Source organism: Chiloscyllium punctatum, chromosome 16 (genome assembly GCF_047496795.1).
Source record: "Chiloscyllium punctatum isolate Juve2018m chromosome 16, sChiPun1.3, whole genome shotgun sequence".
In the NCBI taxonomy this organism is placed as follows: Eukaryota; Metazoa; Chordata; class Chondrichthyes; order Orectolobiformes; family Hemiscylliidae; genus Chiloscyllium; species Chiloscyllium punctatum.
Genome location: NC_092754.1, coordinates 66,070,493 through 66,142,581, shown reverse-complemented (window position 1 = coordinate 66,142,581; position 72,089 = coordinate 66,070,493).

The window sequence follows — 72,089 nt, the reverse complement described above, 5'->3', positions numbered from 1 at the left end:
TTTCATATAAATTCCACATTCCAACTGGAAAAAGCGGTGGACACCGACCATTTCCTCTGCGTAATCTTCTACCTCAATAGTTATCCTCGAACCAGTCAGCAGCGGTTGCAATTCATCTGGAAGAGCATCAGTCAAATGTTCAATAGCTTCATGAATGTTTTCAATCTGAATAAATGAAAGACTAATTATCATTTTAGCTCTGAAATAAAACTCTGAGTCAATGTTACACTTACTCAAGTTGTCTTTTTAACATTTTTACTAAATGGAATCAACATTATTTTTATTTTTATTGCTTAGATTAATGCTTTTCTTCGAAGCCTGAAAAGGAATAAATATGAGCTGCGCTGAAATAGTTCTGCCTCTATAAGGGTCTGCGGCAAAATGGACTGCACCAAACAGACCCCACCAAACAGAATGAAGTATTCAGTAAATTACACAGCACAGGGGGATGCCCTACAACCATTCCAGGCTGTTATGCAGAAGCAGGGGCGCCCTGGGTAGCTGTCAGGAAATGCAGAGTCGAGATCATTACTTATTTTGTGTTTGGAAAGCTGTAATGAGTGGAATTCTTCAGGGATCTATATGAGATCATCAACAAATTACAATATATTCTAATGAACTGAATGAAGGAGATGGAGCTCAGTTTGATCATGCTCCAAGATAGTCATTCAATCAGATGTCAAATGGAGACAGAGCGTCTGCAATGGGATATAGACAGGGGACGGCAGAACGTCTGCAATGGAATACAGACAGGGGAAGACAGATCACCTGAAATTAGATACAGACGGGGGGAGGGCAGAGCGTCTGCAATGGGATACAAACAGAGGGACGGCAGAGAATCTGCAATGGGATACAGACGGGGGAGAGCAGAGCGTCTGCAATGGGATACAGACGGGGGGAGGGCAGAGCGTCTGCAATGAGATGCAGACAGGGGGAGGGCAGAGCGTTTGCAATGGGAGACAGACTGGGGGAGGGTAGAGCGTCTGCAATGGTAGACAGACTGGGGGACGGCAGAGCGTCTGCAATGGGAGACAGACTGGGGGAGGGATGCACCTCTGCAATGGGCTGCAGATAGGGGAAGGGAAGAGCGTCTACAATGGGATACTGATGGGTGAGGGCAGAGGATCTGCTATTGGATACAGACGGGAGGCAGAACATCTGCAATGTGATACTGACGGGGGAGAGCAGTGCTTCTGCAATAGGATACTCACAGGAGGAGGGCAGAACGTCTGCAATGGGACACAGACGGGGGAGGGCAGAGCATCTGTGGTGGGATACAGACAGGGGGAGGACAGGGCGTCTGCAATGGGACACAGACGGGGGAGGGCAGAGCATCTACGGTGGGATACAGACGGGGGAGAGGGCAGAGCGTCTGCAATGGGATACAGACGGGGGGAGGGCAGAGGATCTGCAATGGGACGCAGTCAGAGAGAGGACAGATCATCTGAAATGGGATACAAACGAAGGAGGGCAGAATGTCTGCAATGGGATATGGACGGGGTAGGGCAGAGCATCTGCAGTGGGATACAGATAGGGGAGAGCAAAGCGTCTGCAATGAGATACAGACAGCGGAGGGCAGAGCGAAGGCAGTGCGTCTACATTGGGATACAGACAGGGGAAGGGCAGAGCATCTGAAAGGGAGACAGACTAGGGAAGGGATGCACGCCTGCAATGGGATACAGGCAGGGGGAGGGAAGAGTCTGCAATGGGATACTGATGGGTGAGGTCAGAGTGTCTGCAATGGGAAACAGACAGGGGAAGGCAAAGCGATGGCAATGGGATACAGACAGCGGAGGACAGACCGAGGCCAATGCATCGACAGTGGGATACAGACAGGGGAAGGGCAAATCGTCTGCAATGGGATACTGATGGGTGAGGGCAGCGCATCTACAATGGGATACAGACGGGGCGGCAGAGCATCAGCAATGGGATACTGACGGAGGAGGGCAGATTGTCTGCAAATGGACACAGACAGTGGGAGTGCAGAACGTCTGCAATGGGACACAGATTGGGGGAGGGCACAGCAACAAGCAATGGCATACAGACAGAGGATGGCTGTGAGCAAAGCTTCCACAGAAAAAAAGCAGTACAATATATATGATGGAAATTTTCTGTTTTGGGGAAAGGACGAAACAGCAGAAATTTATTTAAATGCAAGGAGAATGCAGAACTCAGTGTTACAGAGGGATTTGTGTGTCTTTGTACATGAATCACATCAAATTAACCTGAAGATGTAGCAAGTGATTTGGAAGGTAAATGTCGTGATTCTGTTTCATGCAAGGGGTGTTGGGTATGATCTTAGCGATGTTTTCTGCATCAGTGCAGGGCATTGCTGAGATTACATCTGTTGTATTATGTGTAGTTATAACTGTCTAAATTGAAAATAAAAAAAAATAAAATTGTTTTCGAAATGTCACAAAGATATTTCTCTTTACGCATTCTTGGATGAAGACATTACGTTATGAAGAATTAACAGTTCGGCCTGAGAATGAAGGTGTTTTATTGACCATATAAGATCTTGAGAAGAGTGCAGTTGGTGAATACTGGATGAATATTTCTTCTTGTGTAAGAGAATAAAACTGGGGAAATTTTTTAAGAATAAGTCAGTTTCAAAGGAAAGGTCACTGGACAGAAAAATTGAACTGTGAATTCTCTTCCTACATGCTGACAGGCAAGCTGAGTATTTCCAGCAATTACTGTATATGTTTAAGAATATTCATTTTAACACAGATATTGTGAAAACATGAAACGCTTATTTTTACATTATGCAAGCACATATTAACATATCTTCAAAACAATTACAACCATTTATTGTGAAAAAATTGATTCTGCAATAACGCACGGACCTGGAGTCAAGAATGTAATGGAGTCATATATTTCAGACAATGTTCAAGAAGAGCTCACGGAGTCCAGTGTGGGACTGATAACGTTACTGATTTAACTTACAGATGGAAAATAAGGCCTATCTGTGGAGAAACATTCTATTGCTCCCTTTCTGTTTCCCTATCGCTCATCACTGCAATGTGTGGAGTGAAAAAAGCCCAGTCGTCTTTCCCACTAATGAACGTTTCCTGATGAGGATTCATTGGAATCTCCCCATTACCTGAAGCAAAACAGTTCAGCCAAATTCAACTGTTTCATGAAGAAATCCCATTGTCAGAAGGCAGTGCAAGTAGAATAACTCCAGAAGTAATTATCTGACTCGATAGTTAAGGGAACAGATTGGAGATTCTGTGGCTGCAAATGGGAATCCGGAATGGTGTGTAGCCTCCCACATGCCAGGTCCAGGATGTCTCAGAGCGGCTGCAGAACGTTCTAACCAAGGGGGGGGGGGGGGGGCGGAGTGGGGAGCGGGAAGCAGCCAGAAGCCATTATGCACATTGGTACAAAGGACAGAATGACACAGGTAGAAATACTGATGACATCCTGCAGAGTGATTGTAGAGAGCTAAGGAAAAGGAGAAAAGACAGGACCATGACAGTGGTAATACCCAGTTTATTTCCAGTGCTCCGTGCTAGTGAAGGTAAGAACAGGAGGATATGGCAGATGAAGGAGTGGCTAAAGAATTGGTGCAGGGGGCAGAGATTTTTGGATGACTGGTATCTTTTGTGGGGCAAGGTGACGTGTTCAGGAAGGACGGGTTGTACCTGAACTGGAAGGGGACCAATATCCTGGCAGGCAGGTTTGCAACTGCTGCAAAGGAGGATTTCAACAAGATTGGCTGGGGTTTGGGAGTGGTGGGAGGGAGGCAATTGCGATGTTAGAAGGAGATACAGTAATCAGAAACAGTAAAATGAAAAGACAGGTCAGGCTAGACAATGACAGGGCGCAAGTAATGCGTGTTGGATTAAATTGCAACTGTTTCAATGCAAGATGGCTGACAGGTAAGGTCGATGAACTCAGGGCATGGATCGGTGCGTGGGACTGGGATATTATACCATTACTGAAACATGGCTAAGGGAGGAACAACACTGTCAGCTTAATGTACCAGGGTACAGGTGTTTTATGCGGGACAGAGATGGTAGAAAGAGGGGACGGGGAGTTTCATTTTTGATTAAGGCGAGTACCACAGCAGTAAACAGAGATAAAATAACTGATGAATCATCCAGTGAGGATTTGTCTGGGGAGCTAATAAATAAGAAGGGAATGGTGATAGGATTTGGATTGTACTATAGGCCCCCAAATAATAAACAAGGAATTAGGGGAACAAAAATATGTAGACAGACTGGGGAGACTTGCAGGGCCAATAGGATTGCATTAGTAGGAGATTTTAATTTTCCTAACACAGACTGTTATGCAATCTGACATGACACAGAATTAAGGACTGAGATGGGGTGAATTTATTAAGTGTGTTCAGAATAGTTTTCTCAAGCAGTAAGTTGAGGATGCAACTCGGAAATGGACGAAGCGTGACCTACTCTAAGATCTAGGGCAGGACAGGTGACTGAGGTGATAGTGGGGGAGCACTCTGGGACCTGTGACCATAGTTCTATTAATTTTTAAATAGTTATGCAGAAGACAAAACTGCTCTACATGTTCAAGTTCAAAGTTGGGGCAAGGCGAATTTTGATGGAATTAGACAGGAGCTTGTAGGGGTTGGTTGGAGGAGTTTGTTTGCAGGCGAAGGGACCTCCTTCAAGTGGGAGGACTTTAAAAGTGAAATGTCTACAGTTCAAGGTCTATATGTTACTGTGAGGGTAAAAGGCAAGGTTGGTAGGAAGAGGGAACCTCGGATGTCAGGCGATATTGAGGCTTTGACCAGCAAAAAAGGAGGCGTGGCTCAGGTCCAGGCAGCTGGGATCGAGGGAATACCTGGAGGTATACAGGGGATACAGTAGTTTACTGAAGAAGGAAATCAGGAGGGCGAAAAGGGGGCACAAGGTAACTTTGGCTGAGAAGATTAGGGTGAATCCAAAGAGGTTCTTTAAGTATATTAAAGAAAAAGGAATAACGAAATGAGAATATGACCCCTCGAGTTCCAAAGTGGACATGCACGTCTAGAACCGTAGGAGATTTGCGAGATTCTCACTGAATATTTCTCCTCTGCCTTTACCATGGAGAAATACATGAAGACTAGGGAGGTTAACAAAGGTAGTAGTGTTATCTTGGGGTGAGTCAATATCACAGGAGAAGACGTGTTGGATGCATTAGAATGTATGAAGGTGGATAAATCTCCCGGTCCTAAACAGATGCATCCAAGCATACTGCAAGAGGCTACAGAAGAAACTACGGGGACCCTGGTTAATACTTTTGCATCATCGTTAGCTACAGTTTAGGCTCCAGAATATTGGAGATTAGCAAATGTTGTGCCATTATTCAAGAAGCGAAGCAAAGCAAAATCTGGGATCTATAGACCAAGAAACCTAACAACTGTGGGAGGTACGTTACTTGAGAAGTCTCTGAGGGATGAGATACACACGCATTTGGAAAGATAAGGTTTGTTTAGAAATAATTTTTTGACAGAGTCCCTATAGTATGGGAACAGGCCATTTGGCCCAACAAGATCTCACTGAACCTCCAAACAGTAACCCACCCAGTCCCATTCCCCTGCCCTATATTTACCCCTGACAAATGCACATAACTTGGCATGGACAATTCACCTGACCTATGCATCTTTGCATTGTAGAAAGAAAATGGAGCACCCAGAGGAAACAAACACAAATACAGTGAGAATGTGCAAACTCAACACAGAAAGTCACCCGAAGCTGGAACCAAACCCGGATCCATAACACTATGAGGCAGCAGTACTAACTATTGAATCACCATGCCAGCTTTACCTTTTTCAACACAGTTCAATGACACAGGTACAAAATCTATTCTGCCCTTCATCCATGATGCACGTTCCAATAAAACATACCATGGATAATTTATTCTCCACTAAAAATGTCATCTTATTATTATTTACTAATTCGTATGTTACTATTAATTTTAGTAATTATCATTAATAGATGTTTTTAGACTGGAAAGATTTGTGAGTGGGAGATCATGCCTCTCAAATTTGTTTGAGTTCATTGATGAAGTGACCAGAAATGTTGATGAGGGTCGGGCGGTGTACGGAGTCTGTGTGGGTTTCACTAAGGCCTTTGACAAGGTTACCATTGATAGGCTGTTCTGGAAGGTTGGACTCTCATGGGAGCTGCAAATTGTAAACACAATTGGCTTCATGGTAGTAAGTAGAGGGTAATAGTGGAAGAATGCTCTCGGACTGGAGGCCTGTGACACATGAAGTGCCTCAGGGGTCGCTGCTGGGCCCGTTGCTGTTTGTTATCTGTGTCAATGATATTCTTGCGAATGTACAAGGCATGATTAGGAAACTTGAACATGACACTAAAATAGGTGGTATCGTGGACAGTGAGGACGTATATCAGAAATTTCAGCAGGACCTTGATCAAACAGGAGAAGTGGGCCGAGGAATATTTTGGCAACGTTAGATCAAGGTAGGAGTTTCATGGTGATAGTTGAACAGAGTTTAGGTCCACTGTTCTCTGAAAGTGGGGTCATAGTTAGACATGGTAGTGAAGTAGGCTTTTGCCATACTAGCAAGCATCGGTCAGGACATGGAGGAGAGCAGTTGGGAAGTTATGTTGCAGTTATACAGGATGTTGGTGAGGCTGCACTTGTTGTGCTGTGTTCAGTTTTAGTCACATTGCGATCAGGAGGATGTTTTTAATTTCGAATGTGTGCAGACGGATTTTACAAAAATATTGCCAGAACTCAACAGTATGAATTGTAGGGAGAGGTTGGACAAGCGAGGACTTTTTTCTTTGGAGAATAGGAGACTGAGAGGGAGCTTATAGAAGTTTACATGGATAGGATAGATCCAGCCTTTTTTTCCGAGAGTTGGGGAATCAAGGAAGAGAGGGCATCAATTTAAGGTGAGAGGGGAAATAATAAAAGGGAAACGGATGGAAACTGTTTTATGTAGAGAGTGGTACACAAAAGGAATGAGCTGCCAACGGACGTGGTTGCAGCATTTATATTAACGTTATTTAAATGGCATTTGGGCAGAATCATGGATAGGAAAGGTCGAGAATGCTAAGGGCCAAGTGCTGGGAAATGAGGTTCGAGTGGTTGGATATTTGGGTCAGCATGGATGAGTTTGGGCCAAAGGGCCTCTCTGCCTCTCTCCATGCTGTAGGACGTGATGACTCTACAAATAGAACAGCATTTGGGTCAAACTCTCATTTTTCCTTTGGTCATGAGTTCGAATCATATTTGGAAAATGTTCTTTCAAGTTAACTTTGCAGATATTTCGCTTTTCAGTTTATTATCGACAATCCGTGTGTGTGCGTGTGCGTGTGCGTGTGTGTGTGTGTGTGTGTGTGTGTGTGTTTCTCAGCAAAATATCAATGTAGATATTTGCAATATCCTCTCGTCATTCCCCTTTCCATCATAGTTTGAGTACATTTGTTTTGGTCATAAACGTGTTGTTTCAGCAGATTAAAGAAATCTGCTGGACTTGTTCCTAACACTGACCCTGACACACTCTGAGAACTATATCATTGGCCATATCACCAACTTAGTTATTTCTTTTGTGGCCAGTGGAGGAGTGAGGCTAGAAAAGGGAGAAGTAAGCCAAAACAACACAGGGAATTATCGACTCAATCAGCCAACGTTAGCGCCGAGGCGTTCTTTGGAGAGGATTCTGAGGGATAGGATTTACATGTATTTTGAAAGACAAGGACTGATTAGGGATAGTCAATATGGATTTGTGTGATGCAAATCATGTCTAATTAATGTGATTGCGTACTATGAAGAGGTGACAAAGAAGATTGAAGAAGACACCGTGGTATAAATTGTTTACACAGACTTCAGCAAGGCATTTAATAAGGTACTTCATCGCAGGCAGATTACTAAAATTAGGTTATATGTAATCTAGGAAAAACTAACCAATTGGATACAAAATTGGATTGAAGGTAATGCATTGTTTTCCAGACTGAAGACCTGTGGCCAGCGGTGTGCTGAAAGAATCAGTGGTAAGCTTACTGCTTTTCATCACGGATGTAAATAATTTTGATGTGATTATCGGAGACATGGTTAGTAAGCTTACAGATAACATCACCAACGTGGTGCAGTGGACAGTGAAGAATATAAAGGGATCTTTGACGATCAATGAGCCAAGGACTGGCAGATGGAGTTTAATTTAGATATTTGTGAGATTTTGCATTTTGGTAAGTTAATGCAGGGCAGTTCCCTGGGGAATGTTGCTGAACAAAGAGATCTACGGGTGAAGATTCATGGTTACTTGAAAGTGCAGTTTAGGTCGGTAGAGTGGTGAGGAATAGAGTTGGCATGCTTGCCTTAATTGGTCAGAACATTGAGTATAGGAGTAGGGTAGCATGTTGTGCTTGTACAGGACGTAGGTGAGGCCACTTTAAGAATACTGCGTACATGTCAGTTGACTCTGCTAAAGGATGGATGTTGTTAAGCTTGAAAGGGTGCAGAAAAGATTAACAAAGATTTTCTGGAACCTGAGGGTTTGGGCTACAGGGAGATGATGAACAGGATGAGGCTTTTTTCCCCTGGACTGTCAGAGGCTGAATGGTGATATGACAGATGTTTTAAAAAGTCCTGAGGGGCATAGATAGTCTGAATAGGCAGGGGCGTACAGAACGAGACCGCATAATGTGAAGGTGAAATGGCAAAGACTTTGAAGGGACCTGAGGTGAAACATTTTCATACAGAGGCTGGTGGGTGTACTGTCAGAGGAAGTGGTGAAAGCGGGTACAATTACACGTTTAAAATGTATCTGGAAAAGTACATAAATAGGAATGGTTAAGAGGGATGTGGGCAAAATGCTGACAAGTGGGACGAGATCTGATTAAGATGCTAGATTGGCGTGGACAATTTGGACAAAAGGATCTGTTTCTATGCTGTATGACTCTCTTATTCTCCCAACGTGATGAGGGAAAATTCTAAAAGGGCCATTCGAATTGGGAATTCTCTTCCCCAGAAGTTTGTGGTGCCTCTCTGATTACAAGTATTCACAGCTGAGTTAGTTAAAGTTTTGACAGAGAAGTGTTTCATGGATAATGGGACACAGGCAGGAAAATGAGGCTGAGACCACAATCTGATCAGCCACAATCTTAATGCCTGGTGGAGAAGGCTCAAATTCTCTAATGACCCACTCTTGTTCCTCAGTCCCATGTTTCTGCGTTCCATTCAACCCCTCAAACCGGCTAGACAGGAGCTATTGGAGTCCACTAACTGTTCTAGCATGGTGCACATAAACAGAGGAGACCATTTCGTCCCTCAAGACTGTCCCACACGGTTTGGGAACTTTGGAAAATGTAACTGGAAGACACAGGCTAGATATAAAAGAGATCCCTCATCTCTCTTAACAGGGCTTCCCCTCTCTGTAACTTGTGCTTCATTTGTTGATCATGTTGTAGACCCAGATTCACTGTGAATACAGCCCCAAAGGCTCACCCAGCGATGCCTCACAAAATCCGTTGGTTTCCCTAATTGCAATATTCCATAAAAGACCTCCCAGGAAAATAAAACCAACTAACTTTCCAATAACAGAATGGGAGAACATCAGAAGCAGGGGCAGGACATTCACATCCTAAGCCTGCCTTGCCCTTCACTAAGATCAAGGCTGACCTGCTCCAAGTCTCAAATATTCCTCCATGTCCAAGTATTCTTGAGCACTTCCATAGAGTACAGAACAAAGAACAGTATTGATTTGGAGATGTCGGTGTTGGACTGGGGTGTACATAGTTAAAAAGCACAAAGCACCAGGTTATAGTCCAACAGATTTAATTGGAAGCACACTAGCTTTCCTTCATCAGGTGATAGTGGAGGGCTCAATCCTAACACATAATTTATGTCAGAAATTTGCAGTGAGATGTAACTGTAATTATACCTTGGAAAATTGATTGCTAAGCCTTTCATCTGTTAGAATGCCATGATAGTTTCACTTCCTTCATATGTAAATCACAAAAACATTTTTTTCAACGTTGCATTCTCAGGTTAGCTGCTATCAATGGTGATAGCTAGACAATATGGTGAAAGTGTTGCCCCCTGTGCTGTCTGTCTAGGCCATGATGTTTAGTTTGATTCAAATCTAAAAAGTGAGATAACGCAGTTTTACATGAATTCATGCAGTTTTTGAGCTCAGGGTTCTACATGAATGCATGCAGTTAGGACCTTCAGCCCTCGACGTTGTGCTGTTTATCCTACTCTAAGATCAGACTAACCTACATGCTTCCGTACACTTTGTTCCATGTGCCGATCCAAGAGTCTCTTAAGTTTCCCTCACGTATTTGACTCTACTACGACCGCTGGCAGTGCATTCGACACACCCACCACTCTCTGTGTAAAAACTCTATCGCTGATATCTCCCCTAAACCTTCCTCCAATTGCATTACAATTACGCCACTTAGTCGAAGACATTTCTGCCCTGGGAAAATGCTTCTGGCTATTCACTTTCTATGCCTCTCATCATCTTGTACACCTCCAGTGAGAAAAGCCCTCGCTCCCTTATCGTTTCTTCAGAAGACCTGCCCTCGGGTCCAGGCAGCATCCTGATAAATCTCCTCCTGGTCAATCGCACTTAATGAGAATTAATTAAGACCCCTACACTTTTTGGAGTTATTCATGGCACAAGGGAAGATAATTATCATTGTTTGGCACCAATCATCTCAGCCGTGGGACACATCTGCAGGAGATCCTCAGCGTAGCTTCATCAGCCCAGGCATCTCCAGTTTGTCATCATAGAGTCCCTACAGTGTGTGGAAGGAGGCTATTCAGCCCATTGAGTCCAAACTGAACAGATTAGATTCCCTACAGTGTGGAAACAGGCATTTCGGCCCAACCAGTCCATACCGACACTCCGAAGAGTAACCCACCCAGACACATTTCCCTCTGACTAATGCACCTAACATATTGGACAACTTAGCATGGCAAATTGACTCGTCCTGAATATCTTCGAACTGTGGGAGGAAACCGGAGTACTCGGAGGAAACTCATGCAGACAAGTGGGGAATGTGCAAACTCCACACAGACAGTTGCCCAAGGCTGGAATCGAACGTGGGACCCTGGCGCTGTGAATCAGCAGTGTAAGCTACTGAGCCACCGTGCCAGCAGAAGAGGGGGCATTCACTCAAGTTTACAAAGTTTTCAGGACAAGTTGTCCCTCTTCAGCTCTTGATACAATCTGTGACCATATGCAGCAAGACTTGGATAACATTCAAGATCGTGCTGTTAAAGTCTGGGTAACACTTATGTAACAGCACAGTACATTTACACAGTAAGAGGAGGAGTTTATTCAGCACCTCAATCTGGTTTCACAAGAATGTGAGGAAGCCATTCATCCCATCCCATCAAAACTACTGGACAAGAAGAAGGATAGACCACTCAGTCCCTCTTGCCTGTTGCACAGGAAGTCAGGGAGTCTATTCTCTCCAACATGTAACATACATGGGAACAGACAGAACCATTTCATACCCGGAGTCACTTACAAAGGAACAGGAAGAGGTTATTCAGCTTGTCAAGCCACTAACGCAGGAACAGGAAAGTGTCAGAGATGCTCCAACATCACAAACAAATGGAGCAGGGTTTGCACAGATAGACTGCTCCAAATTGATCCACATGGCTTAATTACTCATGGTACATATGTGTTACTTTAACATGGGTTTCTGGCAGTCGGAATGGAGCCAACATTTTTTAGCCATTCTCCAAGTTACCTTCCATCTCCAAGAAGGCAGACCCATGGTCTCCGTGGAGGTCAGAAACAAGTGGGGAATAACTAACTGTTTCAGAATGAAGGTATTTTGGCTGCTAACAGGAATGTGTACAAAGTGACATTCAATGCAGTGTCACACAGTAACTGTGCATTAAAGTGTTCAGAGTTCATTCAGAGCCTGTACCTCGCTGTCAATCGACAGGGCGGCTCTGCAGATGCACATAAACTGTCGTGAATAAAACATCTATTGAAAAGCATGAAATTTTCATCCTATTCAGCTGTTTGGGACATAATGAATTTCTATTAATATCCATCAAGCTTCAACTTCTTATTCTCTCACAGCGCTACTGATTAAACACAGTTACTGCACCCTCTCCTCATGGTAACATCATGCCAGTGTTTCGTCTGGTCAAAATACTTTCCACTCTCTCAGTGACAAAGGGATCATTGTTTATAAAGCAGACCAAATCTTTACAAAATGCCCCAAATACTCTCAAAAAACACGATCAGTTGGAAAGATATTACAACTTTGGTACTTCGATCATTTTGCATGAAGAACCACATATCATTTACTTCCTGTCCCTGTATGAATTCTGTCAGTGACTTATGACCAAGGACATCCAGGTCCTTTTCAACAAAAGCACACGCCAACCTCTCTACCATTTAATAAATATAAATGTACATGATGATATTTGTTGTTCACATCTGAATCATTTTTATACCTTGTGAACAGCTATTGCCCAAACACTGATCCTGCTGCCACCCATCAATCCTTCAGTCCAGAGAAAAACAGAATTCTTCTCGTATCTCTATTACCCAATTTTTAATCCATGTGGTATATATTTCACGCCTACCTACCCATGGACTCTAACATTAACCACTCACCTGTATTCAAACATGTCAAGCATCTTCTAAAAATACAAATACTCCAATCCCATTGGTTCTCAACTGTCAATGTCACAACGGACAATGTCCACAAACAGGTTTATCAAAGACCATTTCCCTTTCCTGAATCTAGGCCGAATGAACCAAATCAAATCATTATTCTCCAAGTACGTAGTTGTCACTTTCCTTATAAAACGTTCCAATATTTTTTCTCACAGCTGACATCAAGCTATTTAGTTTTCTGTTTTCCCTCTCCATCCTGTTTTAAATAGTTAAGTTTACAATTGTTGTTTTCCAGTCTGCGGCATCCTTTCCAGAATCTAACTAGCTTTGAAGAATAATCAGCAATTCTTTCACTAGCTCTGTTCTGATCTCAGTCACTCTGGGATGAAGCTCATCAGATGCAGCAACTTATGAAACTTCAATTCAATTGGAATTTCAATAACATACTCTTCATTACTTCATTTTTCCTGTAGTCTCCCATTTCTACCAATCACTCTGTTCCTTAATATTTCTGCAAGTTAGTTTCTGTACCTTCCCCTGTGGAGATGGAACCAATGCATTCCTCTCAACAGGCAGGTGGTTTCTGACTGCTTGTGAATACATTGGAGGACTGCACTTCGGAGATGGATATGTTACCCACTGCTGCCTGCAAAGATCCAGAATCAATCCAGTTTAATTCATCGTGAGTGTCAGCACAGGCCTGTCCCTGGTGTGAGACGACAGGTTATACTGAAGCACGGGATACAGCTCAATGACCACCTCAATTTTGAGACAAGATTGTTTTATACTTTACACCTGAATAGGTGCAGCGTAGACAAATTTTCCTGGAAATCCCAGAGACTATAGTACAATGCCCTGCTCCTCTCTGTTTACACAGCTTCCCTTCTTTGTAGTCATAGCTCCATTTGTTTACTATGGACCCAGACACACTGTAAATGCAGTATTCACAGTGGGGTCCCCAGACCCGCGGGGTTCCCTGAATGAACCCAGTAGCTGACATCACAATCCTGAGAACACCATCCACAGACCCTCCACTGACTTTCTAGATGACAGCAGCAAGTCAATTCCCCACACCCACAGTGCATTCACTCATTGTTGAAAATGCCTCGGTCTCCTCAGTTTCTTTTCCTCGCTGAGAAAACTGTTACATCTCCAAACAGTCGCACAGTTCCTCTCTCCAAAGAAGCAGTTGACAATGGAACATTACGTTTCTCTCTATCTCAGCGAATATAAGTATTGCTCATGGAGTTGATCACCACACTCAGAGAGGAGAGATCGAGGAACATAACTCACAGTAAGCAGGAACATCCTGTAATAAATATGATATTCAGGAATATGTGAAAATGGGAATTGTTAGAATAACATCCCATTCTGTTTTCCTTCCAGTCCATCATCAGCAATCCTTTTGCTTGCTTTTCGATTCTCTCTCTCTCTCTCTCTCTCTTGCTGGACATCATCCACTCAACACAAACCGCCCACTCACCTTTCCAACCATCCCTGATATCATAATATTATTTTTCAGTTGCATTCAGTTTTGATAGGCTCACTGAACTCGAAACACTATTTGTGTTTATTCCGACATACTGCCATACCTGCTGAGATTCTCCAACATTCTTTCAGACGGTGGAGAATTTTATTTCAGATCACCAGTATCTGCCTTTCCTTGGTTATTTCACCTTTAATGTTGTTGTTTCCCGGGCTGCCAGCATCACTGGCAAGGGCAGCATTTTTGTCCATCCTAACTGCCCTTGACCATGCGGCCATTTGTCAAGACAATATGGAGACAACCAGATTGTTGTGGTTCTGAGGTGACACTTAGTTCAGACAGGGCAAACATGTTAGGTTTCTTTACCAAAGTTTATGAATAAAAAAAGAAAAGAAATCCTGATAGTTTATGGTTGCGATGAGTGAAATTAGGTTTCATTACAATTTTTGTTATTGGAATTTAAATTTAGTCATCGACTGTGGTAGGATTTCAGACAATGCATTTAGAGTCATAACCCGTGCCTCTGAATGACACAGTCAGTGATATTATTACTCTGTTTAAGAGTCCCTGTTGTGAAGTGACTGTACAGACAAGAACAAGTTTGTGGTCAAACTATTTGAATCTGGAAGAGAGGTCAGAAGAGAACTGGGGCCATAAAAACTGTCGTTAACGAAGGGGTAGGTGATGGCGAAGTCAGCAACAGAACTCAGGCAGAGCTGGAGATTGGGGATATTATATAGGTGGGTGTCAGCAGGTTTGATGACAGAGAGAATATGGAGACATAAAACAGTTCACGGTAAAAAGGGACTCAACGTTCCGAGTAGTCTTATTCCTTCTCAGATGTTTATGAGTAAGTAGTTTGGAAATGCATGAGGAGGAAGTGGCGTTTGTGACTGAAAGTTTATGTATCTGTTAAATATAATCAACCAGAATAGCAATAACATTCAGCATCATTTATAGAATTGACAGAGATAGACTTACCAGGAACACCAATAATAGTGAGGATGGGATAGTACCCAGCTTGATTAATCATTAGTACGGCTCGTATCCGCAACTGTAACCATGGCCAATGGTTAGAGACAATGCAAAACTTTCATCTGACTACAATTTTGTTTATAATGTTGGAACTCTTTGTGCCTTCCCCTGTGAGGAACGATGTAAAATACTGTTTTACATTCTCTGCCTGGTCCCTGAAACCAGTTCCCCAGTCACAACCTCCCGGTGTCCCACATATTCTTTCCTGCCTTTCTTCCAAGGGTCACACATACATCATAAACGTTTTTTTTTATTTGATATGGGAAAACTCTTGCGGTTAGTTTCTTTTCATATTTCTTGCCAGTTTTGGAATATTTTTCTTTTTATTTTGTTTTATACAATCTGCTTCTGGTTCCAAAAGTAAACTTCCCAAATGTATCCAACGCCAGAGCACCTCAATCTGCATTCTTCTTCGTGATTGATTAGCATACTTCACAGTCTTTGTACATCATGGGTGGTTCATCTTCACATCTGCATATCATCTTCTTTTTGATAGGAGTCAATCATTACTGAGCGTTATTAAGCAGTACCTGCTTAAAAGTTCCCCCCTTCCCACCACACACACACACACACACACACACACACACACACACACACACACACACACACAACTGCTGACCTTCACCTATTTCTGTTTTCACACTCCGTGTTTGACCAGATATATGATATATATCTGCATTTGAAATGCCTGGCTCTTTTGAATCATTGAGGGGGAACCTACTATGTGGCTGAACACATGATCAGCTGAGGGTGTCTCCATTCTCACAGTTTCCCTGCCTCTGTCATTTCTGTAATATGATGCCGCATTCCTTTGGGAAGGTTCATACAAGTCATCCTTTTCACTCAAACGAGAAATCCCTTCACACTGATGTACTGAGCTTTCGGCTGTGTCTGTCCCATCTCCCTCACTTCTGCCCTCACTCCGTCCCCTCCTTCGCAGAACAATGATAGATCTCACTTCCTACTGCACTAGATACATTCACTGAATCATCCTCCGTCGCTTCCACCACCTCCAGCAGGACAGCAGCATCAAACATATCTTCCCCTCCCGTCCACTGTCAGCATTTCACAGGGACCACTCCTTCTGTGGCACCCTCCATCATCCCGAACACTTCCCCACACCCCCATGGCACCTTCCCTTGTAAATGCAGCAGCTGCAACATTTGCCCATTCACCTCTTCCCTCCTCACTGTCCAAGGCCCTAAACACACCTTCCAGGTAAAGCAGCATTTCACGTGTACACTTTCAATCCAGTTTCCTGTCATTGCTGCTCACAATGCAGTCTCCTTTACACTAGTGAGCCAAAGAGAAACTGTTTTGAGGAACATCTCTTCTCTGTCTGTAGAAATGATCCTGGTCTTCTGATTGTACCCCATTTCAATAACCTACTTTGCTTTCATGATTATGAGAATTCTTTGAGAAGTTAATGACGGGTTGGACCAGGGAGAGATACCTATCTGAACTTCCAGAAGGCCTCTGATATGGTACCGCACACAAGGCTGCAGAGTCAGCTCAGGACCCATGGCGTCAGAGGCCAGGTACTAGGATGGATAAAAGGTTGCCTCTCTGGCAGGATGCAGAGTGAGGATAAAATTTTCCCTCTCAGGACGGCAGCCGGTGACTACCAGTTTTCCACAAGAGCCAATATTGGGACCACAACATTTCACTCTTATAGGTTAATGATCTGAGTGGTGGGGCAGGAGGCATTGTGGCTACATTTGTAGATGATGCAAAGATCGGTGGAGGGGCATGTAATATTGAGGAGACAGGGAGCCTGCAGAAAGATTTCGGCAATTTAGGAGAGTGGGAAAAGGAGTAGCAGATGGAATACAATCTGGGAAAGTGTGAGGTAATGCACTTTGATATGAAGAATGCAGGCATGGACTATTTACTAAATGGGAAAAAAAAATCAGAAATCTGAGTAACAAAGGGATTTGGATTCCAAGCCCAGGATTCGCCTTAGATAAACTTGCAGGTTCAGTCAGTTAAGAAGGAAGATGCAATGTTGTCATTCATCTCAAGACGAGTAGGATATACTGGTGGGGATTCTGAGGCTTTCTCAGGATCTGGTCAGACCACATTTCCAGTATTTTGTGCCTCATACCTCAGAAAGGATGTATTAGCCTTGGTGTGTGTCAAGAGAAGGTTCACCAGAAATGAAAAGCTGAACACATGAGGAACATTGGAGAACACTGGGTTTATACTCGATGGAGATTAGAAGGATGCGGGAGGATCCAATTGAAACTTACAGAATAATGAATGACCTGGATACAGACAAAATTGGGAGGCCGTTTGCACTGGCAAGAGGACACAGGCTTAGAGCAAAGGAAAAATCCATTCGAATGGGGATAAGGTGAAACGTCTTTAGCCAGAGCGTGGTGAAATTGTGGAATTCCTTACCACAGAAGGCTGTGGAAACCAGATCATTTGGCACCAACGATATAGCCAGGAAAGGGACTGAGGATCTGAAAAGTGACTACAGAGAGTTAGTTTGGAAGATGAAGAGCAGGACGAGTAGAATAGTGATCTCAGGTTTGCTCCCAGTGCCACGAGCTAGTGAGATGAGGAACACTCAGCGAGGCTGGTGCAGGAGGGAGGGTTACAGATACCTAGACCATCAGGATACCTTCTGGGGAAGGTGGGACCTGTACATGAAGGACGCGTTGCACCTGAACTGTAGGGGCACAAATGACCTGTTTGGGATGTTTGCTTGTGTGATTCTGGCGGGTTTGAACTAGTTTGGCAGGGGGGTAGGAATTAGACCACATGTCTGAGAGGGGGTTAGTTGCAGACGGGACAGTGACAGGGTATATTGAACCTATCAGGAAGATTTCTCACGCGATGAAACAAAGGGATCAGGTAAAGTGCGTCTGCTTTAATGCAAGGAACGTCAGAAATAAGAGTGACAAACTTAGAGCATGGATCAGGACTTAAGGCTACAATGTCGTGGCCATAACCAAGACGTAGGTGTCACGGGGGCAGGGATGGTTGCTTGATGTTCCAGGGTTTAGAATGTTTAAAAATCTTTAGGGGCGGCGCGGTGGCGCAGTGGTAGGCACTGCTGCCTCCCAGCACCAGAAAACCGGGTCTAATTCAATTGTATGACAGTGTTGAGAGGGATCCCACAGGGCTATGTCCTTGGGCCGCTGTTCTTTGTAGTTTTTATAAGTGACTTAGATGAGGAGGTTATGGGGTGGGTTAGTAAATTTGCTGATGACACAAAGGTTGGAGGTGTCGTGGATAGTATTGAGGGCTTGTGTAGGCTGCAGCAAGACATAGACAGGATGCAGAGCTGGGCTGAGAAATGGCAGATGGATTTCAACCTGGGTAAATGCGAAGTGATGCATTTTGGAAGGTCAAATTCGAATCCTGAATATAGCATTAAATTCAGGATTCTTGGCAGTGTGGAGGAACAGAGGGATCTGGGTGGGCAAGTGCATAGATCCCTCAAAGTTGCCACCCAAGTGGATAGGGTGTCAAGAAAACATATGGTGTTTTGGCTTTCATTAACAGGGGGATAGAGTTTAAGAGAAGTGAGGTTTTGCTGCAGCTCTACAAGTCCCTGGTGAGACCACACTTGGAATATTATGTCCACTTGTGGAACCCATACTATAGGAAAGATACAAAGGCTTTGGAGAGGGTGCAAAGAAAGTTTATCAGGATGCTGCCTGGACTGGAGGGATGCTTTATGAAGAAAGGTTGAACAAGCTTGGACCTTTCTCTCTGGAGACAAGGAGGAGAGAGGAGATCTGATCGCGGTGTACAAAATAATGAGAGGAATAGAGAGAGTCAATACCCAGAGACTTTTCCCCAGGGTAGGATTGACTAGTCCGAGAAATCATAGTTTGAAGATATTAGGAGGAAGGCAAAAGGGAGATGTCAGAGGTAGGTTCTTTACGCAGAGAGTTGTGAATGCATGGAATGCATTGCCAGGTCTGTTGGTGGAAGCAGAGTCACTGGGGACATTTTTGCGACTGCTGGACATGCACATTGACAGCAATGAGTTGAGGGGTGCGTAGGTTAAATTACTACATTTTACATTAGGATTAAATCTCGGGACAACATCGTGGCCCAAAGGGCCTGTTCTGTGCTGTACTATCTATGTTCGATGTTCTATTTAGTATATTTAAAACAGACTCAGATAAGTTCTTGATTGACAAGGGGATCAAAGATAACTGACAGGAAGCGCAACCCAAGCTCGAATAACACCTCACTTTACACATTGGTACGTTGCAGTCTGTAGGAGTTAATATTCAATTCCATAAATTCCCAGCCTGAACCCACTATGGCTGTTCTCTATTTTCCGTACACGCTCCCTCCTGGGCTCCCTAAGTTCGTGTCTTGTTTATGTTCCAATCAACAGAGAAAATCAATTTCTAATATTTACACATTAATTTACACCCATTATATATCTGTGTCTCTTTCACCACAATTTCAAGCCCATTTGTCTTTCACACTGGGCCTCCAAACACGCTTTCCCACCTCTGCCAAGATACTAAAACGCTCACTTTCCAATCATTTACACGTCTGAAGAAGATTTGCACTGGACTTGAAACATTAGCATTGTTTTTCTGTCTCTCCAGATGCTGCCAGACCCACTGAGTTCCTTCAAAAATGAAAAGTTACAGAATACATTTTCAATGTAGCTCACTGGGTGCTTTGAGGAACAGTCACAGAACCCGAAAGATTGCCTCTGCTTTCACTCCACAGATGCTGTCAGACCTGCCAGTGTCTTCAGCAATTTCTGTTTTTGAATAAGTTTCAAACATGTGTGTCAAAGCTGCTCACACGTCCTGTCCAACATAGAGAGCCATACACCGGGAAGTGAATGATACTGCAGGTATACAAATTCATTTGTTCTGAAACTACATAAGGCTGTCATTACCGACACTATAGAGCTCTTAACCATGGTCATGGAGAGAAATAGAGGGAAACGCATTCGTTTTAAACAGAAGATGCCATTATTGGAGGAGGAAATATTCAGGTGAAAATGTTAAATGCGTTTGAGGAATGCGACAAATTGGAGGCATGTCATCATGAAGATACCCTAACAGGATGACAACCTAATAAATATGGAAGCGTTCCCACATCAGAAACCGGGATAGGGCACTGTGGACAGGGGAGAAGGGTGATCGGGTCCCCGTGCGAATTGAGGACAGGCAGCAGAATTGTATTGCAGATATTGCAGCTTAATCTGGGCATTCATGTGATGTTGCAAATCATAGCAGCTGTAGTAGCAGCAGCAGTAGTAGAATTATATTCAACCACAGTATAATCTCTCAGTCTACCATTACCATAAAGCCGATCTCCGCCTCAGTGATGAGTGTGGGTGAACATGCCACGGTCAGAACTCTGTGTACCTAATCCTGAAGACAACCCATTCAAGCTACCGCAATTACTGCTTACATTAATAAACAGCAGAATTAACATCTTGCAGAGAGGGCGCCATGACCCCAAGACAGTGACCACTTCTTTTAAAACCAACTGTGAATTACTGCTGGCCTGTCTACTCTTACTCTTACCTGTTAGAAAAACCCTTGTTCGTTTTGTTAGAAATGGTTCAAGAACTTTCCTCCTATTACCATTTGGTTTACATCATTGAGACACTTACTGTACCTTCCCCTGTGAGGAAAGATGTAAAACATGGGTGTAAATTATCTGTCTGCTCTCTGTAGCCAATTCTTCAGTCATACCCTCCAATTATGCGCAATATACGTTCATGCTTTAAATTCTACCTAAGGTCACACACTCATCTTGAACTTTTTTTATATGCTCGGAAAAGCTCATGTTACTTGTTTTTGTATTTCTTGACAATTTACTACATCATGTGTTTTCTCCCCTTTTCCTCGGTTTCTAGATTCATACAGCCATACAGCACAAACAGACCCTTTGGTCCAACTTGTCCATGCTGACCAGTTTTTCCAAACTAAACTAGTCCCATCTGATTGCATTTTGTCATTATGCCTCTAAGCTTTTCCCATTCATAGGTTTGTCCAAATGAGTTTTAAATGTTGTCGCTGTACTTACACCTCCCACTCTTCCTCAGACAGCTCATTCCATATACACACATCACCCTCTTTGTGAAAGCATTGACCCCTCGTCCATTTCAAATCTTACCTCTTTCACCTTTAACCTATGCCTTCTATGGTTGAACTCCCCCATCCCGTGGGAAAAAAAAAAAAACTCTTGGCTGGTCAGTCTATTCATACCTCTCATGATTTTATAAACTTCTACAATGTCATCCCTCAACCTCCTACCCGAAATCTGACACCAGCTTCATGAACAAGCATTTAAAGATAAGCACTGCGAATTTGAAACAGTATTCAAATGACAGGTAAGTAACACTCAGCCCAAGCTTCATACTGTGATTTGTTTTTCTCCATGTTACAATACTAAGGCACCATGAAACTCTTACGAGTACCAATAAGAGGTCAAACACCTGAACTGCTTTGTCCAAATCACGTGATGATCTCTACAGTGAAAGCGCATCTCTGGCCTGAACCATATAAGAAGGGGAATTCTTGTACCACACGGTCAGCGTCTACCTTTATCAGGATGAGATGGAGGCTGAGTATACTTTTTGAAATTTGGATCACAGTGTGAATTCAGTGCAAAGGGGGAGACGTGTTTTCAATAAGGTTTACACCAAGAAGGAAACTTTTCAGAAGGAGATGTGAGTGGGAGGTGTAAAACAGCATGAATGGAGAGGCCGAGCCACACTGAGACCAGAGGCAAAGTGGCAGCACAAAACGCAGCTTGATGCTACAGCAGAGTAGGTGGAATTGATCAACGAATTTCAGGTGAAGTGGCTTGTGGACCATAATCTGAGAAAATGTACTCTGTAATTTGAGACTAAGATCCTGGAATCAGGAAGGGGAGACGGAAAAGGAAGAGGATGGAGCAGCAATGGCAGCGTTTTCTGCGGGGTAAATCAGGAAGCACAGCTGAAATTCATGCCTAACATCAGCTTATGGTCCCTGAAATAAATATTATAAATCTGGCCCTCCACTATTCCTCATCAACAGTATCCTTGAGAGCTTTTGTTAACCATGGGTGGTTCATCTGCTTACCGAGTTCTTCGCTTTGAACAGAAACAATAATTACTGAGCGGTTTGGGATATCTGCTTGAATGTTTGCTCATGTATAGTCACTGACCTTCCTCTGGGTCTATTTTCACATTCCGCTTCAGACCAGGTGTGAGGCAGAAATCCTCAATTTAGATGACTGGTTCTTTTCAATCATTCAGGAGGAACTTCTGCATGTTGCTGAACACATGATCAGCGGAGGCTGAAACCATTCTCCAAGTTTCTCCATTTCTGTTTGATGATGCCACATTCCTGTGAGCTGCATCTAACATGACCTCATTTTCCTTCAATCCCCTAAATCTGGTGGACAGGGCCTTCATCTGTCACTGTCCCATCCCCCACGGTGTTGCCCTCAATCCGTCCCCTCTATCCCAGAACAATGATAGTTTCCTCCTTGTCCACACTTCCTCCTGCATTAGAATCCACATTCCCATAATCATCTTACGCCATTTCCACTATCTCCAACAGGACAGTACCATCAAATACATCTTTCCCTCCCGCCCACTGTAAGTATTTCGCAGGAACCGTTCCCTCTCTGTCCCCTCCATTACCCAGAACACTTTCCCACTCCTCGATGGCACCTTCCCATGCAATTGCAGAAGCTGCAACACTTGCTCATTCACCTCTTCCCTCCTCACTGTCCAAGGCACCAAACATACCTTCCAGGTGAAGCAGCATTTCACTTGAAAACTTTGAATCTGGTCTCCTATCATTGCTGTTCACAATGCAGTCTCTCTATATTGGTGAGACCAAACAGAGATTGCTTTGAGGAATACTCCCACTCTTTCTATGGAAATAACATTCACCAAGTCATTGCTTCCCATTTCAATAACCTACCTTGCTCTCATGCTAACATTTCGGCCCTGGGTTGTTGCAATGTTCCAAGGAAGCACAACCAAAGCTCGAGTAATAACTCACTTTACACTTTCGTACGTTACATCCTGTAGGAGTTAACGTACAATTTCACAACTTCACAGTCTGACCCCATTATAACTGTTCTGCAGTTTCCGTACATTCTTCCTCTTGGTCTCCCTATGACCTTGTGTGGTTGTATCTTCTTTCTCGTTCACTCAATAGAGAGAACCCCTTTTCCCCATTCACATTTTAATTATTAGGCTATTTCACATGATCTTCTCGTTATTCACTACTAAAAGCATGTTTGACTTTTGCCACAATCTCTTTTACCCGTCAACCCACTCACCACATCTGTCAATGGATTATAAAGCTCATTTTCCAATCCTTCTCAGTTCTGAAGAAGTGTCATACTGGACTTGAAACGCTAACACTGTTTCTCTGTCTCTGCAGCTGATACCAGACCTGTTGAGTATCTCTAGAAATGAATAGGCTTAGAACAAATTTTCAATTAAACAAATAACTATGTATACTGGAAATGAAAATGCAAAAATTGCTGGAGAAAATGGGAGCTTTGTAGAAGGTTCACTGGCACTGAAAGATTAACTCTGCTTTCACTGCACGAGATGCTGCCAGACCTGCTGAGTTTCGTCAGCAATTTCTATTTTTGAACAAGTTCCACAGACATGTGTTAAAGCTGCTCAAACGCCTTGCCTAACATGGAATGCCGTGCAATGGGAAGTGACCAATAATGCAAGGTGCACAAATTTCTTGATCTGAAACTACATAAGGCCGGCATCACTGACACTGCAGAGCTCTTAATCTTGGTCAGGGAGCGAAACAGAGGGGAACATATTCACATAAAACACAGGAGATGGCATTGGGGGAATGGAAAAGATTCAGATGCGTATGTGAAGGGGTTTGAGTAAAATAACAAATTGGAGAGCAGAATGAGAATAGGAAAATGGAAGTGTTTCCACATTAGAAACCAGTTTAAGTCACTGAGTACATGGCTGATGGATGAATGGGTTTTGGTGTGAACTGGGGGACAGTCAGTAGAATTGAATTGAACATCTTGGAGCTCAAAGTGGTCATTAATGTGGTGCGGTAGAATCACAGCAGCAGCAGAATTGTATTCAACTGCAATCCGTAACATTTTCCCCAGGATAATCCCTCAGCCTACCATTAACATCAAGCTGATCTATGGTTCAGCGACGAAGGTGAGTGAACATAATAGGGTCGGAACCATGTGTACCTAAACCTGATGACAATCCATTAAAGCTACCGCATTTACCTGTTTACATTCGCAACAGCAGGACTAACATCTGATACAGAAATGATCCCAAGACTAATAGATGAGATCGAAGTTCTGCAGTGCTGCCACATCCAGACATAAATGGCGATGGACTATTAAACAACTCACTGGAGGAGAGGACTACATAAATATCACCATCCTAAATAACGGGACAACCCGGTACATCAGTGTAAAAGACATGGTTGTATTATCTGCGTCGTCCTCAGCCAGAAGTGTTGAGTTGATAATCCACCTCACCCTCGCCATGCTGCCCGCAGAATCACAGATGCCAGTCTTTAATCGATCTGATTTGCTGTATGTGACATGAAGAAACACAGTAAATACGACAAAGGCAATGGGCCCTGATCCTATTCCTGCAATGGGACTGAATACTTGTGCTGCACAACAAGCTGTCTCCCTGTGGAAGCTGTTTCATTCCAGCTCCAACGCTGACATCACCCTGGCAATGTGGAAATTTACTCAGCTATGTCCAATCCCATAACAAGGGAATAACTACAGTCTAACTATTTGCGACGCCCTGAGTCCCATCGCGATAATCATATTGGTGGGAGTTCTTTCTGACAGAGCTGTCAAGCAGCACAGAAATAACCAGCTCAGTGTGGTTTCAGATATGTCCCCATGTGGAGATGGTGCTGTTGTGGAAAAGTCACTGGATTACTAATCCAGACCAGGCTAATGCTGTGGCAGCTTGTGGACGTTATAATTAATGAAATATCGAGATGTAAAACCTGGAGTCATTAACAGTGACCTTGAAGCCAATGTCGATTGTAACCACCAATTTCCTTCCTCAATGTACTTCCAGGAAGTGAATCTCCCGTGCTTTCCTGGTCTGGCCGAAACGTGACTCCATAGAACATAGAACATAGAACAATATAGCACAGAACAGGCCCTTCGGCCCACGATGTTGTGCCAAACATTTGTCCTAGCTTTAGCACCCATCCATGGACCTATCCAATTGCCGCTTAAATGTCGCCAATGATTCTGACTCTGCCACTCCCACAGGCAGCCTATTCCATGCCCCCACCACTCACTGGGTAAAGACACACAGACATGTGAAACACTCTTTAATGGTCTCGGAAACGGCCAAGCAAGACAGTCTATTGTATCAAACTGTTCCGGGGTCTTAAAGGAAAAAAAACTGTACAGATCACCCCGCACCAGCCTCAGTACTAGAACGGGAAACACTACCGTGTTGACCCTGCAGAGGTCTGCTTCCTAACATCTGAGAGCAGGTGGCAGGATTTACAGAGCTTTCCCACAGACTGCACAGAAACATCGGGAAAAGAGTAGGTCATTCAACACACTGAGCATCCTCCATTCTAGTTCATGGTGAAAATCTCCTCAATTCAGTTTTCGCCACACAGTGTTCATGTCCTTTAGTATGTTTAAACATCGAAACATATAAAATAGGAACTACCGTATTCGCTTTGCTCCATCAATTTTGATCCTCTATTTAATATACAGGCAGTTATCCAGTAAAGGTGCGTTTATTAAACGCAATTTCGCTGCAACACAATTAGTGAATTGGGCCCCTTTCTTAATAAAGCGAGCTCCCGTTCACTGTAATGGGAGTCCGTCTCTGGCACCAGCTGAACAGTAAATCCCAGCCTCAGGATCCCTCCGTCTGCCAAATGCACCCTCAGTGTACTCAGCTAAAGCAGGAATGTAATCCGCTCTGCAATCCTTGAAATTGATCCTGAATGTGGGATTTGTAGTCTACATTTAGAAGGAAATTAATTTCAAATCGGGAGGGGAATATCTTGGAGCGAACTGTAATTCCGCATCGGCATCACGTGGTCAGTCAGTTCGCCCACTTTCTGAAGAAGATCTTGGTGAAAGATGCAGGGCTGTAGTCAGTGACTGTAGTGTTAAAGTGTGACATTTACTCTACTAATTCATTACAATATACAGTTTAAAGATTTATGCAGCCTCGGTTTGGATGGAATGGATGAGGGTTGCTGAGGGAGAGACTATAAATCTTTTAATCTTTTTAATCTGTCTTCCCTATATGTGGGAGTATTGTCAGAACACTGCACTGTTGCATGTGTTTCACCCTCTTTATAAAATGAGGCAGGAATAAAATAACAGACGGGCTGCATAAAATGTTTGGTGGAGAAGTTTCTAGATACCTTTGTCTAATGCTCTTCCAAGTTTGAAATTCCCTGTTATCAAGCCCTTTCTTAAGCTAGTGACATCATTCAGAGCATTCAAACTGCTGCTCAGGAACAAGGAGAAACAGGAGGTAACACTCAACTGCTCGATTCTGGGACATAGGGACAGGAGACAGTCTTCCAACTGTTCGAGATTGGGACACAGGAAAACAGGAGGTAGTCACTCAACTGCTCAATACTGGGACAGAGGAACAGGAGGCAGTCACTCAACTGCTCGAGACTGGGATACAGGGAAATCTGGAGGCTAGTGAGGCCCCAGATTTCTATTCGCCAGGAACATGAGGCGGTGACTCATTACCCACCAGTCTGGGACACTGGGAGAAAAGGGAAATCGGCTTGTTACTAACAGAAAAATCTGAAAAAGTTGCATGAGCGAGCCATTCAATCCTGCTCCAACATTCTTCAAAACCATGACTGATCTGATTGCAATTCCCTCATTCCACTTTACACAGATTCCTTTCTCTGAAGTCTCTGCTCCATTTGTTGGTCATGTTGTAGATCCAGATACCATAACTACAGTCAAAATATTTCATCCAGAGTTGGGTCACCAAAGCCTCTGGTCTTCCTGAAATTCCACAGCAGTTTAAAACATAGCGGCCCGGAAACCATCCCCAGCACTTCCACGAATATACAAAAACTAGAGTTAAGTCAAATGTCAGTGAAATGCAAGTGAGAAGCCTGGTCTGAATCACTAACAGTTGTGGGGATTCCTCATGTTACTGAGCACATGACCAGCAGAGAATGATTAACGCAGGTGTTCAATGGATAGGCACAGAGCAAGTTACAAAGATGTGCCTCAAAACTACTAAAACCTCACTCTCCAACATGGAGCACCGGGCAGGACACTGGGACACACACAGAGACAACATATGCACACAGACCCACACGGACACAAAGACACATTAGCATCTTTAGGATATAACTAGATAAGTTATGCTTAATGATGGGAGCAAGGCTTGTTGTGAGAAGACAGGAGAATTGGCTTGTAAAGCATGTCAGCCATGATCAATCGCTCAGTAGACTGGATGGGCCAAATGGCCTTATATTCTGCTGTAATTATTTACGATCTACGGTACATGCATTTGTCTGTGTTTGTGCGCATACTTGTATGTGCATGTGTCTGTGTGTGTGACTGTGTTTTTGTGTGTTTGAGTGTGTCTGTGTATGCATGTCTGTGTGTGTGTGTGAGTGTGCTTGTCTGTGTATGTATCTGTGTGTGTGTCTGTGTATATTTGTGCTCCTCTGTATTTTCAGAAATGGAAATGTCAATGTACATTTTTTAAAAATTTCTATTCGGTTTGACATTCACCTTGCCATCATAGTTTGAGGAACTTCGTTTTCGTCATGAATTTGTTGTTTTAACAAATGAAGGAAATCAACCTGACCTCTTCTGAGGATGACCCTGATCCAATATGAGACCTACAGCATTGGCCATATCATCAAAATGGTTACACCGATAATTTGCTGTGACCAATGGAGCAGTGGCAGTAGAAAATAAAACAGTTAACCAACAACCCAAGGAACTCTGGGCCAGTGAGCCTGACATCATGGTTGGGTGAGTTGTTGGAGGGGACTCTGAGGGATAGCCAATTGCATGCATTTTCAAAGGCAAGGATTGATTGGGGATAGTCACCATGGCTTTTTGCATGAGAAATCGCGTTGTACGAATTGACTGAGTTTGTTAAAGAGCTGGCAAAGCAGATTGATGAAGGCAGTGTTGTAGATGTTTTCCATACAGATTAGAACAAGTTGTTTGACAAGAGTCTGCATATTAGGCAAGTTAGTAAGATTAGGTCACATGAGAACCAGCGCACCCAAGCCAATTGAATACAAAATTAGATTGAAGGGAGGAGACAGCGGTTGGTAGAAGATTGCTTTTCAGACTGGAGGCCTGTTTTCAGGTACGAGGGGAAATAATTTAGAGGGAACTTAGATACAATGTTTTCATACAGAGGGAGGTGTCAACATGGAATTATCTTTCAGAGGAAGTGGTGGAGACTGGCATCTTGATGGGTATCTGAACAAGGAGTTTCAGATGAATATGAGCAAAATACTCTCAAATCAGACTCAATTATAATGGGACATCTGGTCAGCACTTACATATTTACATGCTTTATGACTCTTTCAGAGGGATGAGCAGAAATTCTAAACAGGCATTTCAAGTGGGAATTCTCTTCCCCACAAGTTTGAGCTGTCTATTTGTTTATATTTATTCAATGCTGAGTTAGTTAAATATTGGACAGAGAAGATATTCTTGGATAAAAGCACACAGACAGGAAAGTGGAACTGCGACCACAACTTGATCAGCCACAATCTTAGTCCCTGGTAGAGAAGGCTCAAAGTGTCCAATGACCAACTCCTGCTCCTCAGTGCCATGTTTCCGTGTTCCATTCAGCCCATCAAACCTGCTCGACAGGAGCAATTAGAGGCTATTTTCTCCTTTCACAGAAACAGAGGAGGCCATTCAGCCCCTCAAAACTGTCAAACCGAGTTTGGTCTGGTTTTAAAATGTAGTAGGAAAACCCAGGCAGGGCTATGAAAAAGGGTCCTCATCACTCCTAACTGAGCTTCCCCTTTCTGCAACCTGTGTTTCGTTTGTTGGTCAAGTTGTAGATGCAGTTTCACTGTGAATAAAACCCCCATTCCTCACCCAGAGATGGTCCAGACAGTCTGACAGCATTCAATAACAGAGCTTCCAGGAAAATAACAGCCTCTACTTTCCAATAATACAACGTGAGAAGGCCACAAACAGGGATATGTCGTTCATCCACGGGCCACTCACAACCCTTCGCCCCTCCAACCCACAAGCAGATCTTCTCCCACAATAAGATCATAAGGTCTGATATCCTCTTTCGTGTCCAATTCGTGTCTGAGCCCTCAACTCTGACTGGTCAAAAAGCACTCCCTGTCCTCACACTGTGACCTATTGATATGAGCAAAAGACGTGAACACAAAGTCTCAGGGAAGAGTGACCGGCCCTGACGTCACGGCATCATTTAACTAAGCGTTCTCAAGGAGCCTGACCAGGATTGCACTTAATGGGAATGAGTTGCAAACTTCCCTGGTTAGAGTGATTTAAAGCATAACGCACAATGATTTTGGTTTGGGTACAAAAATCCATGCAGTCCTAGACAAATCTGCAAACGTTCCTCAAGGTAGCTTCCTCATCACAAACATCTTCAGCTGCTTTATAACTGTCTTGCCCCCACCATAAGATTAGAAGTGGGGGTGTTCACAGAAGATCACACAATATTCAGGAAAAAATGTCCCCTTCAGCTCCTGAACTAGTCTGTGTCCATGTGCAGCAAGACCTGGACAACATTTAGGCGTGTGCTGTTGGAAGTATCGGTAACATTCATGCAACAGTGCTGCTGGACACTGCACATTTCCACAGATAAAAGGAGGAGATTATTCATCTCCTCACGCTAGTTTCACAGGAATATGAGGAAGTCATTCAGCTCAATGAAGTTATTGGAGAAGTGTAGAGATAGCCTACTTCGTGCCTCCGACCAATTATACAGGAAGTGAAGGAGTCACGTGTTATGGACGACAGCAGAGCTCCTCAAAAATATTTGAAGGCGTTGGCCTCGACTCTATTAATAATTAAGTGTTCTGATACATGTACTTGGCAAAAAGGAAAGATCAGACACAAGTTCTCAGATGCAGTGCTCCAATCGAGGAGGGAAAACAAATCAAGTGAAAATTTAGAGAAAGTTGCAGCCAGGAGACTTCCACTGAAGCGTCCAACGCTTTGGAGACCTCAATAGTTTCTGATGTTACTGAGAAACCAAAACACTTCCTGTAATGTGGCTGCCGGAACTGCACACAGTAATCTATCTATGGCCTAACCAATGGTATGTTTAACGCATATTTTGTCGCCTCGATGAATAAACACTATGCCTATAGTCCCGTGTGATTTCTTAACTGGCTATTATACTGTCCTGTCACGTTCACGGATGTGTGGAGAAACACCCTCTGACGTCCCTAGTGTTCTGATATTCATTGAATTCTTCCCAGTCTGGTTACTTCTTAAAAAGTGCATCACCTCATATCTATCAGGGTTCGATTCCATCTGCCATTGATCTGACAATCTGACCATTCCATCTGCATTTTACTGTAACATAAGGCCTTCCTTCTCACTGCCAACCACCTGGCCAATCTTTGTGTCAAACACAAAATTACTTATCATGCTTAGCATCCACCCCCCACCACCCCCTCCATATTCACATTTACATCATTTATGAATACCACAAATAATTTGATACACTGCACTGCTCGCTGTGGTACACCACCAGACACTGGTCTATCTCTACCACTTTTCCAGTAACTTGGGACCACATAGCTGTTCTCCAGTCCTGTACCACCTCCCTTGTGTGGTCAGATTCGACTAAAACATTTAGGTCAGGACATTTCCTCTCTTGTCTCCAACAGCATCCTGCGATACAATTCATCTGGACTTTACATTATCCAAAACCATCAATCCCAACTTGCATCTTATATCAAACTGTTCGAGAGCTTCCCAGTCCATCTTCTTGAATTCTGTACCTGCATCTTCCTAATCACAACTAAAACAGATGTGAAGCTCTCGTGTTACAGTGTATCAATGATCCCCAGTATCACATAATGATTACCCCCTTGGTTTCGAAATGGATCCGAATTTTACCCTGGTTATTCAGCAATGGAAGAGATCTGAACCATGCTGGAATTGATCTCAGCCAAGCTGCAGAAGCATGACCAGGAGATCCAGCATCTCGGGCCACATGTCGTGGAGGTGGAAGAGTGGAATGCGGCTTAGGAAACCATGGCGGAATCCTCAGCTGTTCGGGTCCAAGCCCTAGAATGGTAGATCCAGGCCTTAGTACAGAAGGTCGAGGACCTCGAAAATTGGAGCTGTCAGAAGAACATCAGCTTGGTCAGGCTGCCGGAATGGGAACAAGAAAGCCAGCTTGTCAGCTTCTTGGAACAATGGCTCACACAATTTTTGAAACTGGAAGTCAGGGCAGACTGGGCGAGCGTCGAGCAGGCCCACCGGTTCGCAGTGTGCAGGCCCGGATCGGACCAGTATCCCTCTCCGGTCCTTCTGCAACTCCAGCACGATCGAGAACAACAGGTGCTCGAAGCTTCTTGAGCCGTGGGGCACGTCGTATAATTAAGGGGAGAATTTAACTGACGTATGGAACCCGAGGTGGATAGGATGTCGAGGGGTATCGGAGGTTTGTCCCCGCCACCCAGGCAGCTGGTGGACCTGAACAGGTAGCTGGGTTGGTGGATGTGTGAGATGTCTTCACCCTGAAGATAGGAACTTCACCTTTTTTTCTAACCCACATAAATGATTTAGTAGGATTGGCATGTTGTTTGCCCATTGGTCTTTAGAAATTCGATGTTGTCCTTTAGAATTGGGAACGATTTCTGATCATGTGGCAGTGTACCTGGAGGTCAAGGATGGTGGTGATGGGACAGGCTCACGGCACTGGCACGGAGATCCTTTCCTCCTGAAGGATAGCAAATTCATTGAGTATTTTTTGGGGGAATTTAATTTGTTTTGTTACATGAACTTGTGCACGACCAGTAATCCGACTGTGCTCTGGGAGACTGCCAAAGCCTATACAAGGGATTTGATTATTTCTTACTTGCTGACTCAGAAGCGGCAGGAGGGAGAACAGTAGCGTATGCTTGAGGCTCGGCTGAAGAGAGCTGACACACCATATTTTGTCAGACCGTCTATAACTGAATTGCAGCAGATTACAGCCGTCCGGACTGCTCTGAATGCTGCATTCGCCCAGAGAGCAAAGAGAGAGATTTCCTTTGCGAAACAGAAGTTATTCGAGCATGGTGATAACCAGGTAGTTATGAGGCGTACTTGGCCAGAAAGAAGATTGCTGTTATTATGACCCGCGATCCCAAAAAGATTAATGCAGCATTCAGGAAGCTCTACTCTGGGTTGTTCCATTCAGCGGGCTGGGAGGACAGATTGGCGACGATGGAGTCCTTTATTAAGACCTTGGACCTCCCAGGTGTAAGTTCAAAGCAGGCATCTCTTTAGAATGTCCCTCACATAATCAGAGAGATACAGGAGACAATGAGGCAGCTCCTGAGTGGTAAAGCCCCCGGCCCAGATGAACGTTCAGAGTGAGATTTAGAAGGAGTTCATTGACATGCTGGCTGGGCCAGTGTTGGATATGTACAATTATTCGTACAGTCAGGACTGCCTCCCATCCTCTTTGAGAGAAGGAAATATTCATCTTATTCTCAAGAGAGGAAAAGTCACAGAGGATTGCACTTTGTATGTGGCTAATCATTTTTAAACGTGTACTCCAAAACTTTGTTGAAAATGCTGGCTTTGAAAGTCCATTGTGAAAGAGGACCATTTTTATTAGGGGCCATAGGTCCTCTGATAATATTAGAAGAGTGCTCAATATGGTTCCAGTCTGCCAGCAAGATTTGATTCCAGGTTCAGTAATCTTCCTGGATGCAGAGAAAGCATTTGACCGGATGGAGTAGATGTGCATCTTTTATGTCCTTGAATGGTTTGGTCTTGGAGGGGTCTTCGCCAGGTGGGTGGCAGTGTTATATCCGCTGAAAGCAGCGGATTTCACTAATGGTATAAGATCTGACAATTTTAGTATTGACAGTGGCAGCCAGCAAAGTTGCTCCCTTTCACTGTTATCATTTACATTAATGATTGAGCCGTTGGCATCCGGGCGGACGCCAATACCACTCGCAAGGAGGTAGGACCAGGAAGGAATAAGAGCAGATGGCGTTCCTCTCTTTATAACTAACCCAATGATATCTGATTCCTGTTTAATACGAATGATTAATTTATTTGGATCTTTCTCAGGGTATAACATCAATTTTATGAAATCGGAGGCCATCCCTGTTGGGGGTCTTATTGGAGTACCCGACCTTGTGGTGGAATCTGATTCCCGTCCAGATGGTCACAAGGAGGTTTAGGTGTTTTTATCATCCAAGCCTTCGATTAATTATATAAAGCTAACTTCGTGCAGTTGCTAGAGAATATAAGACAGAATCATCCAATATTCTGTTTGGGTTAGTTCTGGTTAAAATGAATGTCCTTCCTTGTATATGATACCCCATGCCAATTCTCCCTTTGACGCTGCCTCGGCAGGCGCTACGGATGATTAACAGTTGGCTTTGATCTGTCATCTGGCGTCACAGAAGGCATCCTATTAACCTGGACAAATTGCAGCTTCCGCAGTGAATGGGAGCGGGTCGATTTTCCATAGTTAAAGAAATACCAACCAAGTTCCTTGCTTTCAGATGTGGCTGATTGGGCTTGTCAGGACTAATGGTCAATTTGGCTGGACTTCGAGGCCTTCTAGGCAAAATGTCCCCTCATTAATCTGTTGTTCATGGACAAGATGAGGACTGTTATGGAGAATTGCAGAAACCGATTGTCCCTAACACAGTGAAAGCATGGAGAATGGTGGTACAAGTTGAAGGCACTTTACAAAACAAAAACTTCGGCTTTCACTCCCATTGTAGGATTGGTAGGATTCCAGCGAGATTTATGGATTTTGGCTTTAGGCTCTGGGAGTCCAGATGAGTTTCCTGTTTGGGAAAAAATTGTGACTGGGAGGTCATGATGAATTTTGAGCAGCTGAGCCAGGAATATGAGGTATCTGGGAGGGACCTCTTTTGCTACTTTCAGCTTCAGGACTTGATACAGAAAAAAGACTATATTAATGGTTCATCTCTGTAAGTCAGATATGGAGACGAGAGTGCTTCAGAGTACGGGCACTCTCTCGTTCAGCGTCTTCTGCCATTTATTAGGAGGTAGTGTCTCAAAGGACATTGACCCTGTTACAACAGCACTCGAAGAGGCTATTTAGACCCTGGAGCCTGATATACAGTTACGGGAGGAGGCCAGTCAGCTCCTCGAGTCGATAACACTGGGCCCAGAGTAGGCCATGCAGCACCAGAACCCTGTTATGCAGCAATAGGATCAGTCTATTCAGCCTCCTCAAGTATGTAACATAGGAACTGGAAGAGGGACTGGTGATTGGTGCACTGGGATACCAGGAGGATATTCAGTTCCATCGAGCCTGTTGCACGGGAATTGGAGAAGGATGCAACCTATAAGATTTCTTATGGGAAAGGAGAAAGAAGTTTACCTCACATGTCTCGTGTATGGGAATAGAAGAAGGCCAATAATTCCCTCAGTCCTCTATCAGGGATGCAGGAGAGACCGTTCAGTATCTCCAGCCTGTGATGGAGGAATATGATAAGGTGTTTTCAGCCCCTCAAACTGTGACACAGCAACAGGAAGGTTGCATAAGCCCTCACGACTCTTACGCATCAACAGGAGGAGGAAAGGCAGACCATCGAGACTGTGATGTGGAACACCAGAAAGACATCAGCCCACCGGGTTTGTGCACAAGGAAGAGATTGACTCCATTCAGCGACTCAGACTTCTTACAGAGCAATCAGAGTAGGTCATTTCACGCCATGTGCCAATTACACAGGATTAGAGCAAACAAAGAGAATATAGAGCAGTAAGAATTTAGAATTATCACCTTCCGGATGCAATATAGTAGTGAGAAAACTGTTCAAACTTAAGAAATATTGGTAAGGTCCATTATTCAGGAATTAATGTCAAGAAATTTGCAAAGTCAAACCACAATCCATCAGAATCAACATGATTTCGATCATGGGGATCCGAGAGATGAAATATTTGGACTTCCAGAAGGCATTGAATAGCTCTGCACAAATGATTAATCTGCAGAATAAGATCGTTTATGGGTAAAAGTAATTTATCAACTTGGTACAGGCTTAGTGAAGCTACAAAATGCAGTGAGCTGGAAAAAATATGGGTCATTTTGTGTTGGCAAAATTCAACTTCTGGGAAACCATATGTCTTGGTCCCCATGCCCCAACTATTTACAATCTATAGTTTTAAGTAGTTGAGAGGATAGAACATGTTATAACTAATTAACAGATGACACTAACTCAGGTGTGAAATTGCAACGAAGACGTAAGAAGTTAGAAAATGTATATGGATAGTTTGGGGCAACATTTGACAGAAGAAACTGAACAACAAAAAGTGTGAGTGTATCCATCTGGATCAGTGTAGCAGAAAGGCAAATTATTATCCAAATGGAGAGAGACTTCTAAATGATTAGGTACAGAGGGATCTGGCTGTCCGCGTCCATACTACAGAATACTCCGATGTAGGTACAGCAGATAATGAGAATGGCAAGTGCAACTTTGGCATTTATTTCTAAAAAAGTGGATTATAAAGGGAGGGAGGTGTGAGATCGCAACTGAGTACTGTGTGCAGTCTTGGTGTCCTGACTGTAGGAGGGGTGTATTTGCCATGGAGGCAGTTCAGAAGTAGTTTTCTCGATTTACTCCAGAGATGTGGAGTTTGTCCTCTGAAGAGAGATTGAGCAGTTCAGGCCAATACTGCCTGGAGTATAGAAAAATGAGAGGAGATGTCAGAGGTCTGGACGATGTTAAAGGTGATTGACAATGTAGATGTGAAGTTGATATTTCCTCATGTGGGACAATCTTGAACGATCCTCAAACCATAGTTTTAGGATGAGGTGGGGGAGAAGTGAAACAGGGGTGAGGAGAACATTCTTCTGTCACAGTTTTGGGAATCAGTGTAATTCACTGCCCCAGAGTGCAGTAGGTGCTGGGATATTGAGTAAGTGAAGGAATATGGAGATCGGACAGGAACGTGGAACTGAAGCCGCAATGACATCAGCTATGATTGTATTCAATGTCGGAAGAGGCCTGAGGGGCTGGATTGCCGAACTGATGCTCCTCGTCCTTATTCAGCGCTTCGAATGTGTTACACATAAATGGGGGAGGACTGGTTATCAGACAGGAAGCAGGCACTCTGGAAAAATCAACCTTAGTCAGTTTGACAGAACATCACCAGTGGAGTCACACAGTGACCAGTGCAGGGTCCACAGCTCTTTCCAATCTGTATCAATGATCAAGAGGAGTGCAACAAATTTACTGTAACTATGTATGCCGATTAAACTAAGATAAACAGGAAACTAAATTATCAAGGGAAGGTGGAGAGTCTGTAATTGGATATGGACTGGTAAAGTCAATGGATAAAAGTTTAGCAAATGGGATTAAAGATAATATATAATCTGTCATTTTCTTTAGGAAGAATGGTAGGTGGTATGTTACTGAAACGGAAAAATACTACAGGACTTCGTGATGCAGTGTGTACTGGAGGGTTCATTCTGGCCCGATCAGACACGGGAAGTGTTTCTCCATCTTCCTGATGTTCCCAGGGACCCCATTGCTCTCAACCACCGTATATGTATACTGCGTCTCCAAATGGTGATGTTGACGTCAGCATACTGGGAGATGATGGATCTGTCAGCCACTCCTGCCTGGAAAGTTAGGGATCATAGAAGCTGAGTGAAACAGTGACACTAACAGCCACTGGTAGCACCATCCTCCCCCTGGTGTGAAGCTGCAGATTGTGTTGAAGGAGGTGACACTGCTCTGTGACCAGCTCCTTGTTCAGTCACTGTCTCCTCACGCTCGGCTCCTGAGTTAAATGTAACTTGCGAAGCTGTTCCTGGAAAACCCAGTGTGGATTCGGCAGATCCATTTCCCCAAGGACACTCACTCCATGGTTTCAGATCTTCCTCTCTGTGCAGGCTCTGCTCTATTTGTTGTTCATCTTACAGATACAGGTGTTGTAACTACAGTCCCGATGGTCCACCCAGAGTTGGGTCACGAAATCCTAAGGTCTCCCTGAATGTCAGAGCACAACCTCTAGCAAACCATCCACTAACTTTTCAATAACACGAATCTGTCAGAAGCCCATCAGTTCCAAGTTAGGTGCCTGCTCTTTTACAATTATACTCGAGAGGTTTCCTCCTGTTACTTAAGAAACAATCATCTGAGAGGGACAAGCGCAGGTGTTCAGAGGACACGCACAGTCCAAGGTTCAAGGCGTGTCTAAAGCTACCGGAACCACTGTCCATGGAGCACCACAAGAAGCACACTGAGAAGTGAACAATAGCGCAGCACACACAAACCACTCCGTCCATGGTTCACCAAATGGGGCACACCGGGAAGTTAACAATAGCCCAGCGCACGCACACACACACACACACACCTCCCTGTCCATGGATCACTAGATTAGATTACTTACAGTGTGGAAACAGGCCCTTCGGCCCAACAGGTCCACACTGCCCCACCAAAGCCCAACCCACCCATACCGCTACATCTCACCCTTACCTAACACTACGGGCAGTTTAGTATGGCCAATTCACCTGACCTGCATTTCTTTGGAGTGTGGGAGGAAACTGGAGCACCCGGAGGAAACCCACGCCGACACGGGGAGAATGTGCAAACTCCACACAGAGAGTCGCGGGAGGCGGGAATTGAACCTGGGTCTCTGCCGCTGTGAGGCAGCAGTGCTAACCACTGTGCCACCGTGCCGCCATGGGGCAAACAGGGAAGTGAACAATAACACAGGACACATATCCCCTCTCCATAGATCATCACATGGGGCAGTCCGGGAAGTGAACAATAGCCCAGCACACACATATCCCAATCCAAGGATCTCTGCATGGGGCACACCAGGAAGTTAACAATACCCCAGCACACAACTCCCTGTCAATGGATCACCACATGGGGCACACCGGGAGGTGAACAATAACCCAGCACACATACACCTCTGTCCATGGATCACCACATGGGGCACACCGGGAAGTGAACAATAATCCAGCACACAGAAACCTCTGTCCATGGATCACCACAAGGGGCAGACCGGGAAGTGAACAACAGCCCAGCACACACACACCACCGTCCAATGATCACCATATGGGACACAACGGGAAGTGAACAATAGCCCAGCAAACACACGTCCCTGTCCATGGATCACCACATGGGGCACACCGGGACGTGAACAAAACCAGCACAGACACCCCTGTCCATGGGTCACCACACGGGGCACACCGGGAAGTGAACAATAGCTCAGCACACACATACCTCCCTGTCCATGGATCACCACATTGGGCACAGCGGGAAGTGTTCAGTAGCCCAGCACACACACACCACTGTCCATGGATCACCACATGTGACACACCGGGAAGTGAAAAATAACCCAGCACACACACACCACTGTCCATGGATCACCACATGTGACACACCGGGGAGTGAGCAATTGCCCTGCACACACACACACCCCTGCCCATGGATCACCACTTGGGACACACCGGGAAGTGAACAATAGCCCAGCACACGCACCTCCCTGTCTATGGATCACCACATGGGGCACACCGGGAAGTGAACAATAGACCAGCGCACACAATCCTACTCATGGTTCACTACACGTGGCACACCGGGAAGTGAAAACTAGCCAAGCACACAAACCTCCCGGTCCATGGATCAGCACATCGGACACAACGGGAAGTGAAATATAACACATCACAGACACCCCTGTTCATGGATCACCACATGGGGAACACCGGCAAGTGAACAATAACACAGCACAGACACCCCTGTCCATGGATCACCACATGGGGAACACCGGGAAGTGAAAACTAGCCCAGAATACAAAACTCCCTGTCCATGGATCACCAGATGGGGCACACCGGGAAGTGAACAATAATGCAGCACAGATACCCCTGTCCAAAGATCACCACATGGGGAACAGTGGAACGAGAAAACTAGCCGAGCACACACACCTCCCTGTCCATGGATCACCACATGGGGCACACCGGCAAGTGAACAATAACACAGCAGAGACACCCCTGTCCATGGATCACCACATGGGACACACTGAGAAGTGAACAATAGCCCAGAACACACAAACCTCCCTGTCCATGGATCACCACATTGGACACACTGGGAAGTGAACAATAACACACGACACTCACACGCCTCCCCATGGATCATCACATGGGGCACACCGGGAAATGAACAGCAGCCCAGCACACACACACACCTGTCCATGGATCACCACGTGGGGCACACCGGGAAGTGAACAGCAGCTCAGCACACACACAGCCCTGTCCATGGATCACCACAAGGGACACACCGGGAGGTGAACAATAGCCCAGCACACACACACCTCCCTGTCCATGGATCACCACATCGGGCACACCGGGAAGTGAACAATAACACAGGACACACATATGCCTCTCCATGGATCATCACATGGGACACACCGGGAAGTGAACAATAAACCGGCACACACACCCCTCCCTGTCCATGGATCACCACATGGGGCACACTGGGAAGTGAGCAATAACCCAGCACAGACACCCCTGTCAATGGATCACCACATGGGGCACACCGGGAAGTGAGCAATAGCCCAGCACACACACACCTCCCTGTCCATGGATCACTAGATTAGATTATTTACAGTGTGGAAACAGGCCCTTCGGCCCAACAAGTCCACACCGCCCCGCCAAAGCGCAACCCACCCATACCGCTACATCTCACCCTTACCAAACACTACGGGCAGTTTAGTATGGCCAATTCACCTGACCTGCATTTCTTTGGAGTGTGGGAGGAAATTGGAGCACCCGGAGGAAACCCACGCCGACACAGGGAGAATGTGCAAACTCCACACAGACAGTCGCCTGAGGCGGGAATTGAACCCGGGTCTCTGGCGCTGTGAGGCAGCAGTGCTAACCACTGTGCCACCGTGCCGCCATGGGGAAAACTGGGAAGTGAACAATAACACAGGACACACATCCCCTCTCCATGGATCATCACATGGGGCAGTCCGGGAAGTGAACAATAGCCCAGCACACACATATCCCAATCCAAGGATCTCCACATGGGGCACACCAGGAAGTTAACATTAACCAAGCACACAACTCCCTGTCAATGGATCATCACATGGGGCACACAGGGAAGTGAACAATAATCCAGCACACAGAAACCTCTGTCCATGGATCGCCACAAGGGGCAGACCGGGAAGTGAACAACAGCCCAGCACACACACACCACCGTCCAAGGATCACCATATGGGACACAACGGGAAGTGAACAATAGCCCAGCACACACACACTCGTGTCTGTGGATCACCACACGGGGCACACAGGGAAGTGAACAACAGCTCAGCACACACATACCTCCCTGTCCATGGATCACCACATTGGGCACAGCGGGAAGTGTTCAGTAGCCCAGCACACACACACCACTGTCCATGGATCACCACATGTGACACACCGGGAAGTGAAAAATAACCCAGCACACACACGCCCCTGTCCATGGATCACACAATGGGGCACACCGGGAAGTGAGCAATAGCCCTGCACACACACTCACCCCTGCCCATGGATCACCACTTGGGACACACCGGGAAGTCAACAATAGCCCAGCACACGCACCTCCCTGTCTATGGATCACCACATGGGGCACACCGGGAAGTGAACAATAGCCCAGCGCACACAACCCTACTCATGGTTCACTACACGTGGCACACCGGGAAGTGAAAACTCGCCAAGCACACAAACCTCCCTGTCCATAGATCAGCACATGGGACACAACGGGAAGTGAAAAATAACACAGCACAGACACCCCTGTCCATGGATCACCACATGGGGAACACGGGGAAGAGAAAACTAGCCCAGCACACACACCTCCCTGTCCATGGATCACCACATGGGGCACACCGGGAAGTGAACAATAACACAGCAGAGACACCCCTGTCCATGGATCACCTCATGGGACACACCGAGAAGTGAACAATAGCCCAGAACACACATAGCTCCCTGTCCATGGATCACCACATTGGACACACTGGGAAGTAAACAATAACACAGGACACTCACACGCCTCTCCATGGATTTTCACATGGGGCACACCGGGATATGAACAGCAGCCCAGCACACACACAGACCTGTCCATGGATCTCCACGTGGGACAAAACCGGGAAGTGAACAGCAGCCCAGCACACACACAGCCCTGTCCATGGATCACCAGATGGGACACACCGGGAGGTGAACAATAGCCCAGCACACACACACCTCCCTGTCTATGGATCACCACATGGGGCACACCGGGAAGTGAACAATAACACAGGACACACACATGCCTCTCCATCGATCATCACATGGGGCACACCGGGAACTAAACAATAAACCAGCACACACACACCCCTGTCCATGGATCACCACATGGGGCTCACCGGGAAGTGAACAATAGATCAGCACACACACATCCCTGTCCATGGATCACCACATGGGGCACATCGGGAAGTGAACAATAGCGCAACACACACAAACCACTCCGTCCATGGATCACCAACTGGGGCATACCGGGAAGTGAACAATAGCCCAGCACACACACACCTCCCTGTCCATGGTTCACAAAATGGGGCACACCGGGAAGTGAACAATAATCCAGCACACCCCTCCCTGTCCATGGATCACCACATGGGGCACACTGGGAAGTGAGCAATAACCCAGCACAGACACCCCTGTCCATGGATCACCACATGGGGTACATCGGGAAGTGAACAATAGCGCAGCACACAACAAACCACTCCGTCCATGGATCACCACATGGGGCATACCGGGAAGTGAACAATAGCCCAGCACACACACCTCCCTGTCCATGGATCACCACATGGGACACGCCGGGAGGTGAACAAAACCAGCACAGACACCCCTGTCCATGGGTCACCACACGGGGCACACCGGGAAGTGAACAATAGCTCAGCACACACATACCTCCCTGTCCATGGATCACCACATTGGGCACAGCGGGAAGTGTTCAGTCGCCCAGCACACACACACCTCTGTCCATGGATCACCACATGGGGCACATCGGGAAGTGAACAATAGCCCAGCACACACACACCCCTGCCCATGGATCACCACTTGGGACACACAGGGAAGTGAACAATAACACAGCACAGATTCCCCTGTCAATGAATCACCAAATGGGGCACACCGGGAAGTGAACAATAACCCAGCACACACACACCCCTGTCCATGGATCACCATATTGGGCACGCCGGGAAGTAAACAACAGCCCAGCACAGAATCACCACTGTCCATGGATCACCATATGGGGCACACTAGGAAGTGAACAATAGCCAAGCACACATACACTCCTGTCCATGGATCACCACATGGGGCACACCGGGAAGTGAACAATAACCCAGCACACACACACCTCATTCCATGGATCACCATATGGGGCACACCAGGAAGTGAACAACGGCCCAGCACAGACTCACCACTGTCCATGGAAGACCATATGGGACACACCAGGAAGTGAACATTAGCCCAGCACACACACACTTCTGTCCATGGATCACCACATGGGGCACACCGGGAAGTGAAAAATAGCACAGCACAAACACTTCCCTTTCCATGGATCACCACATGGGGCACACCGGGAAGTGAACAATAACACAGCACAAACACCTCCCTGTCCGTGGATCACCACATGGGGCACACTGGGAAGTGAACAATAGCATAGCACAGATAGCCCTGTCCAAGGATCACAACATGGGACACACCGGAAAGTGAACAACAGAAAGCACAGACTCACCACTGTCCATGGATGACCATATGGGGCACACCAGGAAGTGAACAATAGCCCAGCACACAAACACTTCTGTCCATGGATCACCACATGGGGCACACCGGGAAGTGAAAAATAGCACAGCACAAACACTTCCCTTTCCATGGATCACCACATGGGGCACACCGGGAAGTGAACAATAACACAGCACAGATAACCCTGTCCATGGATCACCACATGGGGCACACCGGGAAGTGAACAATAGCCCAGCACACACACACATCCCTGTCCCTAGATCACCACATGGGACACAACGGGAAGTGAACAACAGCCCAGCACGCACACACCTCCCTGTCCATGGATCACCACATGGGACACACCGGCAAGTGAACAATAACACAGCACAGACACCCCTGCCCATGGATCACCACATGGGGCACACCGGGTAGTGAACAATAGCCCAGCACACACACACATCCCTGTCCCTAGATCACCACATGGGACACACTGGGAAGTGAACAATAGACCAGCACACACACAACACTGTCCATGGATCATCACATGGGGCACTTCGGGAAGTGAGCTATTGCTTAGCACACACCTCATTGTCCATGGATCACCACATGGGGCACATCGGGAAGTGAACAATAACACAGCACAGTTACCTCTGTCCATGGATCACCACATGGGGCACACCGGGAAGTGAACAATAACACAGCACAGATACCCCTGTCCATGAATCACCAAATGGGGCACACCGGGAAGTGAACAATAACCCAGCACACACACACCCCTGTCCATGGATCACCATATAGGGCACACCGGGAAGTGAACAACAGCCCAGCACAGACTCACCACTGTCCATGGAAGACAATATGGGGCACACCAGGAAGTGAACAATAGCCCAGCACAAACACCTCCCTGTCCGTGAATCACCACATGGGGCAAACTGGGAAGTGAACAATAACACAGCACAGATACTCCTGTCCATGGATCACAACATGGGACAAACCGGCAAGTGAACAACAGCCCAGCACAGACACACCACTGTCCATGGATCACCATATGGGGCACACCGGGAAGTGAACAACAGCCCAGCACAGACTCACCACTGTCCATGGATGACCATATGGGGCACACCGGGAAGTGAACAATAGCCCAGCACACACACACTTCTGTCCATGGATCACCACATGCGGCACACCGGGAAGTGAACAATAGCCCAGCACAAACACCTCCCTGTCCATGAATCACCACATGGGGCACACCGGGAAGTGAACAATAACACAGCACAGATAACCCTGTCCATGAATCACCACATGGGGGACACCGGCAAGTGAACAATAGCCCTGCACACACATACCTCCCTGTCAATGGATCACCACATTGGCCCCCCCCGGAAGTGAACAATAGCCCAGCACACACACATCACTGCCCATGGATCACCACATGAGATACACCGGGAATTGAACAATAGCCCAGCACGCACACGCCCCTGTCCATGGACCACAACATGGGACACACCGGGAAGTGAACAACAGCCCAACACAGACACACCACTGTCCATGGATCAAAACATGGGACACACCGGGAATTGAACAGCAGCCCAGCACAGACACGCCCCTGTCCATGGACCACAACATGGGACACACCGGGAAGTGAACAACAGCCCAGCACAGACACACCACTGTCCATGGATCACCATATTGGGCACACCAGGAAGTGAACAACAGCCCAGCACAGACTCACCACTGTCCATGGATCACCATATGGGGCACACAGGGAAGTGAACAATAGCCCAGCACACAAACACCCCTCTCTACGGATCACAACATGGGACACACCGGGATGTGAACAATAACACAGCACATAAACACCCCTGTCCACGGATCACAACATGGGACACACCGGCAAGTGAACAACAGCCCAGCACAGACACACCACTGTCCATGGATCACCTTATGGGGCACACCGGGAAGTGAACAACAGCCCAGCACAGACTCACCACTGTCCATGGCAGACCATATGGGGCACACCGGGAAGTGAACAATAGCCCAGCACACACACACATCCCTGTCCCTAGATCACCACATTGGGCACAGCGGGAAGTGTTCAGTAGCCCAGCACACACACACCCCTGTCCATGGATCACCACATGGGGCTCACCGGGAAGTGAACAATAGATCAGCACACACACATCCCTGTCCATGGATCACCACATGGGGCACATCGGGAAGTGAACAATAGCGCAACACACACAAACCACTCCGTCCATGGATCACCACATGGGTCATACCGGGAAGTGAACAATAGCCCAGCACACACACACCTCCCTGTCCATGGTTCACCAAATGGGGCACACCGGGAAGTGAACAATAATCCAGCACACCCCTCCCTGTCCATGGATCACCACATGGGGCACACTGGGAAGTGAGCAATAACCCAGCACAGACACCCCTGTCCATGGATCACCACATGGGGCACATCGGGAAGTGAACAATAGCGCAGCACACACAAACCACTCCGTCCATGGATCACCACATGGGGCATACCGGGAAGTGAACAATAGCCCAGCACACACACCTCCCTGTCCATGGATCACCACATGGGACACGCCGGGACGTGAACAAAACCAGCACAGACACCCCTGTCCATGGGTTACCACACGGGGCACACCGGGAAGTGAACAATAGCTCAGCACACACATACCTCCCTGTCCATGGATCACCACATTGGGCACAGCGGGAAGTGTTCAGTAGCCCAGCACAAACACACACCACTGTCCATGGATCACCACATGTGACACACCGAGATGTGAGCAATAGCCCTGCACACACACACCCCTGCCCATGGATCACCACTTGGAACACACAGGGAAGTGAACAATAGCCCAGCACACGCACCTCCCTGTCCATGGATCACCACATGGGGCACACCGGGAAGTGAACAATAACACAGCACAGATTCCCCTGTCCATGAATCAACAAATGGGGCACAGCGGGCAGTGAACAATAACCCAGCACACACACACCCCTGTCCATGGATCACCATATTGGGCCCGCCGGGAAGTAAACAACAGCCCATTGCAGAATCACCACTGTCCATGGATCACCATATGGGGCACACCGGGAAGTGAACAACAGCCCAGCACAAACTCACCACTGTCCATGGAAGACCATATGAGGCACACTAGGAAGTGAACAATAGCCCAGCACACACACACTCCTGTCCATGGATCACCACATGGGGCACACCGGGAAGTGAACAATCGCCCAGCACACACACACTTCTGTCCATGGATCACCATATGGGGCACACCGGGAAGTGAACAACAGCCCAGCACAGACTCACCACTGTCCATGGAAGACCATATGGGACACACCAGGAAGTGAACAATCGCCCAGCACACACACACTTCTGTCCATGGATCACCACATGGGGCACACCGGGAAGTGAACAATAACACAGCACAAACGCCTCCCTGTCCGTGGATCACCACATGGGGCACACTGGGAAGTGAACAATAACATACCACAGATACCCCTGTCCATGGGTCACAACATGGGACACACCGGAAAGTGAACAACAGCAAGCACAGACTCACCACTGTCCATGGATGACCATATGGGGCACACCAGGAAGTGAACAATAGCCCAGCACACAAACACCTCTGTCCATGGATCACCACATGGGGCACACCGGGAAGTGAAAAATAGCACAGCACAAACACCTCCCTTTCCATGGATCACCACATGGTGCACACCGGGAAGTGAACAATAACACAGCACAGATAACCCTGTCCATGGATCACCACATGGGGCACACCGGGAAGTGAACAATAGCCCAGCACACACACACATCCCTGTCCCTAGATCACCACATGGGACACAACGGGAAGTGAACAACAGCCCAGCACACACACAACACTGTCCATGGATCATCACATGGGGCACTTCGGGAAGTGAGCTATTGCTTAGCACACACCTCATTGTCCATGGATCACCACATGGGGCACATCGGGAAGTGAACAATAGCGCAGCAGACACAAACCACTCTGTCCATGGATCACCACATGGGGCACACTGGGAAGTGAACAATAGCCCAGAACACACACACCACTCTGTCCATGAATCACCACATGGGGCACACCGGGAAGTGAACAATAACACAGCACAGTTATCTCTGTCCATGGATCACCACATGGGGCACACCGGGAAGTGAACAATAACACAGCACAGATACCCCTGTCCATGAATCACCAAATGGGGCACACCGGGAAGTGAACAATAACCCAGCACACACACACCCCTGTCCATGGATCACCATATAGGGCACACCGGGAAGTGAACAACAGCCCAGCACAGACTCACCACTGTCCATGGAAGACCATATGGGGCACACCAGGAAGTGAACAATAGCCCAGCACAAACACCTCCCTGTCCGTGAATCACCACATGGGGCAAACTGGGAAGTGAACAATAACACAGCACAGATACTCCTGTCCAAGGATCACAACATGGGACACACCGGCAAGTGAACAACAACCCAGCACAGACACACCACTGTCCATTGATCACCATATGGGGCACACCGGAAAGTGAACAACAGCCCAGCACACACACACTTCTGTCCATGGATCACCACATGCGGCACACCGGGAAGTGAACAATAGCCCAGCACAAACACCTCCCTGTCCATGGATCACCACATGGGGCACACCGGGAAGTGAACAATAACACAGCACACACATACCTCCCTGTCAATGGATCACCACATTGGGCACACCGGGAAGTGAACAATAGCCCAGCACACACACACTTCTGTCCATGGATCACCACATGGGGCACACCGGGAAGTGAACAATAGCCCTGCACACACATACCTCCCTGTCAATGGATCACCACATTGGGCACACCGGGAAGTGAACAGCAGCCCAGCACACACACATCACTGCCCATGGATCACCACATGAGATACACCGGGAATTGAACAATAGCCCAGCACGCACACGCCCCTGTCCATGGACCACAACATGGGACACACCGGGAAGTGAACAACAGCCCAACACAGGCACACCACTGTCCATGGATCAAAACATGGGACACACCGGGAATTGAACAGCAGCCCAGCACAGACACGCCCCTGTCCATGGACCACAACATGGGACACACTGGGAAGTGAACAACAGCCCAGCACAGACACACCACTGTCCATGGATCACCATATGGGGCACACCAGGAAGTGAACAACAGCCCAGCACAGACTCACCACTGTCCATGGATCACCATATGGGGCACACCGGGAAGTGAACAATAGCCCAGCACACAAACACCCCTCTCCACGGATCACAACATGGGACACACCGGGAAGTGAACAATAACACAGCACATAAACACCCCTGTCCACGGATCACAACATGGGACACACCGGCAAGTGAACAACAGCCCAGCACAGACACACCACTGTCCATGGATCACCATATGGGGCACACCGGGAAGTGAACAACAGCCCAGCACAGACTCACCACAGTCCATGGCTGACCATATGGGGCACACCGGGAAGTGAACAATAGCCCATCACACACACATCCCTGTCCCTAGATCACCACATCGGACACAGCGGGAAGTGAACAATAGACCAGCATACACACACATCCCTGTCCATGGATCACCACATGTGGCACACTGGGAAGTAAACAATAGACCAGCACACACACAAAACTGTCCATGGACCACCACATGGGGCACACCGGGAAGTGAGCTATAGCCCAGCACACACACACTTCTGTCCGTGGATCACCACATGCGGCACACCGGGAAGTGAACAATAGCCCAGCGCACACACACATCCCTGTCCCTAGATCACCACATGGGACACACCGAGAAGTGAACAATAATCCAGCACACACTTCCCTATCCATCGATTACCACATGGGGCACACCGGGAAGTGAACAATAATCCAGCACACACTTCCCTGTCCATGGATCACCACATGGGACGCACCGGGAAGTGAACAATACCCAGCACAAACTTCCCTGTCCATGGATCAACACATGGGACACACTGGGAAGTGAACAATAGCCCAGCACACACACACCCCTGTCCATGGATCATCACATGGGGCACACTGGGAAGTGAACAATAGCCCAGCACACACTCCAGTTCATGGATCTCCACATGGGGCACACCGGGAAGTGAACAATAATCCAGCACACACGCACCCCTGTACATGGATCACCACATGGGGCACACCGGGCAGTGAACAATATCCCAGCACACACCCCTGTTCTTGATCACCACATGGGGCTCACCGGGAAGTGAACAACAATCCACCACACACTTCCCTGTCCATGGATCACCACATGTGACACACCGGGAAATGAACAGTAACCCAGCACACACGCACCACTGTCCATGGATTACCACATGGGACACACTGGGAAGTGAACAATAGCCCAGCACACACACCCCTCTCTGTCCATGGATCACCACATGGGGCACACCGGGAAGTGAGCAATAACACAACACACAGACACCTCCCTGTCCATGGATCACCACATGGGGCACACTGGGAAGTGAGCAATAGCCCAGCACACACACTCCTCGATGTCCATGGATCACCACATGGGGCACACTGGGAAGTGAACAATAGCCCAGCACACACACATCTCCCTATCCACGGATCACTACATGGGGCACACTGGGAAGTGAACAATAACACAGGACACACACACCCCGTCCATGGATCACCACATGGGGCACACCGGGAAGTGAACGATAGCCCAGCACACACACACCTCCCTGTCCATGGATCACTACATGGGACACACTGGGAAGTGAACAATAACACAGGACACACACACCCCTGTCTATGGATCACCACATGGGGCACACCGGGAAGTGAACAATAGACTAGCACACACACACCTCCCTGCCCATGGATCACCACATGGGGCACACCGGGAAGTGAACAATAGACTAGCACACACACACACACCTGTCCATGGATCACCACATGGGGCACACCGGGAAGTGAACAATAGCCCAGGACACACACAACAATGTCCATGGATCACCACATGAGGCACACCGGGAAGTGAACAACAGCCCAGCACACACCACCCTGTCTATGGAGTATGACATGTGACACACTGGGAAGTGAGCCACAGTCAAACACACACCCCTGTCCATGGAGTACCACATGAGATACACCACGAAGTGAACAACAGCCCAGCATTCACCTCCCTGAATATAGACTACCACATGGAACATACCTGGAAGTGAACAACAGCCCAGCACACACACCCCTGTCTATGGAGCACCACATGGAACACATTGGGAAGTGAACAGCAGTCTGACACATACCATTTCATTGTTTCAGAGTTTTGCAATGCCAGGTCTCGATACACTAGGGATCCAAATGGGACCCACAGCCGGGACGTACAGGAGACCACGAGCTATACGTTTTGCATATTGTTTCTGAGCTTCATAATTATTTCCCCGGTATTCCAGGTATATGAGCACCAACGGCCAGGTTAAGGTACAGAAGGACGGATATTCATGTGATAATTGGATGATTACTTGATCGACAAGATCGACAATGTGGCTCTTCTCAGACAAATGGGATTAACTGGATGGATAGTACTTTCTCAGGTCCAATAACAAAAATAAGAATATAAAGTAAATGTGGTGACAAGTCAGCTGAAATCCTCGTCACAGAATCAGACACCATAATTCAGATGATATATCTGTGCAGCATGTAGCAGTGTTCAGACCAGGCTAGTGTACTGCTCAATACAACTCAGCAATCTGTGCAGACCACACCAATCCATGAACTGCCTCTCCAGCACTGGGAGCTATGCATTGAACAGCAGTGAATTGTTATGTAAACCAGGAGCATTTACCCTCCCAGCATGTAGAGCAGTGTACGCCACCCCAGGGCATGGATCTTTAAACCAGGAGTAGTTACCCTACCAACCATGTAGAGCTGTGTACACTGCCCCAGTGCATTGTTCAGTAACACTGTGTTAGATCACTGCCCAGCGTGGGGAACCCTGCAGCCCATGCTGGAAGTGACAGGATGTGCAGCTCCAATCCATTTGCAGCTCCATATCTCCATTGTATCAATGAATGTGGAATATCTCAAGAGGAAGGAGGAAAATGGGACGTAGGGTTAAGTCGGCAAGGATCAGACAAGGCTCTAGAGGGTTACAAGGTAGTCAGGAAGGAAGTGAAGAACAATCTCAGAACAGCGAGAAGCAGGCATGAAAAAGACTTGTTGAATAGGATTAAAGTAAAACTTAAGATGTTCTATACTTTTGTGAGGAACAAGATGATTACTTTAGTGAGGGTAGGGCTCATCAGGATAGTGTAGGGAACTTGCGCCAGGAGTCGGAGGAGATAGGGGAACATAGAACATAGAACACCACAGCGCAGTACAGGCCCTTCGGCCCTCGTTGTTGCGCCAACCTGTCATACCAATCTGAAGCCTATCTAACTTACACTATTCCATGTACGTCCATAAAATTGTCCAATGACGACTTAAATGTGCTTAAAGTTGGCGAAAATACTACTGTTGCAGGCAAAGCATTCCAACGCCCTCTCTTTAGGTCTTTCCTGGTTACCTTGTAACCCTCAAGTGCCCTAACTGAGTCTTCACATCCCATCCTAACATAAGTCACCGTCTTCCTCTTGACCAGAGATTCCACTTCATTCGTAAACCACAGCTCCCACGCTCGACAGCTTCCTCCCTGCCTGACAGGTAAATACTTACCTAGGACACATAGTAGCATTTCCTTGAATGAGCTCCACAATTCTAATGTGCCCATCCCCAACAGTTTCCTTCCCCATCATATGCTTCCTAAATCTTGCCTAATGGCATCGTAATTGCCTTTCCCCTATCTGTAACTCTTCCCCAGTGGTATACACCTATCCCTTTCTATCACTAAAGTAAACGTAACAGAATTGTGATTTGTATCACCAAAGTGCTCAACTACTTCCAAGTCTAACACCTAGCCGGGCTCATTACCCAGTGTCAAAACTAATGTGGACTGTCTATATACTGTGTCAGGAAGTCCTCCTGCACACACTAGACAAAATCTGACCACTCTATAGTACTCGTGCTATAGTGTTCCCGTTCAATATTTCAAAATTTGAAGTTCCCCATTACATCTACCCTGTCTCTGTCACTCCTATCCAGAATCATCTTTGCTATCCTTTCCTCTACATATCTGGAACTATTCGGAGGCCTATAGAAAACTCCCAACAGGGTGACCTCTCCTTTCCAGTTTCTAACTTCAGCCCATACCACCTTAGTTGACGAGTCCTCAAATATTCTTTCTGCAACTGCAATACTGTCCTTGACCAATAATGTAACACCCCCCCCCCCCCCTCTTTTAGCATCTTCTCTGTTCTCACTGAAACATCTAAATCCTGGAACCTGCAACAACTATTCCTGTCACTGCTCTAACCATGTCTCCAAAATGGCCACAACATTGAAGTCCCAGGTACCAACACATGCTGCAAGTTCACCCACCTTATTCCGGATGCTCCTGGCGTTGAGGGAGAAACACTTCAAAACAACCTCTTGCGTGCTGGTGCCATCTTGCATCCCTGAAACATAATTTTAGACCTCCCCACTCTCAACCCTTTCTATACTTGATCTACAATTTTGGTTCCCATCCCCCTGCTGGATTAGTTTAAACCCACCCCAACAGCCTTAGCAAATTCCACCACCCACCTCCCCAGGATATTGGTACCCCTCTAGTTCAGATGAAGCCCATCCTGCTTGTAGAGGTCCCACGTACCCCAGAAAGAGCCCCAATTATCCAAGAATCCAAAACCCTCCCTCCTGCCCCATCCCTGCAGCCACGTGTTCACCTTCTCTCTCTCCCTATTCCTTGCCTCACTGGCACGTGGCACGGGCAAGAAGACAGAGCCAACAACTCTGTTCGTCCTCGCTCTAAGCTTCCATCCTAGCTCCCTGAATTTCTGCGTTTAATCCCCATCTCTCTTCCTACCGATGTCATTGGTGCCTATGTGGACCACGACTTGGGGCTGCTCCCTCTCCCCTTTAAGGATCCCAAAAACACGATCAGTGACATCACGAACTCTGGTACCTGGGAGGCAACACACCAACCGTGAGTCTCTCTCGTCCCCACAGAACCTCCTGTCTGTCCCCCAAACTATGGAGTCCCCAATGACTACTGATCTGCTCCTCTCCCCCTTTCCCTTCTGAGCAGTAGGGACAGACGCTGTGCCAGAGCCCTCTACCCCACTGCTTTCCCCTGGTAAGTCCCCCCCATAGTATCCAAAATGGTATATTTATTGTTGAGTTGAATGGCCACAGCGGATCCCTGCACTGCCTGCCGGTTCCCTTTCTGACCCCTGATTGTAACTCATTTACCTTTTTCTAGTACCTGAGGAGTGACTACCTCCCTGTAACTCCTCTCAATAACCCCCTCTGCCTCCCGAATGATCCGAAGTTCTCGCAGCTCCAGCTCCAATTCCCTAACGCGGTTTTCAAGGAGCTGGAGTTGTGTGCACTTCCCGCAGATGTAGTCAGCAGGGACACTGGTGGTGACCCTTACCTCCCACATTGTGCAGGAGGAACATTCAACTGTCCTAACCTCCATTCCCACTAGTCTAATTCCCAAAGAGTTGTTGAAAAAAAATAAGGAATAAAAAAACTCGTCAACTTTCCAAGCTGTGGCACAGGTGCTTTGTTTTTGGTTAGAGGAGGAGGATGGGTGCTTTAACAGATTTTAAGGCAAGGTAAGCTTTTCTGGGTGTTTGGTTTAATTCACAAACGGGTTCATTGCTGTGTCGTAACAGCACACTTAGAATATTGTGTTCAGTTCTGGTCGCCTTGTTATAGGAAAGATGTAGAAGCTATAGTGAGGGTGCAGAGGAATCCCTAGGGATCAACAGAAATATTGGCACACACCACACGATCGAGTTTAATATTGAGGAAATCACCACGCGAAAAATAAATACTGGCAGAATCTGCATGTCTGTATAAACGTCAGTGTGTCAGTGTTTGTGGTGTGTCTCTACTGATGTCTCTCTATCTGCGTGTGCACGTGCATCAATGTATTGGCATTTCTCTCTGTGTGCTTTAGTATTTGTGTGACTGCACCAATCTCTATGTGTGCCTGTGTAACTATATGCATATATTTGTGTATCTGCGTGTCTCTGTGCATATCCGTGTGCACAGTGGATCTGCCAGCCTCTGTGGTGTTTAAAGTTATGCAATGTCCGCCTCTGCTGGCCTTCACACTCTACTGCATTGATGGCAGTGGAGGGAGAAAACCATAAGAAATTCAGTCTAGGAAGTTGGGAGGGGGAGGTAGATCATAGCACCATCCAAACTGACTGCAGCATCTGCACATGCACACACACACACACATTTGGGAAAAGGGAGGATCATATTTGTACTGAGGACACTCAGTGTGGCGAATGTTCCTGAGTAATATCTGTGCTGTCTCTGCAATGTGAAAGTGATTTGTCGTTGAAGATTATTCGTTGCACAGAGTGTACACCTTAAAGAATTTATCCACTGCAACTGCATTCAAGTAACTCTGACCAAGTCATATGTAAGGTGATGCGATGAATTTATTACATGTTCTTTAAATTGAAATATTTTATAATTCACCTCAGCAAGGTGTAAGTGAGAAATGTTTGAAAAGTCCTGGAACTGACCCAGTGGTGATGGTAATATATCTAGGTATCAGACAAAACTGTTCTGTACATCCAAAGATATTTGCAAAACCAAACAGCCGTGCAATGTGAGAGATTCACAGTATTTGATGTCCTCTGATTGAAAAAAAACTGACACTTGTGCAGTGGCATGGGGAGACCAGCAGAAGGTGGCATTGTATGACTATAAATTTAACAGGGACAGACGTAGAGGTGGAAGAGGGCAGTCAGGGTTTGTCTGAATTTCAATGGATTTACCCCCAAAATCACGCAGCCTTCATTTCACAGAGATACACACAAACATATATAGACACATTAAACACACAACACATACATACCGATATGGACACTTACACACAAACACATGCACATGCCCGCACACAGACAACGTGTTTTCATTAAGATAGAGATAAGTATGTTTTTCATGAATGAGGGAATCAATGGTCAGTTCGTGAAGGCAGGAGAATGTGGCTGAGAAACATTTTAACCGTGTTCAAACGGCACAGCAGATCCAAGGGACTAAATGAACTAATTCTGTTCCAATTTCCTATTTTGTGAAGGGATTCATTTTGGAAGTCGAATTTGAATGCAGATTACTGGGTCAAATGTAGGATTCGTAGCAGTGTGGAGGAACAAACGGATCTTGGACTCCATGTCTGTAGGTGTCTCAGTTGCCACCTAAGTTGAAAGGGTTGTTAAGAAGGCATATGGTGTGTTGGTTTTCATTAGCAGTTGGACTGAGTTGAAGAGCCGCTAGATTATGCTGCAGGTCTATAAAGCTCTGGTGAGACCACATTTGAAATGTTCTGGTCACCTCAGTAAAGAAAGGATATGGAAGCTTTAGAGCGGGTGCAGAGGAGATTTACCAGAATGCTTCCTGGACTAGAGGGCTTGTCTTATGAAGAAAGGTTGAGGGAGCTATGGCTTTTCTCATTGGAGTAAAGAAGGATGAGAGGCAACTTGATAGAACTGAACAAGATAGTGAGAGTTACAAACAGAGTAAATCGCCAGAGACTTCCTCCCACGAATGATTGTCACGAGGTGAGCATAATTTTAAGGTGTTTGGAGAAAGGTTTTGGAAGATGTCAAAGGCAGTAAGACAGCAGCCCCCCTCCCTCTCCCCACAAACCGGGTCCCAGGTACAGTGAGGCAGCTATGCTAACCACTGAGACACCATGTCCTCCTCCCCCTCCCCCAAACAGGGTCCCTGGTACTGTGAGACAGCCGTACTGGCCACTGAGACACCATGACCCTCTCCCCCTCTCCTCCAAACCGGGTCCCTGGTGCTGTGAGACAGCAATGCTAACCACTGAGACAACATGTTCCCCCCCCCCCCCCATCCCCTTGAAATCGTGTCCCTGGTACTGTGAGACAACCCTACTAACCAATGCGACACCATGCCCCTCTCCCCCTCCCCCCCAAACCGGGTCTCTGGGACTGTGAGACAGCCGTACTAACGACTGAGACACCATGCACCCCCTCCCCCTCCCCCCAAACCAGGTCACTAGTACTGTGAGATAGCCGTGCTAAGCACTGAGACACCAAGCCCCCTTCCCTCTCCCCCCAAGCCGGGTCCCTAGTACTGTGGGACAGCTGTGCTAATCACTGAGACACCAGGCCTCCCCCTCCAAAACCAGGTACCTGTACTGTGAGACAGCCATGCTCACCATTGAGACACTATGCCCCCTCCCCCTCTTCCCAAACCAGGTCCCTGGTACTGTGAGACAGCCGTGTTAACCGCTGCGACACCATGACACCATCCACCTCTCCCCCACACCGGGTCCCAGGTACTGTGAGACAGCCATGCTAACCACTGAGACACCATGGCCCTTCCCTATCCCCCCTAAACCAGGTCCTTGGTATTGTGAGACAGCCGTGCTAACCACTGAGACACAAAGCCCCCTTCCCCCTACCCCCAAACCAGGTCCCTGATACTGTGAGACAGCCGTGTTAACCGCTGAGACACCATTACACCCTCCCCCTCTCCCCCACTCCGGGTCCCAGGTACTGTGAGACAGCCGTGCTAAACACTGAAACACCATGCCCCCCTCCCCCTCCCCCACAAACTGCGTCCCTTGTACTGAGAGACAGCCGTTCTAACCATTGTGACACCATGCACCCTCCCCCTCCTCTTGTCCCCCAATCCGGATCCCAGGTACTGTGAAACAACCATGCGAACCCCACTGAGACACAATTCCCCATCCCCGCCCCCTCCCCCAAAACGGAGTCACTGTGCTCGGTAATACTGGGGAAATGTAAATAAAAGTGATGAGCTTAGAGCTATGATGTTGTGGCCATAAGAGAGACATGGGTTTCTCAGGGGCAGGAATGGTTGCTGGATGTTCCAGGGTTTAGAACAATTAAAAAGAATAGGGAGGAGGTAAAAAGAGGAAGGGGTGTAGCACTGCTAATCAGAGAGGGCATCACAGCTACAGAAGTTAACATTATCGAGGAAAGTCTGCCTACTGAGTCAGTATGGGTGGAAATTAGGAACAGTAAGGCAGCAATCACCTCAGTAGGGGTTAAATACAGGTCCCCCAATAGAAGCAGGGAGATTGAAGAAAGCACAGGTCGGCAGATTTTGGAAAAGTGTGAATGGAATAGGGTAGTTGTGATGGGTGACTAACTTTCCCAATATTGATTGGAACCTCCTTCCAGCAGATGGTTTGGAAGGAGCTGTTTTTGTAAGGTGCGTTCAGGAGGGTTTCCTAAATCAGTACGTTTACAGGCCGACGAGGGGAGAGACCATTTTGGATATGGTGCTCGGCAATGAGTTGGGGCAGGTGTCAGATCTTGCGGTGGGAGAGCATTTTGGTGATAGTGACCACAAATGCCTCATCTTCTACATAGCCATGGAGAAGGAGAGAAGCAGGCACAATGGAAGGATATATAGTTGGGGAAAAGGAAACTATGACACTATCATACTGTGTTGCGAAGCATGGACTGGGAGCAATTGTTCCATGGAAAGGGCACTTTTGACATGTGGTGACTGTTTAAGGAACAGTTGTTGCGAGTGATGCATAAATGTGTTCCTCTGAGACAGGCAAGAAGGGGTAAGATAAAGGAACATTGGGTGACGAGAGCGGAGGAGCTTATTTTCAAAAGAAAGAAGGCAACTTATGTAAGCTGAAGGAAGCAAGGGTCTTGCTCAGCTCTAGAGGATTACAGGCAGGCGAGGAAGGAGCTCAAAAATGGTCTGAGGAGAGTCAGGAGGGAGCAGGAAAAAGGCTCGGCAGGAATGATTCGGGAGAATCTAAAGGCATTTTGCACATATATGAGGAATAAGAGAATGATCAAAGAACGAGTATGGCCGATCAGGGATAGCATAGGGAACTGGTGGATAGAGTCTGAGGAGGTAGGGGAAGCCCTAAATGAGTTTTTTGCTTCTGTCTTTACAAAAGAAAAGGACTTTGTAGTGACTGAAACCATTGAGGAGCAGGTAATCCTGCTGCAACAGATAGGTTGAGGAAGCTGATGTGTTGAAAATTTTGTCAAACATTAATATTAGCAAGTCGCCAGGGCCAGACGATATTTGTCCTCGGCTGCTATGGGAAGCGAGAAATGTGATTGCTTCGCAGCTTGCGAAGATCTTTGCATCCTCGCTCTCCACCGGATTCGAACCTGAGGACTGGAGGGATGTAAATGTAATTCCTCTCTTCAAGAAAGGAAATAGGGAAATCCCCGTAAATTACAGACCAGTCAGTCTCACGTCTGTCATCTGCAAGGTGTTAGAAAGGATTCTGCGGGATAGGATTTATGACCATCTGGAAGAGTGTGGCTTGATTAAATGTAGTCAGCACGGCTTTGTGAGGGGCAGGTCATGCCTCACGAATCTTATTAAGTTCTTTGTGGATGATACTACAAAAGTTTTTGAGGGTCGAGCAGTGGATGTTGTGTATCTGGACTTCAGCAAGGCATTTGATAAGATTCCCCATGGTAGGCTCGTTCAGAATGTCAGGAGGAATGGGATACAGGGAAATTTAGCTGTCTGGACATAGAATTGGCTGGTCGACAGAAGACAGCGAATGGTTGTGGAAGGAAAATATTCTGCCTGGAAGTCAGTGGTGAATTGTGTTCCACGGGCTCTGTTCTTGGCCCTCTGCTCGTTGTAATTTTTATTTATGACTTGGATGAGGAGATTGAAGGATGGATTATCAGGTTTGCAGAGGACACAAAGGTTGTAGGTATCATTGACAGTATACAGGACTGTTGCAGGCTGCAGCACGACATTGCCAGAATGCAGAGATGGGCTGAGAGGTTGTCGATGGAATTCAAACTGGATAAATGCGAGGTGATGCATTTTGGAAGATCGAACTTGAAAGTTGAGTACAGCACCAAAGGCAGCATTCTTGGCCATGGGGAGGAACAGCGGGATCTTGGTGTGCAGGTACATAGATCCCTTAAAATTTCCACCCAGGTGGACAGGGTTGTTAAGAAAGCCTATGGTGTTATTGACTTTCATTAACAGGGGGATTGAGTTTAAGAGCCGTGAGATCTTCTTGCAGCTCCATTTACTCTTACCCCTATACTTATTCTCCCATTTCCTCATACTCCGACACTGAATTCTCCTGCTTTTTCATATAACGATACTAATACTGCCATTTCCTCATATCCCAGTATGATTCTCTCATTTTCTGATGCCCGAATTCAAATCTCGCATTTAGGAGTGCCCTACTCTAATTCTATATTTTAATGGTGACTTGCACCAAATATCTAATTTAGGTCCACTCCGCACTACTTCTTCCATTAACTATGTAGCTGGAATGATTCTCCCATGTCGTGGTCCACTGCTGTAATTCTCCAATTTAGGCGTTTACTGCATCAAATTCTCAAATTGCCAATTCTGCACTAATCCACCCTTTCGTCATGAACTGAAGAAACTCTCCCACTGAGTATTGCCTTGCCCCAACTCTCCTGTTTTGCTGTTTCCTGACAAACATCTTCCACATAATGGTGCACTGCTCAAGGTTTTTTCATTAATTTCGCCCTGCATCGAATGGCCACTTTCCTGCACTTTACAACATTTCTCCGACTTACTGATTCCTGCCCGTGTTCTCCCATTTAACTATGCTCTATTCCAACTCTGCATGCTTTAAGCACCCCACACCAATTCTCGAATTCAATATTGCCCTGAAACAATTCTCATGTTCTTTGATATCCAAACCAACTTCTCCCAGTGTGGGGAACGCGACTTTGACTCTCTGAGATAGTGGTGCCATACCCCAATTCGCTGTTAAAGTTCCACTGTGCAATTTTTCCATTTTGTGGATCGTGCAACAATTGTCCCAAACACAGCTTCACTTCCGTGCACCATTCTCCCATTTTCGAATCCTGCACGAATCTTGTTTTCGTCAGCAACTGCACCTCCACCACATTTAACATTATTCAGCACCAGTTCTCCCACGTCTTCCACCAATTCTGTACTTTCATGACATCGGCACCAACTCTCCCATTATTGATGCCCTGCGTCAATTGTCCCATTGCGTTGTTTACTGATGCACTTCCTTCACGTATTGGCTTCCCTGCTCCAAAGTTTTTTTTCATTTCTTGGTGGGCGGACTCGAATCTCGACTTTACTGCTGATTGCAAAATTGTTCCTTCTCAATGATTCCTTTCCGCTATTCTTCCATTTAGAGGTGTTCTGCTAAAATTCTTTAATGAATTGGCAATTTGTACTAATTTTCAAATGTAATGGCACTGTGCAACAATTCTCCCATTTACTGATACCCAACAATTCTCCCACTGCCTGACACCCTGACACCTGTCGTGGAAATTTAATTGACTCGAGTCAACTGGTAGCAAGAGCAAAGGAAAGGCTTTATTTTTGAACCTCTGCATGCAGAGCGGCCAATACACTGGGCAAAAGTGCTTTATGTAAGGGCTGTGAACAAAATTCACATATTCGTATTATAATATTCGTCTCACATGCTCAAGGACAAGTGTTGGGAAACATTCGAGCTCATATTTTCTCATTCCCATGCCTTGGACATAATTGTCTTTATGTTTTCCGAAGCTTTTTTTCTGAACTTGGCTGCTCGCAAGGCCAGGTGAAATGTTTGCAAAGTTCCACAAAGACAAGCTGACTCCTCGACGCAGAATTCAGCAAAGTATTTGCATATTTCAGCGAAATACTAAATATTGCAAAACATTCTCTGACAGATTTCACAGTAAATGTTAATTTTGATAATTTTCCATTACATTTTCCAAATTTTTGTCACTTTACAACAAGGACAACAACCAAAACAAAAAGCCAGATAGCTATATATCAAAAATAATTTATGAACATCAGGCATTTCCTCAGACACCACCTAACTCTAACAAAGCTTTGTGGTGGTTTTTCCATTTCCCTGGTTTGCCCGATACACAGCCCATCTTCACACGTCCCATTCGTCAACATCGCTGTAGGGTGTGGACAAGCAATCGGATCTTCCTTCTTTGGGGCCACTGATAGTTTATCATTTCGTATCCTACTGCATTCATAAGCAAGTGCTGTAGGCAGGTACACAACTAGGGTCTTATTCAAAGCAGTATGAGTAAGACCAGTCCGACAACTAGTAGAACGATAAGGGTCCATTGCCCCCATCCTCCATAAGGGACGTGAGCCATCGGGAGGAGAAGTCATCTGCTCGTGGAGGCGGTCATTAAGCTGCCTTCATACCATTTATTAAACCAGTAATATTTTGGGACTCATCAGGAACATTAATACAGCACGAGGTACCTAACATTTTGCAGACGCCCCCTCTCTCGGCCGTCAGGATGTTTAGTACTAATCGATTTTGTGTCACTGCTTCCTAACCGCCATTAACTCAGTGTTAATGAGTGCTAGGCCTTCCTCCATCTCATTTGCAAATACATCATATGCGAGGATGTTCTGCAAGTGTGTACCCATTCCAATGCAGAGGGATGCCCCTTCGAGTTCGGCAATTGCTGCCTTTTAGGGCGAACACTGTTGTGTTGGTGGACAGTATCGCAGTGTAGCAGCACCCCTTTCTCCCCAGGGGAGTGGTGGTACCCTTTCTCGCCACCTGCCCATATTATACCTGCCATCCTGATTAGATTAAATTAATTACAGTGTGGAAACAGGCTTTTCCGCCCAACAAGTCCACACACACCAGCCGAAGCACAACCCACCCATACATTTACCTAACACCTAACACTACGGGCAATTTAGCATGGCCCATTCACCCTATCTGCACATCTGGTGACTGTGGGAGGAAACTCACGCAGACTCAGGGAGAATGTGCAAACTGCACACTGTCAGTCGCCTGAGGCAGGAATTAAACCGGCTTCTTCGCACTGTGAGGCAGCAATGCCAACCACTGTGCCACCATGCTGCTCATGGTCTGACCATTGATAAAGGAACAAGCAATGTTTATGGTCGTATCATTTGTGTATGTTGCTGTGCAAGAGTCATTGTTCAAGTACAGCATCAATGTACACTGGGAGATACCCAAAAGGAGTCTCCCCCGATTGGTGCAAATACACGTTTCTCACCTGCAATCCACTATGTGGAAGGCTGTGGATGGTAGCGTGTCAGGCTTGGGGCTGTAGTTAGCCTGGAGTTCGGGTGGTGACACGAGATTTGCCCAAATTGCCCCCCACTATCATGGTCAGGCTAGTCGCCTCCCGTGGAAGCAGACAGCTGGCATTTCTCGCCAGGCTCTCAGTAATTTGCTGGGCAGTCTAACTTTGGGCTGTGTGCAAACATATCCAACAAGTGTAGCCAACGTCTAATCTCTCGTTTTGTCTTATGACCAAAGCACATGCTCTATTCCCTTCACATCTAGCAATGGCCCTTCGCAGCTCCCAACCTACTGGAGTCGCATTTACGCCATTTATATCCAGCAGGCAAATTCCCCTCCTGCTTTCGATTCGTTCGGGTGTGTCATTAATGACCTTTGCCCGGCTTGTGGTTAGGTCCATGATCTGGTTTGATTGGTTGCCATGCCCCACTGCTCCTATCGTCTGTAGTTCATTTTGCACTGCATCTCAGAGGGCGGGGGTGGGGCGACTGCACCACTATATTCACCTGTCTACAGATGTCAGAGAAGGATCTATCTATTCCACACCACGAGACTCCCTCATTGATCTTCTGAGTCTTACTTTGATCATAGAATATCTATTTCACATGTCAGGTTCCCCTTTTGCCGTGGTGCCTACTACTAAATGCCAGTCACCGGCGCGGCATGGATCCCTGCATAAATCTTAATTATCCAATTTATAGTCGTCCTTGTTACTGAACGGCTATGGGTCGCATGTAAAGATCCACTTCGTCCTATCAGTTAAGATTACCGTCAGCTGCTGCATCCCAGACACCCCTGCCCTTATGAATAGTCCTACCAGGGCGCTTGCCAACAGTGTGAACTGGGGCAGCCACACATTTGCTTAAGTCTTCTAATAAATACTTGCTCTAAATTGGCTTTGGTGTTGTGCGATGTCTCCTCAGTCCCACCTGCAAGTTTGTAATGGCTGGCGTGTATCCACGTAGCTTTTCCAGCGACCTGAACAGCTATCTGTGCTGTAAGGCGTACTTGAAACGGTCCCAACCACCTCTTCGCCTTCCTGTTTTCCCTCCTGAAGTCTTTCGCCACTATTCAGGCTCCAAGTTATAGATCGTACATCTTCCCTTCTGCTGATTGGGGTAGTGCTGTCTTCACTTGATTCTGTATTTGGGACAGAAGTGTGAGTGTTTCATGCAGTAACACAACACCTCATCCTCACAGTGGCCTGTAATCTGGCTTCCCTTACGTCTCGGGACAATTCCTGTGTTTGGCGGCCTACCAAACAAAATTTCAAACGGGCTAAAGTTAGCTCTCCCTCTCCTCCTAGATCTCATACACATTAGCACAATTGGAAGTGCCTTTGTCCATGTCATCCCTAGTTCCTCACAGCATTTTCTCAATATATTTTTTAAGGTAGAATTTTCTCTTTCCGCTGCCCTACCGCTCGTTTGGTAGTAGGCACAGTGTTATCCCATGTTTATTCCCCAATACTCACTAATCTGCTGTAGGGCATTATGGACAAATGGTGTCCCACTGTCACTACTAAGCCTAGAGTATAGGTTTGCTCGCTGAGCTGTAGGTTTGATATCTAGACGTTTCATTACCTGGCATATGGAGGTTAGTGGGCTAGTGTAGGTAAAGTGGGCTTGGATTGGCGCAACATCGAGGGCCAAAGGGCCTGTACTGCCCTGTATTTTTCTATGTTCTATGTTCTAGGTAACATCATCAGTGACGAACACCAAGTGAAGAGAAGCTGTTGTCTCCTGCTTTCTAGATATATGTTTGTCCAGGATGGGGTTCCTGGGGTTTGTGGTGATGCCATTTCCTGTTCGTTTTCTGAGGGGTTGATAGATGCTATCTAGATATATGTCTTTTTTTATGGCGTTGTGGTTGGAGTGCTAGGCCTCAAGGAATTCTCTGGCATGTCTTTGCTTAGCCTGTACCAGGATAGATGTGTTGTCCCAGAAGAAATGGTGTTTAAATTTCATTCGTGTGAAGGGCTACGAGGGAGAGAGGATCGTGTCTTTTTGTGGCTAGCTGGTGTTCTGTATACTGGTGGCTAACTTTCTTCCTGTTTGTCCTACGTATTGTTTGTGGCAGTCCTTGCATGGAATTTTGTATATGACGTTGGTTTTGTCCATGGGTTGCACTGGGTCTTTTAAATTTGTTAGTATGTTTGAGACTGTTGGTGGGATTCCGAGGGGTCTTAATAGTCTGGCTGTCACTTCTGAGACTTCATTGATGTATGAAAATGTCGATAGGGTTTCTGGCTGTGTTAAGTCTACTTGTCATGATTTGTTCCTGAGGAATCCGTGGACTGTATTTTTTAAGTATCCGTTCTTCTTGAATACGTTTTATAGGTGCTTCTCCTCTGTTTTCCAAAGTTCGTCTGTGCTGAAATGTGTGGTGGTTCGTTGGAATAGTGTTCTGATACAGCTTCCTTTATGCGTGTTGGGATGGTTGCTGGTGTAGTTAAGTATTTGGTCAGTGTTTGTCGGTTTGCTGTATATGCAGACAAACCAGAGAATTCCGAGAGGCCTCACACTCCGATCACAACGCCATAAATAAACACATAGATCGATTTACCATCTGTCAACCCCTCAGAAAACGAATAGGAAATGATATCACCACAAACCCCAGGAACCCCATCCATAACAAACATATAAATAGAAAGCAGGAGACAACATCTTCACTTCACTTCACTTGGAGTCGCCACTGATGATGTTACCGAGCCAGGTAATGAAACGTCTGGGTATCAAACTGACAGCTCAGCGAGCAAACCTACACCCTAAACCTCAACCTGAGCAACAAACCTTCACAAACCTTGGGACTACTAAGCCTCTCAGGGATGCTCCATCTCGGAATTATTTCAGTTAGGAAAGTTTTGGTTATGGCACTGGCTTTCTGTTTCGCCGTGGGGAACGCTTGCACCCATTTGGAAAACATATCAACTGTTACCAGACAATACCTTTTTCCTTCACAGGGTGTTAGTTCGGTAAAGTCCAGTTGCAAATGTTCAAATTGTTTTTGGGGTTTAGGAAGTGCTACATAACTCATCTGTATTCCCCTCCCCACATTATTGTGGCACAGATAACACATCTTTCACAATATTTCTGGAAGTAATGTGTAAATCCATCAGTGTCCCACTGTCCTGAGATAGTGTTATATCTCTCCTCTTTTGACACATGTTCCTTACCGTGTGTCAGTTTGGCATAGAATGGAAATAATGATCGTGGTAGAAAAGGTTTAACATTGGGGCCACACCATACCCCTTACCTCAAACTGCACTCTGCTTTTTCCCACTCAAATGTGTCTTCAAGCCTGGACTTCGACTGTGACTCCCATACGTCTGCTGTTGGGGTAAGGATTTTTGTCATTCCCATGTCAAACTGATCATTTACTGGCTGCTGGGCTGCCGTCCTTGCCGCTGAGTCTGCCCTTGCATTTGCTTGAGGAACGGATTCGTTATTTTTCGTGTGGGCATCATATTTAAACAGAGCGATTGATTTAGGCAATAGGACCGCTTCCAAGAGGTCAGAAGTCTGATCACGGTGTGTGGTGGGCTTTCCGGTGATGGTCAAGAAGTCCCTGTATTTCAACAGGATTTCAACATCATGTGCAACTCTGAATGTGTATCTGCTCTCGGTTAAGTATTCGCTGTCTTTCCCTTAGCCAATTTACATGCCTCAGTCAATGCAACCAGCTCCGCTGCTTGCGCTGACAGTTGTGTGGGGAGTGATCCTGCTTTGAATATCACATGGGTAGTTACTACAGCATCCCCAATACAATTCTGGCCTATCTCCTTGCTCCTGAATGCTGACCCATCCACAAAAATACCCGCCATATTTAGATTCTGAAGTGGTGAATTCTGCAAGTCTTGTCGAGGCAGCACATTTCATTAATTACAGCGATACAATCATGTGGGTCTCCGTCTCCTTCTCTCGTGAGAGGATTAGCAGCATTAAGGACGTTACATCGTTTTATTGCAATGTTAGGCTTCTCCAAGAACACAGTATTGTATCTGAGTCAACGTGCTGCCGACGTATGTGCTGTCTTTTGCTCGGAAAGCAGTAAGGATACAGCATGTGCGATCAGTTTGGTTAAGTCGCCATAGCCGATTATATAGCAACCACAGCTCGCAGGCATTTACGCAATCCTGCCGCTACAAGGTCAAGCTTAGCCTAAAAATAAGTTGCCAGCCTGAATTTTCCCCCATGATCCTGCAACAACACAGATGTCATGCAGCCATGTTTTCATCTACCATTTGAAAGAAGGCTTGTTTGGATTCGGAATCCACAGTGTAGGTGTACTTTGAAACGTCTTTTTCAATTCAACTCGGCCGCTGGGATCCATTGCAACGGACCTTGGTTCTGCTACCCTTTTCCATGGGCCATGTCACTTCAGTGCACCTCAAGATTAGTGTCATGTGGGATAAACGTTCTTCAGTAGGAGCGTATGCCCAGAAAGGATAGCAATTGTTTACTCATGTGAGGCCTTGGAATTTGCTGAATTACTTGCACTCTGTCTTGACCAATGGTCTTCCCTTGTTCAGATATTAAGTGACTGAAGAACTTCACCTGTTGTTGCATAAATTGAAGCTTTGCGAGACTGGCTTTGTGCCCTTCCCTCGTGCAACGCAAGGGAATCTTTCTCACATTGTTCCTCTATCGGTGTGACTATTAAGCAATCGTCTACAGATTGCAGAAGTGCAGACCCAGGGGTGAAAACAAGAATGTCCAGACTCCTGCATAGAGCCTCATTATATATGATGGGTGACTCACAGTAACATTGACAAAGTCGTTTGAACTCATAGGATTTCACTTTGAATGAAAAAGTGAACCAGAATTGACTATCTGGATGCACCATTCCACGAAATAATGTATTTGCTTAATCCACAGCAGAGAATCATTTACTGTCCGGTGGAAATTGAACTAATACAGTGTAGGGTTTGGGAACACTTGATGCGCGCGGGACAACACTGTTATTGACTGCCTGCAGGTCTTGAACAAACCTGCATTCCTCTGGTTCACTTGGAATTTTTGCCTTTTTGATCAGAAAAATGGGAGTTCTCACCGGTGAGTTTACACAGGGGATTATCTCTCTCGCCTTTGGGAAGGGCTGAAAGACTGGAGTAACTACGTCCATGGCCTCGGGTTTTAACGGGTATTGTGCCCTGCAAGGACGATACTCCGACTTCATGGTTACTCGTATTGGTTCACAACCTCGTATATGCCCCACATCATGTTTGCCTTTTACCCATAATTCAGTAGGGACCGTTAGTAATCTTGGGTCTGAGAAGTTTATCTTAGGGAAACGCCAGGCCAGCCTTCGAGGCTCTTCAGGGCTAGACGGGTTAACCTCGACTGTTCTATTGCCTGAGTTAGACAAATTAATTTCGTCCTATATTTACACACATCTGCATTGAACCACATACCCACATGATCCCAGAACACCCAACATTTCGTTCTTTATGCCTTTAGTACACATGGCCCAAAATCTTGCCACCAGTCACTGGACACCTTCGCCAGTGACACGCGAGGAGCATAGCCTTCCACATCAAAAATATAGAGTTTACTTGCCGTCGCAGGTACTTTACATAAGTTCACACTGACTGCACATCTGTCATCCCTTCAATAAAATTTGCACAATAATAACTGACCTTGTTTAACCAATCTCCTGAACCAATACTTCTCATATGCTTCCTCAGGACTATCGTGGTGTATGTGTGCTGTGCAGTGCAGCATATTCCTGCCAAAAAAATCGGTGTTAATAGAATAGCTTCCAGGGCGAGTGAATTGCTCACTGAACTCATTGCTCTCTGGCTTAATAGCCACTCATAGACATACACCAGGTGTGGTGGGTTGTATTTTACAGTTTACACTTGTGAATCTTCCCTTTGAATTACCTGTAAGCCTGTCGGAGTACTGAGCAAATACAACCCCAGTCTCACAATGAGATACTAAGCCATCAAATGTAAAGGACAGAATTCCGCTAACAAAATTGAGAATTAGAATGGATACACATTACTAATTTCACACAATATGGGTGCAGTAAAACTCTCTCATATCACGATGCCTGATGCCTCCATTGAGTTCAGGAACATTCCACTCATCTTTATTGGCGTCAACTCTCTGAACTGTCTTGATTTGAGGAGTGAATATGCTGGCCATGTATCTACCAAAAAGGTAACTGGTGTACCTTCCACATATAACACAGAGGTAGGCATCGACATATACGCATCATTGTTATATTGAACATATTGTCCACACTTCGCAATCTCAATGTTCAACATAGATACATCTCAGTGCCCGTTAGGTTAGTAGAAGTGATTAGCATTAGGGATTCTTCGTTGCCAAGAATAAAGGAAAGAGGTTAACCTGTACCTTGTGGCCTGCCCACCTCAACCTCAGTCGTCCCCTGTCAGTCACCATGCTGTCCAGCCTCCAGGACCGATTGAGGCTGTCTATGCGGGCCCTATCTGGACCAGTGGTCCATTGCTCCGCAAACAAAGCACCAGCCAGATCTATCTCTGCAAGCGCACTTCCACGATCCCTTCCTCTTTTGCGAACTCTACCTGTGCCTCTCTCTTTTCCCGCAGTTCCTCCCTCCAATGGCTGAATGACCATTTGCATCATAATAAGCTGAGGTTCATGTGATTGCTGTTCCATCTTTAATTTCCGGTTATGGTTCTCTTGAGCCAGTAGTTTTTCAGCATGTATCACGTATTGTTCTAGCTAATTCAACTTTCCCGTGTCCCAGGTAATACATGTATATTATTGCCTATTTTGTTGTTTCGTACTTCATTCCATTGATGAAGCTGTTCTTCAGGTGTGCCTCATACAGTGTGATCTCTGCCCTCGTTATGTCCTTGTTTGGTATCAGTCCACAATAGACATTATCGACTTTCATGAGGCGCTTAAGGTACTGGGACATTGTCTCGACTTCTTTAGGGATTCTTGCTTCAGTTGATTGTGGGTACGATATGCTATTCGTGATTCAGCAGACCCTGAGGCGGCGACCGTTGACTTGGAATATTCGTGAAGTGGATCTCGAAGGGGGGGCTGTAGCTCTTCGAGGGCACCCATTAAGGTCAGGATCTGATCCAGTCTTAAGACACTGTCCAGCTTCATTAGGTTGTTTTCCGTGTGTGTGTGTGTGCATGTGCGCTGGTGTTTGTACGTGTACTTGATCTATCTTTATTTCGAGATTTTCTTTCCCTGAAATCAGGCTCAGCCTTCAACATGTGATAAGCACTCCAATTCACAGGTTCTATTTTACCCTTCCGTTTCTCCTTCTCTCTCTCCTCCAACGGTGACCTCAGCATTTGAAACTGAATATTACTAAAACTTCCTTCCTCCAGAAAAACACATTCCTTGATTTACATTTTTAACTGCTTTACAGAAACTGGGCCATAATTATTTAGCATATATTGTATTTTTTCTTGACCATTCCGAGTTGTCTGTCGACCCTCTTTTTGATTGCTCTTGCTGGAGCCGATTTTCATGGATATTGGAAAAGTGTTCATCTCTCTCTGTCTGTCTCTCTGTCTGTCTATCTGTCTCTCTCTCTCTCTCTCTCTCTCATGATACCATAATCTTCTCTTTGCCAATATAACTTGCTTTTACCTCCGGAGGTCCCCTCTCATGGGCACGACCACCTCATTGCCTTGGTTTTCACAAACCAAGAACCCACATAACCGGTACAGCTTTGGCGACTCCAACGCTGCCCATGGTGGCTCCAAGTCTCAAACCACCATTAATCTTGCTGTCTCTTAAACTCTCTAGAGACGGCAATCCTTTCCCTTGAGTTTTACTCGAATACCGCACGAGAGTTCACTGGTCCCTCTTCCTGGTTCGTCTATTCTCTTCGAGCGAGTCTCTATGTCGGATTACTTTAGCCACAACACTTACCCTGACCCTATTTGATCCACTTATACCCAGTCCTCTCACTCAAAGGGGCCAATTCAGCGCTCGAGATAAAGTGAAAGACCTTCAAGGCAGTGGCGCATACACCTCCTGGCAATCTTCAAAATCTTACCCAGTCGCAGGGTCGCAGACGACCCCCCGAGTTTACTGACGTGGAATTTCAATCGACTTGACACAAATGCTACCAAGAGCAAAGAAAAAGTTTATTTTTAAAATTTGCAAAATGGACCCGACACATTTGCAAGACGCCTCATAAAATAGACGCCTGACGGTTTTCAAATATTCCCTTTATACTGTATATCGCCTTGCCTTCTCACACCTCAAAACAGGAACCTGGATCAGTCAAGCTCCTTTCCACACATGGAGTTGCTTTTTCTAATTCATTGACTGCTGATATAATAGATTATTGGCCTTGAGAGTCAGCTGAAAATTAGGATGAACTTTACATTTTTTCTGTCTTTTTGCAAGGTTAGGTCCATACTTAGGGGCGGCACGGTGGCACAGTGGTTAGCACTGCTGCCTCACAGCGCCAGAGACCCGGGTTCAATTCCTGCCTCGGGCAACTGACTGTGTGGAGTTTGCACGTTCTCCCCGTATCTGCGTGGGTTTCTTCCGTGTGCTCCGGTTTCCTCCCACAGTCCAAAGATGTGCAGGTCAGGTGAATTGGCCACGCTAAATTGCCCGTAGTGTTAGGTAAGGGGTAGATGTAGGGGTATGGGTGGGTTGCGCTTGGGCGGGGCGGTGTGGACTTGTTGGGCCGAAGGGCCTGTTTCCACACTGTAAGTAATCTAATCTAATCTAATCACACTTCTTTGTTTCAACCATGCTTTCACAGATATCACAAAAAATGATAATTTTCCATTACAGGGGATCAGGCTGACAGTGACCCAATAAGTGTGATGGAGTGAGGATGATAGTGACAAACTGAGGGTGAGGTGTCAGCGTGGTCGTGACGCACACTGTGTGAGTGGATCAGGCCGATAGTTACGCAGTGAGGGGGGTCAGAGTGATAGTGATGCAGTAAGTCTGAGGGATCAGACCAATAGTGACGCAATAAGTGTGAGGTGGTCAGGGTGATAGTGAAGCACTTCGTGTGAGGGGTCAGTGTGACAGTGACACAGTAAGAGTGAGTGGTCAGGCTGATAGTGATGCAGTAATTGGAAGGAGATCAGGCTGACAGTGATGCTGTAAGTGTTACTGTGTCAGTCTGATCCTGACGCATAAAGTGGGAGGGGACAGGGTGATAGTGACGTAGTAAGTCTGATGGGGTCAGGCAGAGACTGACGCAGTGAGTGTGAGAGAGTCAGGGTGATAGTGAGGGAGTAAGTGTGTGCATTCAGGCTGGTAGTGACACAGTAAGTTGAGAGCGTCATGCTGATAGTGGCCAATAAAAGTGAGGTGTTAGGGGAATAGTGACGCAGTAAGTGTGAGGTGTTAGGCTGTTAGTGATGCAGTAGATGTGAGGGGTCAGTCTGATAGTGAAGCAGTAAGTGTGAGGGGGTCAGGCTGATAGAGACGCAGCAAGTGTGGTGGGATCAGGCTGATAGTGTCACATATGTGTGAGGGGACAGGCTCATAGTGATGCAGTAAGTGTCGGTGAGTCAGAGTGATCCTAATGCAGGAAGTGAGGGGGCCAGGGTGAGAGTGACGCAGTGAGTGTGAGGGGGTCAGCGTGATGGTGACAGAGTAAGTGTGAGTGTTCAAGCTGATATTGATGCAGTCTGTTGAGGGCGTCAGGCTAATACTGGTCAGTAAGTGTTAAGTGACAAGGTGATAGTGATGCAGGATATGTGTGGAGTCAGACTGATAGACACAGTGAAATTGTGAGGGGTCAGGCTGATAGTGATGCGGGAAGTGTGCGAGTGTCAGGCTGACAGTGATGCAGTAAGTGTGTTGGGAGCAGAGTGATAGGAACGCAATAAGTGTGAGCGGCTCTGGATGATAGTGACAGGTCAGTAT